The sequence below is a fragment of the Oreochromis aureus genome, linkage group 12 (genome assembly GCF_013358895.1).
Source record: "Oreochromis aureus strain Israel breed Guangdong linkage group 12, ZZ_aureus, whole genome shotgun sequence".
Lineage (NCBI taxonomy): Eukaryota > Metazoa > Chordata > Actinopteri > Cichliformes > Cichlidae > Oreochromis > Oreochromis aureus.
In genome coordinates this window covers 8511913-8584001 of record NC_052953.1, presented here as the reverse complement: position 1 = coordinate 8584001, position 72089 = coordinate 8511913, and the positions used below count along the sequence as shown (strand labels likewise).

General features: G+C 39.0%; 2 protein-coding genes and 1 long non-coding RNA gene across 3 annotated transcripts; 2 read left to right on the top strand and 1 right to left on the bottom strand.

Moving 5' to 3' along the window:
- The first annotated feature begins 22174 nt into the window (after nt 1–22174).
- Nucleotides 22175–23872, top strand: LOC120443155. The gene is made up of 2 exons (XR_005615195.1): nt 22175–23700; nt 23786–23872. It is a non-coding gene; the product is annotated as an uncharacterized LOC120443155 (long non-coding RNA).
- A 14392-nt stretch (nt 23873–38264) lies between these two features.
- Nucleotides 38265–51669, bottom strand: prodhb (proline dehydrogenase (oxidase) 1b). Its single transcript, XM_031747142.2, has 14 exons — nt 50789–51669; nt 49752–49960; nt 46753–46787; nt 46508–46657; nt 46296–46360; nt 46101–46217; nt 45848–45921; nt 45267–45348; nt 44347–44439; nt 43775–43921; nt 42194–42369; nt 41406–41504; nt 41211–41299; nt 38265–40189 (listed from the first exon to the last, which is right to left on the bottom strand). Exons 1-14 carry the CDS (start codon nt 51125–51127, stop codon nt 39999–40001), a joined length of 1866 nt encoding a protein of 621 aa, XP_031603002.1. The 5' UTR covers nt 51128–51669; the 3' UTR covers nt 38265–39998.
- Nucleotides 51670–52643: 974 nt separating this feature from the next.
- On the top strand, nt 52644–70294 carry scarf2 (scavenger receptor class F, member 2). The gene is made up of 11 exons (XM_031747130.2): nt 52644–53335; nt 55813–55871; nt 55966–56067; nt 56522–57041; nt 57503–57721; nt 57924–58052; nt 58371–58474; nt 59626–59740; nt 60040–60137; nt 65026–65181; nt 65723–70294. The coding sequence occupies exons 1-11, from the start codon at nt 53226–53228 to the stop codon at nt 66883–66885; spliced, it is 2775 nt and encodes a 924-aa protein (XP_031602990.1). The 5' UTR covers nt 52644–53225; the 3' UTR covers nt 66886–70294.
- The last annotated feature ends 1795 nt before the right edge of the window (nt 70295–72089 follow it).

Sequence of the window (72089 nt, the reverse complement as noted above, 5' to 3'; positions counted from 1 at the left end):
ACTGGCCTTTGGTTAAGCAACCAAACAAGTACTTAATATTTTAATTCTCAGTGTTGTATTATAAGGCATTATGCATCTAAGCTAATTATGATGGCATTTAGACATTTGAATGAATGCCATCTCTACATATACAAATTACTGAGGACATTAGTAGACACTGAACTATAATCATTTCACTGGGGAACTTTTAAATTAGAGTGCCCACAAACAACGAGGCAAGTCAAACTGAAAGAGCTCAAGAGGACCGCATGATTGATGATGTGTTTTCTTTGCAAGTATCTGGGGAAATGAAGACATCTTTGGGGAAGATATTTAAATTAATGGTGCTGGCTGGTGTCATATGGAGTCAAGCATTGCCAAGGATTATGTGAGCTAAAGCGGCACTTCCAGATAAGGTTTCACAGATGTATATGCAGCACTATCACGTGTAATCCCATGATAGGGTTAATTTTTCACTTATTCAAATTGCATTACAAGTAACTGCATAAAAATCGTGGGTTCTTGAACAGGATTTCATAGACACATCTCAAACTAGACATATGATTATACATTTGGAAGGACAAATCTCCCAGAGAAACATGAAAATGCAGATTTTGAAACATACATGAGCATTATACATTTGCATGTCAATATAATAGGTTCACAAAAAAAAGAATGGCACAAGCAGAATTGCCTTGAGCATCAGCAGACTAATGCTGGTTTCTTCTACCTTCAGCTTTCCACTGTTAAGGTTAGCCACAGACATGCTAATTCTATGTAAATAAATGCTATGTTATTAGTTGAAGTAGTTATTTTTGTTTTTTGTTTCGCAAATATTCACCTTAATATGCTTTAGATACTTCTACTTCCTCTCTTTTTTCTTTTACCCACAACTTTTCTGGCTAACTTCGATCAGCTAATCAGGCATCCAGTGTATATGCCTACTCATATATGTGAATTTGAGGTTAAAGCCTAGTCACACAAACTGCTAGAAATGTGGATGTTATATAGTTATCTATATTTCTGGTAAAAAAAAAAAAAACAGTTTGGCAAATCCTCATTACAGTTTAAATCATCCATGTTGAAGCTAAGCTTGAGAAGGTGGACATATCAGTTTTGCAAAACATTAAAACTGAGCCCGGAAGTAGTGAGCTAAAAACTGTAAATTATTCTGACAGCATAGACGAGCACTTGTCACGTCTATTTACAACTTCATCTTGCAGCACATACAAATAAGTGCACAATATTCCATAGAAACGCCTGCCTCAAATTAAGTGAGAAGTAGATTTTCTCTCTCTTTCTAATAGGTGACAGAAGCTGTCTAAGTGTGAGGAGACCCTACAGTGCAGAAAGCGTAAATGAGACTTGACTTTGGCTTATTGCAGCTATAGTTATTACTGCTGAGGGAAAAACATGTTGATAACTCCAGTAGAGCAGTGCTGTACAGGGAAGAGTGAAGCTTGTCTGATTTATCTAGAAGGCCATATGTGAGGCAGATTAAAGTACCAAACCACCAGATTAAAAGACTGCCATCCTAGCTATAGCTGAGGTTTAATGAAGAAATGTGATGGCTTCTCTTTTTAAAGGGAGAGAGTAATATGTTTCAAGCCCTCTGACTTACCATCAGATATGTACAATACAGAGATTAATGGTTTCAGGGAAGATTTTTTTAGTTTGAAAAGGAACTAGGGGATTGTAGCAATAGGGAGCTTTAACGTGATGAAATTAATTTTTAAACCCCTCCCCCATGAAAGTCTAAAGAACTAGGATTAACAAAAATGGCGTCCTTGAGGGATTGATGTGTTTGTTGCTTTCGCAAAGCCCATAAGGTATATACATCGGCTGTCAGTGTTCAACACTTGCAAATCACTTCATGTTGTGCTTGAACGTGCTGAGACATACTGAATATGGCAAATCAGAGTGAATTAAGCTGCTATGTCACTTTCAGGTTTTCTCATTGCGGCAATAAAACCTCCTGTGCATGCGCATGAGCAATGAGCCTGAGCAAAGTGGTGAAAATAACAGTTTTAATGTTCCTGCAGTTTTGACTGTAACAACAAAAACAGTTGAATATGCTGTGATTTTTAGATATTTACTTATTGGCAGTTTACAAGAAGATAAATAAAGAAATCTGGTGCTATAACAAACAGTAAGTCACTTGCCTTGCCTCTTCAGAGTTTATTTACACGACATCTACTATATTTCCAAACTATAATAATAAGGTCATCCATGGTTCACAATATGAACATCACTTTATCATTATTGCTGAACTGATTCATAGCAAAGCATCTATCCACCTGTACTGTCTCCTCATTCATATTATCAGAATATACCACATTAAAGGTTACTGGATGTAGAACACAGGGCATTCTTCATGGCTAAAAATTCGATCTAGTTGTTTGAATGAATTTAGATCATTTTAGATTATTGAGTTTTAAAATTCAGTCCTGTCTTTTAACTCAGCTGTTATTAGAATTATGCCATGTCTATCTAATAGGAGCTACATTATATACAGAGAACAAACTGCACTGCATTATGACGTATCCATCCATCCATCTCCTTCCGCTTATCCAGAGCCGGGTCACGGGTGCAGCAGCCCAAGCAGAGAAGCCTACACCTCCCTCTCCCCCAGCCACCTGCTCCAGCTTGTTCGAGGGAACACCAAGGCATTCCTAGGCCAGCCATGAGATATAATCTTTTCAGTGTGTCCTGGGTCTGCCCCCGGGGCCTCCTCCTGGTGGGACATGCCCTCACCCAGGAGGCGCCCAGGAGGCATCCTTGTAAGATGCCCGAACCACCTCATCTGGCTCCTTTCGATGTGGAGGAGCAGCGGCTCTACTCTGAGCCCCTCCTGGATGGCCGAACTGCTCACCCTATCAGCGCGAGCATCACTGCAGCTGCAGCACCAATCTGTCTGTAAATCTGCTGATTCTCATTCCCACCGCTTCACACTCGGCTGCGAACCATTTCAAAGCGAGCTGGAGGCCATCACCCGATGAAGCCAACAGAACCACATCATCCGCAAAAAGCAGAAATGAGATTCTGAGAACACCCAAGTGAAAGCCTGGCTACACCTAGAAATTCTGTCCATAAAATATATGAACAGAATCGGTGACAAAGGGCAGCCCAGGTGGAGCCCATCACCCACCAGGAATGAGTCCGACTTATTGCTGGCTATGTGGACCAAGCTCTTGCAATGGTTGTATAAGGATCGAATGGTCTGTAGCAATGGGCCAAACACACCATTCTCCTGGAGCACCCAGAGCTCTGGAAGTATGGGGTACATAAACAAGAATACGTCAGTATGACGTATCCCTGTTTATAATAGTTCACTCCATGGTTAAATGGTTCAACTTGCTGAAATAAAGCCATTATTGGCACTATTAGCCCTCCATTTCTTCCTAAGACATGAAAATCCCTGCAGCATGAAAAGCATTTTAAGATAGATTTGCAGGAAACTGATACTCAGAAGTCCTTCCACTAATGCTAACTCAGCTGATTCACTTTGCAGTGAAGAACACTTCAGAATACAAATAGTTTATACTACAGTCTATAGGTTGACCTGCACCAAATGTGACTGGGAAGAGAAATCTTGTCCTCAATAAGAAAAGCACACAGTTCACTAAGGTGGATACAGGCACCGTATCAGGGCATGCTGGAAAGCATTCATGTCTATGGTAAAGCTCCAAGTCAGCATGCTCAGTTATGAGACAATAATGGAGACCACTCAAAACAGATATTAAAACTAACTGAGCTCTTTTTCAATTTCAGCTCTGAGGTGATTCTTTTTTGTATTTGTTATTATTCAAATTTAAAATTTTACATGAAGATAATGCAATTATTTTAGGCATGCTTGTAGAGCAATTGGCATATAACATGTAATTCCCCAAATCTGCAAAATAGGTAACCCAGTATCACAATCTGCCCCATACCAAATATATTATATGATGACCTTTTGTGTATCTATTTTCTTATTTCTCATCTACACCTGTTTAAATATTATGGCCCAAAGATAAAATATAAGCTTGTTTATTTTAAAAGTGACAGTGTGTTTTTCCTAAAGGACAACATTTCTTGCATTGCATTCTGGGCTTTTGAGGCTGCGTTGCCCTTGAAGGAGACATGCCTCTGCTTTCTCTGTGGTGCATTTAAAAAAAACCAAAAAACTTTGTGACAGTTAAACATCAATGCAGCCATGTGTGACTGGAGAAAAAAGACTTTACCCTTTGATTCTGGTGAAATGACACCAAAGCCTGACATTTACGACTCATATTTCCAATAAACTGTACTCCAGATAAGATGACATATTTTTGACATTATATTACTTTATAATTGGTTATTCCCAATGCTGGATAAAGCATGCCAACAGAAAGCAAATGAAACAGAGAACTGCAAGCTACATTGCCAACAGCTGTATATATCAGCAATAAACTCTTTCACAGCACATTGATTCTTAAAAGAGGGGAGGGCATATTAGGTGTGTGTTTGTGTGTGTGTGTGTGTGTGTGTTTGCATAATGTCTCTTGGCTAGCAGGAAGAGTTGCGTAACATCAACACAAGCGGGTGGTGGTGTCCAGCCGTGATCACATAAGGATTAGGAGAAACTCACCCCACAGAGATCTGGGTTAATTAAAACTGTTTTGGTGAGCTTGGTGACCCACACAGCAAGATACAGAATGATGTCAGCTTGATCGTTTAAGCAATGATAAAGCTGTAGCCCACAATCAATGAGTAGATTCAATACACTGATGTACAGTAAATACAGGCAGGATTGTACTCCTCTGGCAGCAGATTTACATCCTGCAGTGAGGCATTGCCCCTGTATAGTGTGATCAGTATGGATTAACAGTGGTGGATAAAATGTACCGGATATTGAATTTAAAAGCAATCAATGTGTACAACTGTCATTTGTTTTGTCTATTTGTTTGTTTGGCGTACACAACTAAAATAAATGAATATTATAATATAAATACTGATGTGTTGGCACAGACACTTTTTTCATTGGTGAGAAATAATTTTCACAAGTACAAATTTGAGCTAGTTGCACTGTAGTTGAGCATTTCCATGTTATGCCCATTTATTTTTAGCTTCACTTGATTATTTTTGCTAAAACTAGCTGATTTTTAGATAAAGATTTTACAAACAAACATACAATTAGTTAATAAAATTGTTCATGATGAAGCTTTTCACCTTTTTGGCTTTGGATGTTTCTAAAAAACTGGATCTCCAACAATGTCTTTAAAATCAAACTGTGGAACAGCCTGCATCAGCAGCATAAGACTGTGCTTATTGTATGTTTTTTGTTTGTGTTGTTTTGGTTTTCACACATTAAAGGGGTTGTGCACTGTGAAGTTGACCCCCTGGGTCATACTGCCAGTGGGAGTTTTCCTGCAGTAAAAATACTGCAGTATGTAATGGTGGAAGATTTGTTGCACTCTATAGATCTTTCTTGGACTATTGTGATGAGACTTTAAGTGAATCAGAACATGTCATGTGGCCACTATTAACACCGATTTGCGTCACTTTCAAAACGTCAAATAATTCATGTCGATAGTATTTAAATAAGTCTCTAAAAACATGGTCAGTATCTAGTTTTTTCAGCTGCTTAGATCTTTAATGTCATAAATTCTTAAACTGTATTTTTTTAAATCACTAAAGGCTTGGAGAGTGCAAAAAGAAAGATAACTTTTGTTTTATTTATCAAAACTACACAAATGTCAAGTACTTAAAAGTACTTTTTTTCCTGAATCGCTAATGGAAAATTGATTTATATGGTGTAAAATATGCACTGTGAGGATTTAGAGCATGGTTATAGAAGATACTAACATTGTGTTGGACTTTTATGATGTGTTTACGCTTGCAACTATCAAGAATAGAAATGTGATGCATCTTGTATTATGCCTTGGATACATTTCAATTCTAGACTCAGGGATTGGCATATATCTGCAGGATTTCTGTCTCCCTCACACATACCATGTTCCCACTCTGAATCATTTTATCACTATGTCCTTCAGGTTTACTTGCTTTTCTCTATGCAGCTCTGCTACCTCGTCTTTCTCACATACATTTTTCTCCCGCTCCCTTTTCAGCACTCACAGTGTTCTCTCACACAAATTCTCTGTCTGTCTCTTTCTGTTTCTCTCTCTGATCTCCATCCTCCTGAGCATGTCTTGGAGGCAGATTGGCTGCATCCAGCCAGGCAGCTGTGTGTTGTTGGTCTTGTGCCACCACAGATGCTCTTTGGCTAACCCGCTATCTATTTGTTTAGAGGAATTACAGGATGCACTCTCTCCAGAGACCTCTGCCCTCCGACTCACCAGAAGGGTCCTATATCAGAAATTGCACTCAGTAAACACTCAGAAATAGTTAGACAGAGCAAGACCTAAATGGGGGGAAAACAGATAAAAACCCATCACTGATCTTTAAAGCATCATCACATCTGATTCCCCACTACTGACTGCAGCGACGTTTCATGGGTCCTGGATGGGACTTGCAGATATGTTTTTTGAGGTACCTCTCATGGGTGTTATTACACTTACTACTTGACTGCTTTTATTTTTTCTCTCTGTCTCTTTGCGCTTGTGGGGGGTCCACAGGAACGAGTCAATATCTATTCTGCCATGCAGTTTGCACTACACATTAAAGTAATCCATTTTCCATTTTCTACAAATGCTTTTAGTTATGGTGCATTATAGAGAAAGTGGTTTCCTTTACAGTTGAATTTTAGTGTGTATATACATACGTATAACCTAGCAAAACACAAATATGATTTGTTCAAAGTAAAAGGGTGAGGGAAGTAGTTCTGCAGCTAAATAAGAAAAATGAATGTGCCAATCAAATGTCCATATGCTCTGACAAGGCTATTGGCTTGAAAATTGCCTCTCTGCCTGTTTACAGATTACCTTAGATTGCATTTTTGAAGCTATTGCAAATTTTGTTTATTTTCAGTCTATGAATTAAACCTTGCTGCATCTGTAATAGGATGTGTATAACTAACTCAGTAGGTCAAAGAAAAATCTAATTTTCTCTTGTCCACTCACCTTGACAATAACAGCCAATGGGCTCAGCATAGCATGTTATTTGCAGCCTACATGTTGTAAACTATGTATGCATGGCCTGCTTAGCATTGGGTGGCCGTTGAGCTGAGGACACACAGGCTGATATTTGTTTACTTGCCAGAAACCCTTTGGAGAATTCCTTGACTTGAAGGCTTGTGAAGGTGAGGTTTAATTCTGAGAAAAGGCTAGCAGAATTAACAATTGTATTCTCAAGAGTTCTGCAAAATTTGGCCAACAAGCATGACAAAAACACATTGGAAAATAAAGCTGCATTTTACATCCAGAGCAGAGGGTAACAGAAAACATGGCTACAACTAACTAGCTGCTATCTCATTCATTCCAGAAACTGCAGACACTTGATATAATGTATGATCCTGCTCCTTCCAGAAACTGGTACACAAGGCAGTGTGTAAACTTTCTTTTCTGTTCTTGACTGGTCACAAGAAGCAATTAGGTTGTATATTGGTGAAAAAGAAACAACCATCTATATCCATACAGCTGGAGATAGACAGTGTGCTCAGCACCAACTAAATCATTATTGATGGAGATCCACTTTCACTTAACAACCGGATGGCTGGATGGCTGGATGGCTGCCTGGCGGACTGCTGATGCTTAGAAAGAGAGGACTCCATGTGAACTGCCAACGGCTGTTTTTCACAGCCTATTGAGTCAATCAAGGTGACAGTATGAATACCTCATGTTGAGTGCCACCAAAATCTTTGCAGAGTCTTGAGTAAAATTTGATCTGGTTCAACCCCACTCAAATCCCCCACACTTCAAAGCAATGAATTTGAGCAAAGTGTCAAGATTAAACTATTGCCACTCCAAGGTGAAGTGACTATCACAGTAGTGGACATGGCTCATTTTAAGGTTAAGTCTACATTTCTATTGTGCAGGGAAACTTTTACCTTCAAACTTTCCAGTATGATATTCGTTTTATTTTTTACCTCCAAGTATTTCAAGTTTGCCTTTTCCTCGAGGCAGCTATAAGAGAGACAATCCATACTGGGAAAGTGTGCATAAATCATGTGGATGTATGCTGCTGCTTGTGTTATGCTCAAGACCCAAGGTTCATGAATGTTCATGAAACGTTCTATGTTTGATCTTTAACCCTTTTAATCCTTTATTAACCATTTTAATTCAAAGTACAGTGCCCCATGTGTGCACCAAACATTTCTATCACTTTGAGTTCATCTATGTGTGCAAACTGTGTTGACCAGCGCACCATCAGTGTTGTTGGCATCAGCAACTAGTGTGTTTGTGTGCAATCCTGTGTGCACCAAAGCATGAAACATGCACCAGTTGTAGTCCTGCCTCATTCACACGAACATTCCCACTGTGACTTGTCCGTACAGGTGAGAGGTTCGCTGTAGCAGGTGAAGATGACTGTAGACTGAAAATGCTGTGCTGGCTTTATGCGTGCTTTATCCATGTACTGTACAGTACTGCACTTTGCATGTAATAATATTTTTTTTTTACACACAACTTAATCTAAAGTCAGCACATTTAGTTGAAAGAGTGTTTTTAATCCATTTTTAAACTTCCTAAAATATTCATTTTGCTTGCAGTTGTACTGTCCATGACTGTCAGTCATAAACTTTTTAAAAAGTAGTTTTATGTTTGGGCAGGAAAAGAATGTTATAGTTTAACATTCTTAAAATCAGAATCAATAATGTGACCAGTGTAACAAGTAAAATGTAAGTTGATAAATGCTTTCATTATATTTTTGAGAACTTTTGACTGAATCTAAATGCTTTCATTTTTATATTATAGGATACTACTATACTGTGTTCTTATTTGTACTTGTGAGTATCATAATATTAATTTTATTTGTATCCGTCATACATATTGTTTAAATACAATGTTCATTTCGGACCATCTCAACCATCAGACTTGCTCAACCTGAGCAGATATACTCATTTCTAAACCTGTCCGTTCCCATCATTCCCAGTGAAAATCAAATCCAAGCATTTTCAACTCTGTCACCTCCAACTCAACCTCTTTTTTAGGTCTCCAAACCAGACATCATACCACGTCTCACTACTGTCTCCAAACCTTCCCTTTTACTATTCCTGCCGTACTTTTGTCACAAATCACCCCTGACATCTCCACCCTGCATGCGCTCTGTTCATTACCACTCTTCTGCACTCTCCACTGCTTTGGATGGCTGACCCCAGACATCTCAACTCATCCACCTTCACTACCTCCCCTCCTTGCATCCTCAACATTTCACCTGTCTCCCTCTCATTCTTGCACAATATTTTATTTCTTGCTTCCACTGACTTTCGTTCCTCTTTTTTCCAAAGCATGCCTCCACCTCTCCAGGCTTTTGTCAGCAAACATCATACTCCACAAAGACTCCTGCCTGACTTCATCTGTTAAGCTGCCCATCACCACAAGAAGGGGCTCAAAGCTGATCCCTGATGTAACCTGATGTAATTCCACCCCACATTGAAACAACTCCAGTAATACACTTCACCATTGTCACCATTGTCACAATGTGACCATGCATGTCCCAGTTGCCATCTCTGCAGTCTTTAACTATGGGTGTTCACACACTAGAATTGTATTCATTTGATTTTACCCAGTTTAATTCCACCTAACTTCTCAAATGAAATCTTCACCATAGTCTGCTTTTCTCTAAAGGTTGTTTAGTTGTTTAGTTTAGCTTATATTTAATTTCCACTGGAAGGATAGATTTTATTCTGCCATGCTACTCCATCACTATAAGCGACGATGACATCACATTTCTGCAAGGGAATCCCTGTATTTTACACCTTTAAGCATGTTCAGTTAACAATGGTGAAACATCTCCCACACTGCTGCAGCGCTTTAACCCTTCATCTTCTTTTCACACTACCAGCAGCATGACCTGCTACCACCACCTGAGTCGCAGGTGGCCTTCTGACAATCTCAGTACAAGTTCCCACTTCTGGAGGGCTGGCTCTTTTTATTGCCTTGCCAAATTAAAGGCCTGGGAATTACTCTCGGCACAGAATAATGATGAGGCGGTCCCTATCAGAACAAGGAAGAGTGTTTATAATGAGATCGTAAACATATGCTCGTGCCAGCACAGCAGCTACCCATCAGCTTAATTGGCTCAATGTGGAATCTCATTTCTTGTTGGTCCTCTCCAGAGGAGGAGTTGTATGTGTGGGAGGAGAGTACAGAGCTGTATTGTAACATTAGTTTGATGTTAAAGTGATGTATTTGAGTTAAAAGACTGAAAAAACAGTTGTAATTGTAATTGTAATTGACTGATTCTGTATGATTCATGCACTAGGAATTGCAAACAGAGGTACATGTACACAGACGGACACAGTGCATTAACTAGACAAGCATTACGTTTCAAAAATTGCACCTACAAGGACAATATTGAGGGTAAAGAGACCCATTGTACATTGTGTTTGCCTTTGTGCATCAATATAGTGGCTCAGCCAAGTAGGGTTCAATACATAATAAACTGGCTTATGCATTTTTCTGAGTATAATCATCCTCTCCAATGCTGTATGTGGTTCGAAGGATAAGAGAACGAGCAGAGGTTAAATTGCACTAACCTCTGTCTGCTTGGCTGCTATGGGGAAGATTTGGCAGCCTGGAATAATATAAATGTCATTAATCACCACTTAGCGCATCACAACTGTTTAGAGACATACTTAACATTGTCACATAGTCCTGAATACATCTGTCTACCTCTATCTCAGTCCCTGATGTGTATAAATATCCATAAATGTGGACAATCTACATCTATGGATATAAGCATTACGCTTCTTCTCCATTGACTGACTCAACTAAGCTTCTCAAATTGGGATCAGTCATAGTAGCATTGGTTACTAACATGTGTAATGTTTGGGATATGACTTGAATATTAATGTGAAAAATGTGATTCATACTATTTACACTTTAAGCTCCTGTCCATGTAGTTAATGAGGATCATGGTGCCAAAACTGAGAAGATATAAATTCCAAAAATATAAATTCCAACGTATGCTCTCAGCAGATGGAGCCTTTGCATCCTCTTTGATTAGCTCTCACAAACTGTCCCTTTTCTTGCAATGCTTGGTACCCATACACTTCCTGTTCTGCTATTATAATGTAAGATGATGTGCATTGTAGGTAGATTATAATTACCAAAGCTTACTATGATGGCGCTATCTCAGCTGTACATGACCACCTATTCATATGGAAAGAAAACTGATTTCATGCTGAGCCCACCACCTGTTAGCAGTAACAGAAACAGGATGAGCTTATTTCAACATCCAGAATTTTAATTGCTTACAAATGTGCAATGACACCATATTCCCTATTTCCCTTTTTAATGATATCAATGATAGATCAGTTCAAAAAGCAGCCATTGGATGTGATTCTGCTCTCACTTATTTTTGCTGCTTTAATAACAGTAATGTTGTGTTATTTACTAAAGTTAGTATTTTTTAACAGAAACTCCATTGATAACTGTAGGGACACCCCACACCTTGTGTCAGAGTGTTGTTGGTGGTTAATTGCTTTTTGTTACAATTAATACCCATTTGGCGCCACCACCTAAAGAGTTGATTGAAAAACTAAGAAGTGTGACAACCAATTCCAGGCTACCCTACCTGCTTCACCTGTGAATTTTGGCTGTTATTGTAAACCATTTGTCATTTTCTTTTTTTTTTCCCCCTTTCTTTTCTTTTCATTTTGTTAAATTATAAGCAATAAAGTGTTAAATTTAACTGTGGTACCTTCGCTTAGTGTTACCCACTAAGGAGCTAAGTGGAGCTTACATCAGATGAAGGCCTGAACTTTTGAAGTATGAATCTGCCTGAAGATCTGAGGTACATGAGATGTGTCAGAGTTTGGCAAGTCAGGGTGCAGTCTTTGCTGTGATCCCATTTGCCTCCAGTGCTGACCTGCCTCTTTCTCTTCTGCTTGACTCTATCTTTCCCTCCACTCTCTAGCTCTCTCTCTCTGTTTTTTGTGTGTCTATATTCTCTCCCTAGAGATATGGTCTTACACTGGCTCCCTGGATGATACACCTGCTCACATTCAACTCATCACTTGCTGGATTTAAACAACAGCCCTTACAACCACTCGTTGCCACATTGTTCTGCCAGCTTTGTGATAGTATTGCCTCTATTGTGCTTTGTTTCTAGTCAATCTAGAAATGTAGACTTTTTGAAGTGCGTCTTCCCACCAGTTTTACCTTACTTCTCCCCCATGATCCAAATCATCACTCTTGCATCAGCAACCTCTGTAAGTTTAGATAACCTGCCTGTCTACTCTTCACTGTTCCTCACTCAGACTTATGCCACTTGCCTTGAATCATAGTTGCACATTTTTGAGCCTATCAATAAAAATGAAGAACTGCTTGTTGGTCTTGTGCTCCATGTCTCATTGTGTGGCAAGATCACATCCTTCAAGAACATGTACGTAAGCAGCAACTATAGTTTCAGTGATTGGTGCGACCTTGCCAATAGGCAGATAGTTCATGGAGCACAGATATCTATCTCCCTTGTTCCAGAGGTAATGCAGATCTATCCCAAAGCATAGATAAAGCAACATAATGTACAAATCTGATAAAACTTTTCTGTTAAAATGTTAGGATTTAAAGATTTAAGAGATTTAGTAGGTAGCTAACAGCATTAGCCAAAATATAACAGTTAGCTTGTTTAGGAACCCCAGTTATGAGAATAGATTTGGACTTGGGGGTCTCTGCAGGAGCTTGACACCCCTAGAGAACCTGTGAAAAACTTAGAGGATGTTTTGTAGGATGCTTTAATTTGTGTTCCTGACTAGATCTCTTTTGGCCTTACAGAAGCAATCAGCCAAAGCCAAAGTCAGTCAGGACAGCCAGCTTTAACTTCACAGCAGCTTTGCAGGTAAAAAGATGAGTAGCCAGTGCAATGCAACGCTTAGGTTATACTGCATATAGCTGTAGGTTTGCATGCTTTTAATATAACATTGCATTACATTGAATGCTTTTGATACAGATGCTATGCATGCCTATTTTCATCTGCTTATGTTGTTCTGTATATTCTTAAAATATTATAAAATTTACAACTCCAGTATAATTAATTTAAAAAGACAACGTATGACCTTGGTTATGAAAATTGCTTGCACTTTTATTCCTAAGTGTCACTTTGCTGTTGCTACCTCTAAATTTGAAAACAATTGTTGGCCCCCAATGACAAAGGATTTAAATGCATTGTTCAACTAATAAAGCTATCACATATTTTGCCCAGCTCTTTCCCCGCAACCCTCCCTCCCATATAACCCATCCCTTTTAGTTCTGGCACTCGTTTACAGCTTGCTATAATCCCTATTTGCATGCATATTAAATCAAAAATAGCAAGAATGCTTGCAAAATGTCATTTTATTGCAATTTTAAAAGGTTGCCTGTAATGTTAAGCACATAAGAAGTAACAGCCACAAGTGTCACTCTCAATGAAGAGTTTACAACAGACAATAAAAAGGTGATTGAAGGGCAATAATGAATAGGCAAATCAGAGGTTACCAAAGGGCGCAACTGATGAAGAAATTATCACAGGAATAGCACATGATGCTGAATCATCATGAGCAGATGTACCAATCTGACTTTCGCTTTTCACAGCGTACTTGTCAAATACACACACACACACACACACACACACACACACACACACACACACACACACACACACACAATTGCTTATTATTATAATGCATTAAATTTGCTGCTGTTGCCCAAGAGCTTTGGGCCAGCATTAATGACTGTCAAAAAGTGTCACATTACTTGATGGCTTATTCCTTATCTTTCTCAGTTGCCATAGCAGCTCAAAGCTGTCTCAGATGCTTTAAATGAACTGGATCAACCCTTTGCTTTGTGAAGAGAAGTGACTTTGAATTACAAAGGTCTAAATTAAATAAAGATGTAGGGAGCTCACTTGCATTCTGCCTGGGAAAACAATATAAAGAAATGCATTGTCTTTCAAATGGCTAAGGCCCTTCATCTTGATCATACCCTCAAAGCCCCTTGCATGGAGAGGCACTCAAAATAATACTGCAGATGTTCTTTGTTGACAAGTGACACAGAAAGACAACCAGAAGAAGATCACAAAGCAAAGGCACAGAAAAACAATGGAACTTTGGAGTAAAATGCATGTACTTTATCATTAAGCCAATCAAATAGTGAGATGGCATCATTATGTCAGAGGTTTTAAATATTTAAATATTAAATAATTTTTTCTTTATCGACGTGTCATTTTTTAACCTAAATACACTAGCGTAAAAAAAATAAACAGATCTTTTTATGAAGCCACTAGTTACATGAAGTATTTGACGTTACATTAACCAGCTTCAGTCATTACTTTTATTTGTCCTTTATATATTGTTGTGCAGCACACGTAGAGCACGATTTGCGCTATGTGGAAATCTGTCCAGTCCAGTCCTATGTCACGGTTCTGGGTCATTTTTGACCCAGCTTTTTCTGTTACTGTTTTGGGTTAAATTTTGTGGCTGTCTAGTGCAAGTTTAGATGAACAAACTTCTAAGGAAACCTCTAATGATTGTGATCATAATATTTCAGATTTCTACATGATGGTGACAGCATGCACTGTGCAAACTTTATGATAACATCTGTGGCTGCTGGAAATATGTGGCGATAGTGGAGCAACATGGTAAATTTGGTGGTAGCAAGAAGTGCTAAAATGATTTGTACAGCTGAAGGGACCTGTGATGTAATCATTCTTTCTGGGTTTATTAAATCAACCATACTTTTAACAAGCAGTTTTTTTTCTGTAGCTTAAATCTAAAAACACAGCTGAACGCAATTGTTGCTTCAACTTTTACTTCCAGCCATCCACCCTGGCTTCATCCCAGTAACATCACTGCATACACTTCATGGACTAGTTTACATCTCAATGTATGGGCCGGGCCTATCTTGGCCAGGTCTCCCTTGAAAAAGAGGTTTTTAATCTCAATGGGATCTTCCTGGTTAAATAAAGGTTAATAAATAAATAAATTTGACAAGGCGGTTAAGAAGTATGCAAGTGTAATATTACGAAAAAAAAAATGAATAGCTGTAATTTATTGATCTAGATATTGTAAAATGGAAAATGGAAAAAGTCATATGTGGTAGACCAGTTTGAAATGTCGAACACATCCACAAAACATCTTTACCTCTGTGGTACACAAGGGCAAGCAGTTATATGGACATCCATTACGTCCTCATCTGTGTTCAGTTTCTTCTTCCACTGCCATTCATTTGTCAGATACTTCATTTGCCAGCCACTGGTGGTGCATGCGGAACTGTGGCACTGTGTGTTAATCACTCTGAAATAAACAGGCCTCTACCACTGTCCTCTAGACCATAAGGGATACCCCTTGAGCTTGGTTTTACTGTTTCTCATTAGATGGAAAGAGGGAGAGAGAGAGAAAGAACAACAGAAACTGTGGGAGCTAGTATGAGAAAGAGAGGAGGAAGGGAAGGATGTGGTTATACTGCATGCCAATGGTGTCATGGGTGGTGGAATATAAAGGAGAGAGAGAAAGATGAAAAATAAATAAAAAGACATGCAAGAAAGAGGATGGTACTTATAATGAGACCAAGATGATGAAATAGAGGAAACAGGCAATGACCACAGGGAGCAGTTTTGACAGAGCATGACGTATTGCAATAGGGGCCACACATACAAGCGACGAATATCAGATGGTGGTATAATGCACTGTAGTGGGTTAATCACTTTGGTTATTATGTTGTAATGTGGGTGTAATATAGATAGATTTGTTCACATTTTTATGGGTTAATTAAGAGACATAATTTCCCCTGCCCTATCACAAAAAGAGGATTTTTTTCTTCTTGAGGGGAGGTTTGATCCAAAACAGAGACCCTTTATTATAATATTTTTGGCTTTTAAAAAGTCACTTTTGCAGCCTAGTGTTGCTTAAAAAAACCAAAAAAAACTCCACCTAGCAGCTGTGCAAGCTTTGTTCGCAAGCCAAAAAACACAAGAACTCTTTATGATATGTTTTTGTTGTATCTTTGTCCTAATTAGGCAGCAGACTGATCTCTAGGTAAAACATTCATTCAGAGGCATACCTTTGATGTTAAAACATGACTTTATTGTTCAGCCTTATTACATAATTTTGTAATTCCACTAATTTGTGCAGACAAGTACAAACTAGGGGACACAGTGTGACACACTATTATTTATTGATCACACAACAGCTACTAACTAAGATATTAGATTCCCATGTAAATATTTCATTGAAATTGTCTATTATTATTTTATTTTAGACATTTTGCATGGGTTAGTTTAACTGGTGGCTCTAATGGTCTTGTGATGTGTCCAGGTTGTACCTTCCTTTTGCCCTATGGTGACTGGGAAGAAAGTCTTTAATGAGATGTGTTCTTCACTTATCATTAGGAGATCATTAAGAATTTAAGTAGACAACTAAATCAGTCTACAGTCTGGCATTATGCTGCTGGGGACCCAGTAAGTACAGTGTTGAGTTTGAATTTATTTGGATGAGCAGTGGTTTAATTTTTGGTGTCTCATGTGTGCCTGCACAGATGGTGTTACACTCATAATGATATCACCAGTTTAGACTGACACTAAGTTTACTTAGCAAACTCAGTGGTTTTGGTTTCACCCTTTTGTGGGGATATATATATACACACACTATATTTTTTATAATTAGTTTCTGCTTCCAAAAGTTTATAGTGAAAAAGCATGGAAATTACACCAAGTGACATTAACATTAACAAATGACAAACCTTTTAAATGTGTCCTTTTTTTGCTTTAATTTATTAAAATTAAATAGTGAAAATGTTATTCTACTGGGCACACACTCCAAACTTCATTTAAAAAGTTCTACAGCTATTTCTGTTATTCATTTTGGTCAATAAAGGTTAACTGTCACATACTTCTAAATGCCACCTCAAATAAGCTCATTATAATCCGTCAGCCTGTTGCTGTTTGATCTATGTTAGAGCCAGGTGAACCAGTACAGACTTTATGTCCTGACTTTTTGATGCTACAGTGCTTCTGACTGTTAAAGCTGATTACATGCAGATACCTGACATACTGAAAATACCACCAATGTGTCAAAAGCAAGCCACAGTAGAATACTTAAAGAACATGGAAGTAATGATGAAAATTGGCCCCAGGCTACCCTGTAGTCAGAAACATCAGACGCTGTAGCTACAGTATTTCTCCCATCACATTTATCTATTGAGATGGAAGGAGGGCAGAACAGTGTCAGGAGAAAGGAGCTTGATTATTGTTTTGGATCAACAGTAATTGGCTGATTCTGTTAACTGATTGCTTGGATGGGTAATTAATGGGAAAATTGAATAACTGATTTGAAGAGTAATTGGTTCGTGCTTTTATTAATGATGGCGTTTTTTTTCTATTGCTCAGGAGTCACAAACGTTATTGAAATGTTCACCCACAAAAGAATAACTTTCAGATGGCGCTACCGTACGTGCATTTGTAAGATAAAAACACAGTTTGTGTTCCATCAAAAGCATCACACTCTTTTAGAAATAGCTACAATCAGGCAAACCTTTCATCATCCTACACCTAACCCCTCTCCTCCACTGTGTGATGAGCAATTCAAGATGATGAGGATGATGATGCATTGCTTTGACATATCAAAGACTTCAATGCCAGTGCTTTCACCAAGCTACAATATGTGGCCTGGCATCGTACCAGTTAGGCTGTATACATACAAACGTTCACAGCTTAGCCTGAGGCTGGTAATGAGCTGGTAGGCTGTGGAGTCCTCAGTGGAGAGTGAGATGGGAATGAATCCCTGGGCTTCCACTGGGCTGCTGGATAAACCTGGCCTTGCTGAGACTGAGAACACCCACTCACATCTGCAGGATCTGCTTTGTGACTCAGTGGATATCCCTCCCATCACAAGCACGCACACACAAAAACACACCCTTTTTCTCCACCCACCCCACCCCCACCATATCATCCTCCCCTCGCTCACGCTTATACACCCACGCACTCCCGACTCCCACTCACACACGCCCGTGATACTGTCAAACACTTAAATGCCAGACGACCTTCCACCTACCTAGTGCATCCCACATGCACAGACGAAGTGAGAGGAATACAGATATGCTATTCCTGAACACACACAGACATACACACCCACTTGTGGAAACAGACACGTACAATATCCCGCTGTCCTGGAGGACAGGGTTAATCCCTTTCTCGCTCTCACTTTAGCTTCTACTTCACTTCATGAGGCAAAAGATGACCTTTTAATCCATAAAACTTTTTGTCGGGTTACTCCTACGTGCGACACCTTAGTTATCCCTTTTCGACACATTGTTAACATCTTACTAATGTTAGACTTGCTCGGGCATTTTTTTAGTCCTTAAAAATCAACAAAAACAACAAATAAAACGGTTTAAATTGTTGATCTATTTTATTTGGTAGATTAAGGTTAAAATTATTATTAAAAATATGTGAAATTGTCTATAATGGGAAATGCAAAAATGCAATTCATTGCAAAGCAGCGATCTTTTTTTTTTAAATTATTTTTTATACCAGATGTTTCTTGTCACATTCTGTTACTTACATTCCCAACAGTGGATACTTACCACTCAGATAACGTCACTTGTGGCAATTAATCACACATTGCACTGTTTTCACATAAGGTTTTTGATTGTTTGAAATGAGTTAAAAAAAAAAAGAAGACAGGAGGATGCACTGACGCTTAAGTGCAGGAGGTGAATAACAAATGACTGCAGGTGCAGGGCACACAAACCAGTGGAAGGTCACGCCTTCAAAAAAACACAAAGCACAGGTAAGGATATATAGAGAGATGGAAAGGCAGGTAAGCACTTGAAGACCACAGGGCCTGTAATAGATTTAATATAGATTTACTAGCCACTTTTTTAAGAACTACTAGTAGACCACTTGTTGAAGTTCAAACTGAGCATCAGAAACGAGAAGAAAGGTGATTTAAGTGACTTTCAACATGGCATGGTTCTTGGTCCTGGTAGATCAGAAACTGACGCTCCATTGAACACACAACATGTCAAACCTTGAAACAGATGGGCTACGACAGCAGAAGATCACACGGGTGCCACTCCTGTCAGCAGAGAAAATGAAACTGAGTCACAGACATGAATCCATCCCGCCTTGTATCAACATTTTAGGCTACTGGGGGTGGTGTAATGCTGTGGGGGATATTTTCTTGGCACACTTTGGACTCCTCAGAATGAAATGAGCATCATTTAAATGCTGCAGCCTACTGAGTATTATTGATGACCACGTCCATCCCTTTATGACTACAGCTTAGCCATCTTTTAATGACTGTTTTAAACAGGACAATGTGCCATGTCACAAAGGTCTTGTTTCTTGACCATGACAATAATAATAGTTTTCAGTGCTTCAAATGGCCTCCCCAGTCACCAAATCTCAGTCCAATTGTGCTCCTTTGGAATGTGGTGGAATGAGAAATTCATAACATGGATGTGTAGCCAACAAATCTCCAGCAACTCAATATGGATTAAAATCTCTGGGGATTGTTTCCAACATTGATGTGATGATGCGATGCAAAAGGTAGAATGCTGACTGGTTGAAAAGTTAGCATGAACAGAAAAGGTGAAAGTGGAGTTCATTATAAAGAGAAAGAAGTGTTTAAAAAAGACATGTAAATCAAAGATCAACAAGCATGCATGTGAAATACAACCACTGACTTTTTTTTCTGTCATTTCCTTGACTATTATGACTTCTGTCTCCTCTGTGGTAGAGGCTAACAAGGTCCAACACCAGCCCAAGCATAAACAAGAGCAGCCCTTATTATCAGGTGTTATTTTGACACTGCCTCCTGGTGACAATAGGCTGCACAGTTACTGCTCTGGTACCTTCAGACAGTGACCTGCAGCAACAGCAGGTGCTGTACGCTGATCATTACCACTAGCAAGTGACATGAACATCATTGATCATCTTGGTGCAATGTGTTTCTGGGAAACTCCGGAAACATACATGCTGCTATCTCAACATGTACCAACAACGCTGTAAAGTGGGTGTAGACCAAACACACCCCTTACAACAGAGGTGGGGAACTCTCAAGGGCCGGTGTCCTCCAGGTTTTAGATATCACCCTGGGTCAGCACACCTGATTCAAATAATTAGTTCATTACCAGGCCTCTGGAGAACTTCAAGACATGTTGAGGAAGTAATTTAGCAATTTAAATCAGCTCCGATTGATCAAGGACACATGGTCAAGAAACAAGGCCCCTGCAGGATTTCGTCCCTAAATTCTACCATCTAGGAATGTACCTGAATAAGTCCAATTCATGGAGAGTTTACCCCACAAGACCCAGTGATCTGGTGCCGGATAGCCAAAGCTCTTAGATGTTTCACACACTTCCACTCCTCAAAGGGTCAGAGATTCTTCAGTCACGTGGTGGAGCCCACAGAATATTATGCTGATGGTTTTAATGTTGTGGCTGATCGATGTATGAGCAATAGATTGTGGTACGAGTGGCAGCTGGTAATGGCAGAGAGAGACTCATTTCCGCTACGTGTTACAAGTGATGAGATTAGTCTGCTGTGTGTACGAGTGTGTGTGACAGAAGGAGGGAGAGAGGGAGACAGTATAATTGGTGGATTAGAGAAAACACTGTATATTTTTACACAAGCTTGAGTTAAGAGAAGGAAATTGAAAAGCAAGTAGGTTACGTGATGAGTGTATACATGTTTATTTGTGAAACACGTATACGTGTTTATTTGTGAAACAAGGAGGAAGGCCCCTTGCTGAGCCAGACAGGCAGACAGCTTTCTACATCTCCCTCTAACAACACCTCAAGGTCAGCTGAGGTTAGAACTGCTGAGACTGGAATCTGAGTCGACTACTGCACAACCAATATCTGCTCAGCTTTGTTACTTTTTTTCCTATCAACACTGTATCCCACAATCCTCTGCAGTGATTAAACATCTGAAAGGGAGCGTGAATTGGGATGATGGGATAGAGAACGACACCGAGTATTTGAGTGTGCGTGTGGGTGAATATTTTGGGCAATGTGTGGAAAAAAGAAAGGAGGAGGCAGATCTGCAGACAGAGACAGATGTGACTCGATGGTTGTGAATGCGTCTGTTTACATTTAAAAATAGTCTTGTACACCTCAGCCACACCTCATTGCTCCTTTCCACTGCAGCTATGTCAGTGAAAGGAGAAATTTCAAGCCAAAGGTGAAGCAAAAAGGGTGGGAAGCAACCAAAAAAATGTTTAAGCATATTCCAGAATGATTTTCTCTATATGTCACTGTCAAATGAACAGAGATAACCATCGATTCTGCCATCTCTCTGCCCTTTAGCTCCCTTTCTATTCTTATGTGCAACATCACACATCAAATCAGCTTTTAAAGCCTTAGATGGACTTTTTTTCTTATGTTTCTCTGCATTTAAAGAGAAGAGGATCAGCTCCAAGAACATATTCCCTGGAGTGTGTGCCTCTACGCTGATGTTATTGAATGAGTGATTGAAGTTCATCCATCAAAATCAGTACGTTACAGCATAAGGAAGTCTAAAAGTTTCATTGGCTTTGGGCCAAGCTATAAAAACAGTATGTTTAACAGCTAAAGTTCTCACTAAACTATGTTGAAAGCAGATGAAAATCATTAGTAGTATTTCTATCTGGTTATGGGGGCTGCTGAGTCTTATTATTCTCCAGGCGTGCAGCAAGATAATCAGAACCTCTTGAGATGACATTATTATTCACAACCCACCACTTTTCTTCTGTCAACATTAAAATGTAGGTGAAATGTGATTTGATGTCACTCATGAATAATAATACAGCTGTACTTTTAAAGACTATATTTCAACTTGCAATAAGAACCAGACGACAGCTTTCAGGTTTTCAAGATTACTTTTTGACAAATAGTAAAAAAGGGAGGAAAAGTTTCACTTTGGTGTGACAAAAGCTTTTCTTTGCTGCTCTGTGGCAGCACTTCATTGTAGTTTCCCTGTTCTGTGTGTTTTAGATGTGTTAATTACTGGACGTAAACCATTTTACTTATTAAGCATCTTTCTTCATTAGACAACACAAATCAACATAAAAAGTAATAAAGCCAGTGAAATGAGAAATAAGGTATAAAATAAATGAAATGATTAGTTCTCAACAGCACTTCTAAAATACTTGGGTCTTGAACTTAACTGTTTTTTTAAGCTATTCACAGAGTCAACACATTTCAAGTCTAACCAGAGAAAGACACATGCTCTTCAATTTTATCCTTTAGCGAGCAGCAACCAGTAAGCTTTATCTTACCATTTCGAAACCTACAAAAGGTTTCGAAAGGTCTACATGTCACAAAGGGTCACAGTGATAATGAAAGAGTGTTGGCATAGTGTCATTTTCTGGTTAGCTTGGGCCTTTCTCTTTCCTGGATCTGTAAATCCTGTATAGATTTCCTACAGGTCCTCTTACAATCCAAAGACATGTTTGGTAAATTGGTAAGTGGCTTAAGGTGTGGCTGCGAGGTAGATAAATATTTAGTGCACATGAATATATGGGAAAAAATTATACCTAGCTTAAAGTGTAAAGCTCTCTGAGTGATCAGTGAGACTAGAAAAGCTCTATGAAGTCCATTTAAGCTAGATCTTTAATGGAGAAAGGTGTGTGATTCTGTAAGGTAATCACAATTATTTCGAACTAGAATCTGAATTTGACTTGGAAAGAGTTTCACGGGACCTCTTGGTCAAAGGTTTTGCAGACTCATTCTGAATCACTGCTTAAAAATCCCAGGATGGTTTGCAAACTGAGAAATTAATTAAAGCAGCCTAAATGAAATGGAAAAAAAAAGTAGCATGAATAATCACCTTTGTCACAGCCTGAGTTTCAAAATATCTTTTACATGCAAAAAGAAGAAACAAATCTTACACTGTGGTGAGACCCCAAGAATTCTGACTGACACTTCCTGCTACTTGGTGTCACAAACGGACACACACACAGGGACACAAATAAAAACCTCATCATTTTTGCATCACATTTTACACGATAATTTCTAATTAGACAGACATATTAAAATGGTTAAAGGTTTGTAACAGAATATTCTTTACAAACCCCTCATAAAAATACCTTTCATTTTGTGCTCAACTGCAAATGATTACCAACAGCAAAAGTACAGCAGGAGTGCCATGATGTGAGTGAGTGTGTGGTATTCTTCCATTTGAGTCCTGTGAGTTCCTGTCTCCGCCCATGTGGATGAGGCTCTGGTTCCTCACCTGCTTCTCTCACCTGTAATCCATTGACGGCAATCAGCGACCCTTAAAGCCAGCGCAATCCTGCACTCTTTGATAGTTTGTCAGCTACCTCATGGTGGTAACTAGGCCTCCTTGGCTCCCACAGCTCATGTTTGGGTTGGTTGGTTGGTTGGTTGGTTGGTTGGGGGGGGGGGTTGCCTTGTACTTACTCCCATCTCCTTGTGTCCCTAGTTCTCTTGCCTCCAATTAACCTCACCTACAGTGTAATGTCTTGGATGCTGGCCACACCTGGTAACACTCTCCAAACCTGCTTGCAGCCCCTTTCCTGAAAACAGCACTACTCACTGGACTAGCTTGCCATCACTCCTGGATTCCTGGAATCACAAGGTTGGAACCTCACCTTTCACACACCCCTCCATTCAGCCAGACGCTCACTCGGCTACCCTCCCGAAGCCTCTCACCTCCCACCTGCAAGTAAACCCGAACCGATTAAACTCATACTCACCTTCGGCCATCCGCACCACAGCTCTGGATCTAACCGCCCTCTCCTCTGTTTCAGTGCCTCCGTGCCAGAGACCTTTGCTACGTTCCTCTCGTCGCCTTTTGTACATGTTTCCTGTGCACAATAAAACCTTGTTAAATATCATCTTGTTTTGTCCATCAAGTCTGCTTTTGAGTTCCACTCCCACGTACTAGCCTTCTGGCCTGTGACACAAAGAGAGGCAGAAAAGGAAAATGATGTCTGAACCAGAGATGCTTGCTGTTAGTCGATCAGAATACTGTGATTCGCATATTTTTGAGGTTTGAAGACGATTTCAGGATAAGGGTTGTTTTGAGACTGCAAAGGCGCTTTTTTTTTTCCCCCAGTAGTAACAGAAGAGAGGCATGTTATTAATGTTATTTGTTAAATGAATGTCAAATGTCATATGGGGCAAACTAGGGTTTCATAGAGTTGTTTATTCCATCTCACTCATGAGTTTAAGTATTTTCTGAAGATTTGAAATACAAAATGTAGGAATTAAGTGGAATAATATTGGCTTGATTATCCATTATCTTATTCACAATGAAAGGAAAATATTGCCATTTGCACATGAGAAAACAGCTGCAGCAGGTGATGCAGAAATAATAAAACTACTATTAGTATCAAAGGAAATTTTTAGATTTCATCTATTATTGGAGATCAGCATCAGCTCTGGCATCATTGGCCTATTGTTCAAAGCACCTTGAAATGAAGAATGTGAACTCAGAGTTCAGAGAATTTCCACAAACTAACACAAACAAACAAATCTTTGTGAGAAAGAACAATTGAGTCAAACTGGAAAGCTACAGAAAACGCAGCAGTGGAAAGGTGGTTCAGGATGTAAGAGCTAATTTCACACCAGCAAGTCAAAGAAGCCAAATTAAAAGACAAATCAAATAAGACACATAACTAGGGATGCAACGATACCAATTTTTTCAAACCGATCCGATACCGATACTTGGATCTGAGTACTTGCCGATACCGAGTACAAAAACCGATACTTCTACCACACACAAGTTAAACTTAACCAGTAGTAAAGAAACGACCCCACACAACTCTTTAACACAAACGAAACGTTTACTGAACGTAAGGGCAGAGACAAATACTGTACAACACATCCCTTTTTTAAACTCAAATGATATTCCAATTCCTTAACCAAATGAAATACACTGTATAAATGACATAATTCCCTTTCAAATTATATTAAACAACCCAACTTATGTTATCACCTTTTGGTAAGTGACTCACTAATATACACTCCAAAACACGTTATATAAATCCACTAAACATACAATATTCACACATGGGCCCCACACACACTCACATTCACACTTGTTGCAGGCCTGTTTGTTGCTCACGCCGGACGATGGAGAAAAATCCTCTTCTCCCCAGTAAGAGCACAAAAGTCTGACTTACAGTTCAGCTGATCGGTAGGTCGCCGCTCACCAGTCCCACACTAAATCCACTCCCCGCGGACCCGATGCTGTCTCTGCTACAGCGCGTTAGCGAGTCACTGTCCAGCTCTCCGACAGTCCATAGCGGCTGCCTCCGAGGCGCAGCCAAGCAGTCCGGGCTAGCCTGTAGCCTCGGCGGTCGTAGCTGGAAACACAGCACGGTGGTGCGACCATTGAAACAAAAAGTCACTTCACCCACACTCTGTTGTGAAGCTCTCACACGGTCAGCTTTCTAGCCACACACTCTTTTGTGCTGGTTAACCTCAGTAAAACTAGCCGAGTCTCTCACTTTGGTTCAGCTAACCTCGTGCATCTCCCCATGCAAGGTCCCGCTTTTATGCTACCTTCACAGGCCTCCAGAAAATTAGAACTCTGAAAAATATTTTAACTCCCTTCAGAGTTACATACCATAAAATAATACTTTTACGATTAACGTAACAGTTTGATTGCTCTAATTACCTGTATTTACCTTTATGACATATTACAGGGCAAATTATATTCAGGGTAGAGTTACATCACATAACATCAACTGTGAACACCTTATGTTACCGTGGCGCTTAAGTCCATGGGAATTATGAGTATCGGTTCATGGTATCGGTTAACTTTTACGAGTACGAGTACGCACACATTTTACAGTATCGGCACCGATACCCGATACCAGTATCGGTATCGGTGCATCCCTACACATAACACATAGAAGAGGGGTTTAATAAGACAGTGGGTGGACAGAGGCAACAATCAGCCTGAAAGTTTGCTGGTAATGAGCTGAGCAGAGAAAAAAAACTCTACAGAGGTCTAAATAAAAACTGGAAAGATCTGTGAACTGTAGCCTCATGAATTCTAAATTATTCTTGGGATTTTATTTGTAACGCTTAAAGCTGGAGTTTGACACACAAAATTTCTGACCTTCTGCCTTCAAACGTTTCCGTTTGCAGTTTATTTATTATATGATCAATATCATGCACATGTAGTAACTTCAGCACATTAAGAATTTGCATAACAAAGCAGTTAATCTGCTATGCAGCTGCTATCAAGGAAGAATGAATTTGATCCAGAAAGTGAGATCAAGGGGTGAGCTTGCTGTAATGCCCACTTGGGAAACAGAAGACTGAGAACAATGGGTGTGAGGGAGAGGGAGGTCTGTGAAAGTGAAATTGTTTTTCAGAGACAGATTTGTAAAACGCTGGAGCAGCTTGTAAGCAGCTTTCACTCAGATGAAACAATACCAACAGAGTCGTACATCTGCTGGCTTTCACTGCACGTGCTTTCAGCGGATGTTTGTGTTTCACTTATGGCTAATATTTGGTGTTTTTTCCTGATGGAAGCAAAGCATCGGACGGTCTCATTTCATGTACAGTAATATACCCTTTGCTGCTAGTCGCAGCCTACAGTGTGTCTCAGAGCAGTGCGGGTATTAGCAGTGAGCTACTGGAGGGACGTAGGGGAGCCATGCTAGGCCAGCAGGGCTGTAATGATGATCTTCACCATGAGTGATAATGAGTGCTAAGGTAATCCTCGCCTGGGACCACAAGCAAACACACAATAAACACACCATTCTCACACAGTCATGAACAAAATGTCACCAAGATACCACACAAGCACTTATCTGGAAGCACCCCACACTTTGCCTGGACTTATCAGTCTGGGTACTGAGCATGCAGGGAAATCAGAGGCGCACAATCTTGCCCCTGAGGGGGGGAAACTTATGGCACCCCAAAGACTGCTATGGTGACACCCCCCTCTTGCTGCTTCTTCTCATCCTCTCTTAACAGCTTTATTCTTTTATCACACTGGCAATCAGATAGATAGTGGTGTCCTGAAACCCTTCCTACAGCTCAGTGATTGGGGACTGTAGACAGTGGACCTCCCTAATGCAGCCCCTGAGCCCTGAGGTTTTTAGCTGGAGCCACCTCTGAAAGAAAAGAAGGGGAGAAGTATGGAAAGCAGGAAAGATGAGTGCTAGAGGTTTGTGAGTTTCTGTGTGCAGAGCAGAGAGTGTGGACAGCAGAGTTTCAGGTGTTTTTGCAAAAATGGATGTGTGCATGAGTGGATTGTGCACATAGAAGAGATGCTAGTAGCACAGATAAAAGGAAAGAAAAGCGAATCTCTTTCCCGTGTGTCATAAGTCTGTCTCTTTGAATGAGAGTTAAATCCATCAAGTCAAAGTGGAAGAGCTCCGTCTCTCGCTCTCTCACCTCCCCAACGCAACGTCCTCCCTTCCCCTTTGCTCATTCTCCCTCTCTTGCTCTCTCTCTCTCTCACTTTGACTTCCTCTTTGATCTGATTGTTTCTCTCCCTCACTGGACCAAATCAATCTGCCACCCACACATCATGTCATCACGAAAAGAAGACAAGGACACGTGTGTTTGAGCCGGCCCGCATGACACTTAATGGCTGTTTGCGCATGTCCGTCTGTGAATGTGTGTAGCTTAAGTGTCCCTTCACAGGCACGACAGCAGTCTTCCCGCTAAGCTTATGAATAAATATGATATTAATCCTTAAAACATGGAGGAGGGGATTACTTTGTTTACTACGTGCGTTTCTCCTGAAATGGAGTGCTACCACAGAGTGATGGTGGCATTTTTGCTTGTCCAAAAAGCTTTATGAAAAGGCATAAAAGAGTAAAAAAAAAAAATGAACGGAAGAGGAATAATGTGTAATATTTCTGTGTGTGTGGATGTTGGCTGTGTGTGGGTGCATAACTGCCATATGTTCTTTAGGCAATTCATGGAAAATAAGAGATACGTTGGGTATTACAGCTCTATTTTTAGCACAGGCAATCTCAAACCATGCTACTGCTTCCATTGCGTTTAAATCTGCTCCAGCAACTTGCCAATATTTCCTCTGTCTTCTCAAAATCCTCATCATGATAAGAGAGAATATGAGTGGGGAAAAAAGAGGAAAATTTCAGAGAAGCTAAGCAACCAATCTCCCAAAATAGGTCAGTTTGAAAGCACGATGAATTTTCATACAGCCTTTTAAAAGGCTTTTTAGGACTGAGGATTGTGGAGAAGATGCTGCTGAGGATCCCTTTTTCTCACACGTGTACACACAGCTGGGTCGAGGTTCACTGAGGGGGCTTGAAGACTACTACTGCCCCCTGGTGTTTGCCTCTATGGTAGTGTGTTTTTCTTGGGCGTACATCCAAAGGCTCACCCCTACTGAGCATTTGGAGAGGCAAAAACGTGTGGGTTCAGTCTCCTCATATAGAAATCATCTCATCGAGGCTTCAGTCAAGGTGTGGGTGTTAAACACTGAACGAGAACGGATGAGATGTCCATTTGTTCCCCTTCAAACGCCTTCTTTATGTAGTGGAGCCTACATAAACACATGGGAGAAGGAGAAATCAATAAAGATGTGCCAGACTTACCCACAAAATTGGAGCTCTCATAAGCTGCCACCTCACGTTCCGCCTGTGGTTGTATAAGAATAGGGAGGGAATCTCTGACTCATCGTCCCAAAATAAGCCAAGCAATTATTCATATTTTAGGATCAAGTGAGTTAATACTGCTGACAAGGCTCTCAGCTCACCTCCAACTGCTCTTCTGTTCAACTCCGTTTAACGAATCTGCCGTATCTCTTAAAACAGCTTCTTCACAATGAAAGATTGGACTTGTGGTTTAAAATGTTCCGTGTCAAAACTTGTTTTATTCATCATAGAAACTAATTTATTTAACTCGTATTCTGAGCCTTTTCTATACAATAAAATTCTGTACTGCTTTGTAGACCATAATTGTGTCCTTTAGCTTTCTGTTCAGATTTTAGTTCCTGCTCCTTCTCACCCAAAAATGAACAAAATTAGATCTTGAACATTAGAGTGAAGGAGCATGTGCCTACCACCATAAGAGGTCCTTGATATTTTAAGTACCAGGTAATAAAACTTGCTATCTTGCTAGCTATTTGCTTCCGTGGTGCATAAGATTTTACAAGACTGGATTTTATCTGTTTAATAAGAGCATGTTATTAAACCAGGCAGACTTTGGGGACTAACTATAGCTAGTTGGGCTTTAAATATGAACATGTTGTGTGCATTTTAGATAATTATTATATGAAAAATGATGCAATGTTTATATGTTTCGAGACTTCTGAGTCTCATGGTGAGTGAAAACTGTATTTCCTGATTTTAGAATAGGTAATGACACGAAATATTTAGGGAAATAAATGATCTGTGATCTTTCAAGTAATGAGGATAGACAATGCTACATGCTATACACAGAATCACATATTCTAGGTCATAAATGTAGATATTATACAGTATCTTTGAAGGCATTTTTGTACCTACCCATATGCTGCCAATCTGGAGCGTTGCTACAAAAAAGGCAGGTTGCAGAGACTCACAGTGGATTATAATGACAGCATGAAGCTGTTGCTCAAAGCCGCACGAAACTGCAGCACAAGCCAGATGTTTGCTAATGTCGGTATGCTCACCTGCTCTGCTGTGATAAGAAATCTTTCATTTAGATACATGCAAAGGTTATCAAAATCTGCAAACAATATTTTGCTTTAAGCAGTCCTCAACTGTGCTGTAACACCGCAGCGGCTTTCTGCCAATTCATACAGAATGAAATATTTTACCAAACTTTTAAAATGATTCTTCCTTCATAATCCCCATTCTAGTCTCATGTTCTGAAAGACGTAGGATAAAAGGATAAAAATCACTTATCACACTCTCTGGCGAAACTGAAACATTCATGATCAAAAGATTGCTGTTATAGGTCACTTGTCCAGACAGTAACTTTGAAGTTTTTCTTTTGTTTTTTTTTTCAATGCAACAACATAGTGTCTAAAGGCCACTTGCAGTTCATTCTCAATGTTGCTGAGTAGTTTTGTGAGTATTTCCCCAAAAGGCTGAAAAACAGAGAGAAATATTTTTACGGAGACAGAGGTGGCAGGATTACCAAGTGAACTGGAGCTGATCTGACTCTGAGGGTAAGAGATTGGTTTCATCAATTAAATGTGGGCAATATGTCCTTATTTCCCCTGGTATCTAGTCATGCTGATTGGGGCGGGGAGAAGGAATAGCCCCATTTTGGAAATGACTCACACTCGTAAAGTTCAGTTTAACATGGTTAACTGCTGCTTTCACAAAGCAACTCGGTGTTATCGCCACCAAATCCTAACACCAATCTGGTTGATCACTGCTTGTCTGCTCAATGCAGAGCTGCAAGATAACCAGTCTATCCCCTGCACTCCTTCTGCTCTCAGCATCACTGGTCATGTAAAGGTTCCTCCTACTGTTTTGGCACTTCAATTTGATCCCCAAACCAAGAGCCACCATGCTGTGTTTGTTTGTTTGTTAAGATGCTTCTTTCTCTAAAAAGATATAAACATGTATCATCAAATAACCAGCATACGAGTATGTGGGGGATTTTATAGGGAATGAAAAATATCTCAGTCACTGTACAAATTATAAAAAGATCTTGGACACAATTTTGTACACAGTGGGGGGGAATAAGTCCCTGCTGAATTTGTACATTTGCTCACTTGCAAAAATGAACAATCTCTGATATTTTTACGGTAATTTCATTTTAATATAGAGAGAAAATATCAGCTAAAAATCCAGAAAAACTACATCAAAGTTAAATGAATTACTTGAATGAAACAAGTATTTGATCTCCTACAACCCACAACAAATTTACACTGTGTGCTGGCTTTGTGCCCATGAGACAGACAGATTACAATCAATCAGTTACAGAAACTCCTGATCTCAATTCATTATGTGGACAAAACACACCTGTCCACAAAATTGATTCTTTCCATTCCAACCTCTTCACCACCATAGGCTGAAGAGCTGTCAAAGGACATCAGGAGACAAGGTTGTAGACCTGCACAAGGTTGGAATGGTCTGCAAGACCATCAGCAAGAAAGTGACAACTGTTGGTCTGATTATTCAGAAATGGAAGAAATAACCATTAGTGACACTTAGTCTGGAGCTTCAAGCAAGAGCTTGCCTCATGGGGTAAGAATGATCACGGCAGATCACCCCAAAACTACATGGGAGGAGCTTATTAATGAATGATACGCTGTCTCTCTCCATTAAAACTAAACTAACATGAAAATAGAAACTGTTCATTTCTTTGTAAGTGAGCAAATTTACAAATTCAGAAGGGGGTCAAATAATTTTTTCAACTAATGTAACAAAATCAAGTTCAGTCACCTCTAGTGTCTCTAGCCTTAGCACTTTAGGGAATCAATTATTAACATCACACTACGTCTGCTTTTCTTTCTACAAGAGGTCAGAAATCACAAAAGAACAAGAGACCAGAAAAGTAGAAACATAAATAATTTAAAGATTTTAAATAAAGCAAATGTAATTTTTATGTATAATTTGTAATATCAGTGCTTCCTTTAGAATAATGTCATGGCACAGCAAGAATATTAAACAATGTAACTCCCAAAACTTTCCTCACAGAGAAAAACTGAAATTGTGTAAAAACTGAGTGATGCGTAAGAAAGAAATGGAGTCTACCACATGACATATTCACACATGCAGTTCTGCTGTATGATTCTTCTACTTTATGCAATACCCTTATCCCAGCTCTGTTGTACATTTCACATAGATTGACAGAACAAAATTCTAATGCATGCAAGCACAGACACACACACAGACACGAACACACAGTATGCCCCCCCCCAGGCATCAGGTTCAATCCATCCTGTGATTGGGAATTGTTCTTTTTCTTATTAAAAGAACAGGTGGCCATGAGATAGCAGTCTCATTTTTCACTGCTGCTGCACTCCATGAGTCCAAACTAATGATCAAAACACTGAGCCGCTCCAAATCATCTCTCACCCCACACTGATAGATGTGGGAACTGATGGGAAGAAAAGTGTGGGTGCCTGCAAGTATTTGTGTGAACCCACAGCCGGTACACGATTGTGTGACTTTGTTTCCATATCTGCTTCCACACCTATATGTATATACATAATTGCATGTGCAGGTGTGGTAATACCGAGTGTGTTCATCTGTTTGCATGTGTGTGTTGAAGGCAATGGTGGGATATCTGTGCTTTCAGGGTAAGTACTGGAATGAGGCTGTGAAGCCAGTGGCTGTGACAGATCACTTGCTCTGCTCCTTTTCCACACTGTTGGTATTCTCTAAGCAGTTTCCTCTTCAGCACACACAGAGAGCTTCCCATCTTCTTTCCCATTTTCCTTTTTTGTTATGCAGTCGTCGCTTATTCGTGCTGCACCGTGCTTATCACTTACAAAGAGAAACCAGCATACATCTCAAAGGGAGAAGATGAAAGTGGTTTAATAATCTGTAATGTATGGGTGCCATTCATTGGCACAAAACAAAAGGAGAAAGAGGAGATGGTAGCAACAGTAAACTCCAAGAAATCAAGTCACCCCCTTAACTGGTGACTTTATGGGAGAGAATTTGGAGGCTGCTGTCAGAGCCATTGTGTTTTTAATTCTTCCTGGGCAGCTTTACTCGCCTCCAAATGAGATTACTGAAAACACAAGCCAGTCAGTGATGACAGAGTGACTGAAAGAAAAAAAATTAATTTCAGCGATGTGTGAGGCGTGTGATATGTTATCTGCATTTGAATTTTCATTCCCCCTGTCATAAAAACTGTGATAAAGGCCGACACTCTGCCACACAAATCCACTCAGGAGATGATGATTTTTTTTTTTTTTTTTTTTTGTGATTTCTATTAGATAGTGCAGCGATGACACCAATGGAAGCGGGAAGACGTGATGCTTTGGTGTGTGAAATAAAAGTGTTTTTCATGATCCAAACTTGACAGCAGGCAAGAAAGAAAAACACAAACTTTCCATTGCTCCCTTCTTTTCAGTCTTTGTGATCATGTGCCCCTTTCTGCCATTCTATATCGGCCAGTGAAATTAGTCATCGAAGGTCCCATCTGTTGTGTTTACGACTCATTTGTTTACTCACTGGTTCACATCAGAGCTTACTGAGGCCAGGGGGGATTCCTTCAGTGTGGGACAAGGTCCGGGCTCTAGGGTCAACTGAGCTCAGTGATTCATCATATTTCTCACTAAGTAGCTGTGATGAACACAGATTCCTTTCATTTCCAACTGTGATGAAAAGCAAAGTAGTGGAAAAATGTCACTAAAGAGCCAATGGAACAAAGGCAGAACTAACCAACAGTTGGTTGGTCAAGTCAGCCAACGATTTGACTACTTATAGATTTACATAATTTTCCAAGAAAAAACAAACAAGTGCTCATTGTCCGGACGCAGTTTGGTAAAAAATGGTTTGTTGGTGCTTGCTGCCCATAGGGAAATACTGTGAGCATGAACATGGGTTGATAGAACAGGTGGTGATGTTAGGTAAGACTGCAATAGTTTCACATTATGCAGATGAGCAGTAAAGACAGCAGATGCAGCTGGAGACATAAAACTTTGCTGAAACTCAGTGTTGTCCACCAACACTTTTAAATATATGCCAGACTGGGAATTAGCTCTTAGTCTAAGCTGATTTCCCCAGGCTTGCCTATCCATCCCTTCATTCATTTTTATACCCACTTTTACTAATTCTGGATGACAGGAACCTCATGCTATCCACATATTTTGCTATATGATTCAATCTTCATATATCAGTTCTTTGCTATCAGTGATGACATATACAAAAGCAAAAGCCGTTTTCAATTACAGGCATAATAGCTAGCTTAGACTATTACACAGAAATAAATGCAAAAGTGTATTGTGTATTGTGTATAGTGTATCGGTACCAAATAATGATTTTTTTGGTACCCCAACCAGTTAACCTCCCTCTATATGTAGCTCTAGTTCTTCATGTGTCATTTCCCAGCTTGTCTTGTTCAGACATTATTCTGTGTATTAGGGCTGTTCGATATAACGATATATATCGGATGACGATATAAAAACATCTATCGTTTCATTTTACGCTATCGTTTGTTTCGTGGTGTCGCAAAATAAACTGTTTATGGCAATATTTTTTCATTATTTTGATGGTCACTGTAGTGGCTATATTAATTTCCTAAAGTTCCCTCTTTCTCTTATATTTAATATAACCACACTACAGAAGGACAAGCGCTTGTTTTTATGCGTTGTCGTTAGCAACAACGACGGTAAAAACCACCTGTGTCCGCTTGTTTATTTTCCACATAAACCTTTCACAATAAAGCTCAAGATCCTGTTGAGACTTTTCAAAATAAACTGAATCACGTGAAAGATGCAGAGTATTTACGGATGAGAAGCAAAAAGAGCCGCCAGGTGCTAAAAAATAAACCTTAGCCTCAAACGTTAGAACAGGCTTTTCCCCGCAGCACGCTGTGTAATAAATACTCACAAAGAAAATGGCAGCCGTTACAACTTATGTCTAAAAATGTATCGTTTCATGCATCAGTTAAAACACTGGACTCCAGGTACGCGATGCCCAGCTGGAAACACTTCACGCAAGTCGAGCTGCTCGACATTCACAGAATTTACAGAAAATGTTACATTTTTGTGATTTATATCGTTATCGGACGATAGATGTCTTAATATCGGGATATGAGATTTTGGTCATATCGCACAGCCCTACTGTGTATGTTGTTTTATGGGTTGCAGATGAACAGTTCATTTTGCTTAGGAATGTTCATAACTCAAATAAAAGATATGAAAGTATTTCCATGACACTGAAAACAACAGCTGGTCAAATCTTCTGAATTCTTAGGAAATACTCCCTTCAGTGCTTCCCTTGTTGCCTTCCTCATCACTGGATCAGCTTTTATGGAAGGGAAAAAGATAATACTGTCCCACAATTTGAAGCACTTTTCATGAAAACTAAAGATCAACTTCACCAGCAAGTCATTCAAATCACGTATATTCTAGTTAATAGTGGTGTTTCCATTTTGTGCTATAACTAGCTGATATATTTTGAACCTTCGGTGGCAGGTTAACTATGAACATTGAGCTTCTATTATAAAATCTATGAATTACAAGCATTAAGCTTCAACAATAAATCTGCTCAGTATAAAGTTGTTGCCTTGTGTGAAAAATTGTTGTTAAAAAACAGGCTCTGTATAAATATGACCTATATTAAAATGAATGAATACTCAAAGTAAATATAAGGTTTAACATAATTCAGTTTGCACTAGTTATGTCTGCAGTGTTGCTGTATTAGTATGCTAATAGTCTTTGTTATTATTATTAATTAATTTTAGTCCAATTATTACTCCCTTCCCAAAGCTCATGACCATAACTGAGTTCAGGGATGTAGATTGATTGATAAATTGACAGTTTTGCTTTCATGCTAATCTGTCTTTACTAAAATAGACCAGCTCCAGTGCACACCCTATAACTGGAACATAACCTCTGTTCTCCCTTCTTAAACATGGGGAAACACAATCCCAGATCTCCATGGATGTTGCAAAACCATTCCAATCCAACCCAACAAAATCCAGGGCCTTAAGGAACTAAGGATGAATTTCATCTTCCCCAGGGCCTATGGAGTTGTTTAACTACCTCAGTGTCCTCACCTCTAGTGATGGGCGCATCATCCCCCTCGACCCTAGGCTCTGCTTCTTGTATGTAAGCTGTGCCAGTGGGAGGTGTAGCTCAGGTGGTGGAGCAGATCACCTATTAATTGTAAGGCTGGTGGTTCAATCCCAGTCTACATGCCAAATATCTTTGGGCAAGATACTAACCCTCCACAACCCAGTTGGGTCATTGAGTCATTTCGACACCAGACCCATGTCAATAACATTATTACAGAGTGTAGCGTAAGTACAGCAGTGTGGTTCAAGTCCTTATGAATTCTCCTTTACATCTATGCATAACATAATGAATGATTAGGAAAAGACATGCAAGGTAATTCTTGGGGGCTTTTATGGACCGTCTAGGGGTGGCCAGACCATAACATAAGGGTGATCCATCCCCGTCCGACCCCAAGCAGCACATCACACAATTAGCACAGTTTGATGGTGATTTATTTACAATGAGTGGATTTAAAACAGGGAAAGGAGCGGACTATAACTTTGGGGTTGACCTAAAGCCAGAACAGCAAACAAAAAGGAGCCTATCTCAAGGATGAATCAAACTTGCCTATTCAAAAGAATTAAACCAAAAACGACAGCAACTTACCTCCCTAACTAACAAAAACATAAGAAAACTGTAATCAAACAAAAGGGCAGTCCAACCCTACATGCTCCTGTGTAAAACAAACATCACTAGACGGGTAACATAAAGTCTGCCGGTTGGGATGGGCCGAGGATGAATGGCTGGCCGTCCACGGCGGTGTCATCAAATACGTTGTCTCCCAGTAGTTAGCCAGTCCACAGGAACCATCCCCTGGATCCACCAATGACGGAAAGGCACCTGCACACTTAAATTTGCATATGAGAGACATTAAGACAGCAGTCGTAACAGGGGCTATTTGACTATAGTCTTAATAGGTTTTTTTTCATTATCCCTTTGCATAACACATCTGACCTATTATTTATATATTTATTATTATTATTATTACTATTGTTCTGTTATCATAATGAATATCTTAAAAAACAAACCCTGTCAGCAGCATTTGTTTGTTATGATGACTGACACCTGTGTGTGTATGTATCTCAGTAATAAAGTCTTTTTTAACTGCACTGTGTGGTAGTTTTGGTTTGTTTTTGCTTGTTTCACTGGGGGTTATGTACTGAACTATTTATTAAAGGTCGTCTTCAGAGCAAATAAGCACACAATGTCAAAGTACATTTGTAAAATGTATGCAGACTATAGAGCATAGCCTATTAAGTATTTTTCAGGAACCGTGTGTGAGGTATTCATTAATTAGGACTAAGCAGCAACGTTTCTGGTTTGTTGTGTTTCTGTAATTACTAAGGATTTTATGCATACCTTCTTGTTAAGCGTTGCCAATTATTTTACCAGGAAATGTCAGTGTCTTGCAGAAAGTTAACAGCCCTTCCTCCTTGTTAGACATTTGAGCCAACTTTGTCTTAGATGTTGTTATAAAATATTGACAAGATGTCATGCAGCATTTTCACTGATGCTGAGTTATACTGTGCTTGTCATTCTGACTGGCCATGTAGAAATGATCTTGTGATTATGGTGCAATGTCAGGAAATACAGTCTATTGTCTGTTCTTGGAAGTCTTCTTTCTGCACTTTTCTCTATTTCCACTTTATTAAGTAATATTTGTATGGAAGAAGAAAACAATTTAAACACCTTAGCCAACTCATCGGCCTTCAAACTAATTAAGCCTACAAACAGCTAACTTCATTTTACTGTTTCCGGTTCGCCAGCTTTTGGCTGAACGACAGACAATTAAAATTGTGTAAATGTTAGGTGTCAGGTGTTATGACAGACTGTATTTAAGTATTTTAAAAGACAAAAAAAATTAAAAAGTCTTTCTACTTTCTCATTTAGAATGACTTTTTTTTAACTATTTATAATTTACAATATAGTTTTGCACACTTCCCCTGAAGTTTCCCCTTAATTTTAACATTATTTTAAAATTGAGGATATGAATCGAGATGTTGAAGTTAATGTGCATTGGCCTAGTTATCTATTTTGTGCACTGTGAGCCACTAATCTCTCAGTTTGCTGTCAAAAGATAAAAACAAACCAAAACATAATACTCTTCGATGGCTCAAAGCCACCATACTGTCACTTTATCTATTGGCATACAAATCCTGATTAGAGCTCAAGTGACGCCTGGAATGCGGCAACAATCCAATCTAGCCATTGTTCTGCAGAAAAACAAAACTTTTCAAAGTTACATCCCTGAAAAATTATGTTCTGTATGTATTTAAATGAAACCTGTCACAGTGCAAGTAGTCATTATTTGAAAAACCCTGGGCTGTTGTGTTCCAAGCCAAGGCCACAGCCAAGATACAAATTTAGGTCCAAAATGGTAGAAACAACAGCCCAAAGAAGCCAGTTATGTATGCCACACATCACATCTTGCATAATACAATGTCAACATTCATTATATAAAGTAAATTAGTCTATGCTGATTTTATTACATTCTTGTGTGCTTTTAATGTAGAGAGAACTGTTGCTGTGCTTAGAGCTTTGCTGACCTAGAACTTGGGTAGAATTTTTCACTTCTTAATGTGTCCTCTGAATCTATTCATGCTAACCAGAAAAACTCCACTGCCCTATAAGAAGGGATTTATTGGCAAATGTATACCCAACGGCACATCTTACATCAAAAGTAGACTTGATTCTTAATTAAACTGATAGAACACAGCAACAGTGACACCTCTGCGGTGCTCTGCCTCAGTAAAACTGAACAGCCACTAAAGTTTCTTCTGAGTAATGATTAATGCATCCAATTTCTGTGATCTGTATTGAGCGTAGCATCATGGGTAATTAAATGATGGTCTACAGAGCACTGACTGCTCTCATAAAATGACAAGGCCATAATTATCATGAAGCTTGGTTACCCTCTGACTCAAATACTAATTGTGCATCAATAACCAAGCAGAATATGTCACCAAATTAAAACCTCAAACAACTCAAGCTGTACAAACAGTTCAAAGCTATAGCATTTCCGTCAAGGACATAAAAAATATGCATGAGTTCACATACTTTAGCAATTTCACAAGCATATCAGGTAAGATGCAAATTTAACAAATACAATCTGCATTAAACATATTTACATGGTCAAAAATCAGAATTGCACAGAGTCATCTAATGTAATAGATAGTGCTCCAACATGCTAGGAGGTCTCTTTGTTGTAAGAGGTCCAGTCTGTCAGACAGACCAGAAAAACAGATATCAATGCCAGATTCAGGGGGCTTTCGGCCTCTTGAGACAAGATTTAGCTTGCTTTATAGACACCCCAAATGGATAAGGGCATGCTGTAGATCAGTCAAGATGGAGAAACAAGACAGAAAATGCCCACATCACCAAGCCGCAAACAAGGAGAAAGAGCCTCAACAATTCCACTATAACAGAGACCCAGATTTAAACGTTCACTTCTCCACCAGTATGTCATCAGTACTCAGCCTATTAACCATAGAAACAGATCCACAATCACAGGGAAGGAAGAAAACTATTAATAGGTAGGAAACTATAATGTTTAACAATTACTTATGAGACTGAGCAGACAGATGGTTAAGAGATCTGGGATTGACCTGAATTAAGTTAAGAGTTGGATTTAAAATCAAGATTTGGACATGAATTGACCAAAATTGGGGAAAATTTTAGTCTGAGTATAGAACACATACTGTGGGCAAAAATATAACTTCTCTTAGTGAATATAATAACAAAGACGAAGAAGAGAGATGTGCTTTGACGAGGCAGTTATACTTCTTCATTACACATAGACTTATTGTTTTAAAAATGTCAGTGCAACCTCAAAAACAAACATACAGTACTGAGAAGCACATATACAGTACATATACCAATATAATTTAATGCTAACATTTATATCAAGCATGTTATTCTTATGATTCCCGTTCTTCTTGAAAATAAATAGAGCAATAAAAAAGATGCCCAGCCCAGTCTTGTTGACATTTTAGGAAGTCCTTCTGGAGCAGTAAAGATGCCCATTTGATGGATATTAGAGCTCTACAGACAGTGGGAAGACAAAATGAGAAATGCTTATGGATGCAGAGGTGGAGAATAGGAGTGAATGGAGTGAAGGTGGATAAAATCCTGCAAGAGCAGAATGCTGAAAAACACTAGTAGGAAAAAGGAAAATTGGTGACCTATGCAAACAGTCCATGAGTAAAAAAAAAACCCTTCAAAATATAGAGTAAAACAAGACATGTGCTAAAAAAAAAAAAGACAGAAGAAGCAGCTATGATAATGAACAGTAACCAAAGAACCAGAGAAAGAAACCCTCAATAATCTTTACTAAAACTTTTCTTCTGTTTTCAGTACACTGGTTTGTATAGAAGCTCTCCAGAGGCAAGTCTCCGTTTCAGCTCTTTCCAAAGCAGTTCCCTCTCCTTCTGGGCCCCCTTCATGAAGCCTCGGTTCTCCTGTGCTCTCCGAGACAGGTAGGGCATCACCTCATTCACTGGTCCATAGGGAACATACTTATAGACAGGGAAGCCTGCCTGGCCTGGAGTGAAACAAAAGAAAATGGGATTGTTAAATGTAGACAAATCAAAGTATTTCTCTCTGTATTTGTCAATATTATGAAATTCCATTTCATAAAATATCATTTTGACTGACTAGTTTAAATGACAGAACAGCATACTTTTCGCAGATTATTTTGGACAAACTCTATAGAATACACCACAGCATGAGCATCATCTTGATTGGTTTCTCTCACTGAATGTTTGCTACGATCTGTGTAATCAGGCAAGACTGCAGTATTTGCACTGACATCCTCAGTTTACAGCATTTCTATTTGAAGATTTCCTCTCGTCTGTCAGTTAGGCTCGCACACTGTGAAACTGCTTTGCCAGGGCTTAACTCTTTAGCTCTGTCGAAATAAATGTTGTTTCAACTAATCCATCCAAAACATTATAACATGATACAATAAACTCGGTCCCGACAAGCACATCCTGAGTAACAGCATATCTGAAAACTGAATTATAAAAACTAACTAAGGCACATTTGGTGCAGTAAGTGATGGACAAATAATATGCATCTCAGCTCCAGTCTGTTTTATTTTATGAAACAACTCCTTTATTGTTTCAGGATTCAAAGCTGTGCTGGCTGCTCCATCCCTCAAGAAAGCAACAAAGAAACACATGCCTGTCTGTTTACATCAATACTGGTCAAGGCCATGTCAGCTTCAGCCTCACATTGACAGACAACTGCCTGCCGCCACTATGTCTAGCTTTGACTGACAAACAAAGCGCTGAGATCCAGCAGCGGCACTTCGTTAAAAGGACTGTTCAATACTGAGGTGTCTCGGCTCATACGTCATGCAGACTGGCTTCTACATGTGCACTCCTTGGGGCCTGTGAGGTACGTGTGTGCAACTTAAAGGTCTTATGACAGAGTTGAAAGCATCACAGGGTGTATGGCCTGTCTGGCTGGAACTGTCAAAATTATTCTTACTATTTATGACAAGACAGATTGGTACCTAGACATTGCATGGTTGTGCATTTCTGCTTCTGTACTTTTCTTACCCAGTGGGAAGCTGATTTGATCACACATGCCCAGTAGCTGACCAAAGTATACCTTGTTTTCTGTGGGAATGAGACGCAGCTCATTCATTCTGATTGAGAGAGGATAAAAATATAAGCATGTTTATACAGATGCAATTTTGTATGAAAGAATTATAGTTTTAAGTTTCAAGTTACTGGATACAGCATAAAACTTGCCTTGTTAAGGTGTGTTTCACTGTGTCTTCATTGTGGGAAGCCACCATTACATTTGCTTTTCTGTTGAGTGCAATCTCATCCAACACATAGTCCAAACACCTTGCACAAATACATGACACACAACAGGGACAATTTAGGTTGTCATAATAATGGGTTTGTTTGTCTTTCAAGTGGGAATTAGTAACTTATTTTATATTGTTCACTATAAAATATGCATTTTTATTATACTGTGCTTACATTGTTTCATGGCACATTGAAATAAATCAATTTCATCAGCAGATGAATTTATTATAAGGTGTGGGACTACGTTTACAAACCTATACTCCATAAAAAATCTCTATAAACATCAAGTATTCACAGTATGTAAACAGAAATCTGGCCCTGTTCATTTGTTTCTCTGTTAGTAAGGCTATATTAATACACAGATTCATAACCACCATCTGCATATTCTGAATCCACCTCATGTCATACTGTATCCAATTAAGCATCCTGAGTTTGTTCTTCATTGATTACATTATTCCATCAAAATCTTCTCAAACTCTTGAGACGAAAGCTTGTTGCCATAAGAACAAGACTGCAGTAACTCCAAATAAAAGACTCTGTCCTCTGTGGTGTTAACCGGTGCCTAATAGGTTGACAGTTTAATTCTGTTATTTAAAAAAAAAACAACTACAGTAAGCAGACTGTTCCTCTCTGAATATGAAAAATGAGAGCTTGGCTAACAGCAATCAAACTCTACATGTGTAGATTTATGCAGAACAAACAGACGGACAAGCCTTGGCTCTTACCTGTGGTACATCCTATTGGTTGACTCATAGTCAGGGTTAATAGGGTCTTCATATCCAATCTCTTTGGCCCTTTCTCGCTCCTGATACATGTAGGCCCCACGCACCAGCTTGGCAGCAAAGTGCCAACCCTCACGTCGAGACAATTCTACATCCATAGTTACATTGTCATAGGCCTCCTGCAGAACAAAAGGAGGAGGACTGATTCATGAAAATCAAGTCCTCTAAGTTTAGGTACCAGTTTTAAAACATGTTTTATATACAGAGCTGACCGCATTCCATGTTTATTACAAGTGGAAATGTGCAATGATATACCTGCTTTATTTTTACTAAGGATTAGTCGACTTAATCTGGGTTACATGTCCTATCTACCTTTACATAATAAATAAAATGACATGTGTATAAAAACAAAAAAAAAAACTATGGAAGAAAAACTCTGTAAAACGCGAACAAGGCACCAGGGCTGAGGTTAGCATCTGAGCAAACCATAAGACTTTTAGATAGACCTATCCAATGTGGAGATGATGTATAGCACCACAGCATATCAGCACAGTGGCAGGGCAGAGGGGGGATGATTTGGGCTTGGTTTCCAGCCACAGGACCTGGACACCTTGTATTCTATGTATGCAAAAGGATTTTAGAGTCAAATATGAGCTCATTAGTTAGCTTGGATTAAATTGGGTAATACAAAAGCACAGCAATCCAAAAGACAAAAATCTTTTAAAAGAATCAAGGTATTAACCTCTCAATCAACTCGAGACCTGTGCGTAAACAAATGAACCAAAGCAACAACCGTATAGTGAAATGTTTAAACATTCCTCTACAGTGATGTGAGAGACTGCAGAACTCATACAGAAAATAATGACTTCAAGTTTTTCCTATAGGCAGTTCTATAAACTATTGAACTATGAGGAGTATTTGGTTTTTCACAGGACTGCACATAGCTCTGCGAAAATGTTCTTTTTCACGACTGTAAATAACAGCAACATAAAAAATAAAACACTCACAATAAACCTTGTAGTTATGTTGTAACCAACAGATAATATTCTAAAAATACAACTATTATGAACCTATGCACTTTTGATATCATAATGATAATAATAAAAATGCTGAGAAAAACACTTTAAAAAAAATAAATCACCATATTTCCACCACTATTGTTTTCTCGTCTTTGTCACGTCACCCTTTCGAGCCCAGCTTGGCTGACTAATAGAAATCTGTTTACATGCTGGCATTTGGACCTGTCACAGCATGTTTTCTTCGATAAAAATTACAACGGCTGTGTCACTGGATCTCATTAATAAAGAGAGGAATCTCCATCTGTTTTGGTTTTATTTGTTTGGGGTTTTTTGCTATTTTCAACAACTGTTCATTGGATCTATTTCAAACACACTGAATATATTACTAACCTAAAGAAGCACATTGTCAAAACCTGGGGTTTCTTGTGAGCTGAGAACATGGATTTAATCACCCAGTGACAATAACAATCCTCCCATTCACCGCAGAAACATTTTGAATAAGCAAGGCATTAGTAGAAGTTTGCAGCTTTGAAGATCTGTTTTTGTGCCAGCTGTAGGCCCCGACCTTTAGGTAGCATTGATAGGTGTTGAAAATGACAGGCTTTTCTCTGTTGTAGGTCCTCTGCATCTCCAGTGTTAGTCTGCTAATGGCTGGCTGGAAATAGGTTTGCTCTGCATCCACCATCAAACGAACACCACTCTCTAGGGCATGCTGAAACATGAAAGATCTCATTAATTTGGTGTAATATCATCTAATATCCTAGAGTTTCATTAAAATAGTTTTCAAGGTTGAATTAGTGAACATTTTTTATTAAATAAATGAAACAAAAGAATCAGTGATTCTTAACACCGTGACATTAAAACACAGTAATAATAATAATCCCTGTAATTTGTTTTATTATTATTATAATTATACCAGTGCAGCTTTTATAGACTATAGTACCTATATACTTAAGGAAAGTATATCGTATTTACAAGATTTACAAATCTCATTTAACCGATACACATAAAAACATCTTAATAACCACATATAGTTGATCTATAGGTATTTATTCATAGTAGTTAAACAGCAAATTGCCTCTAAGTGTGGGCATGTTCATGTATGGTAATCAGTCCTTGTGGCTGGTATGTAATTACCTTCGCCAAGACATCTACACGCTGTAACATCCACTTCATTTGTTGCTCCTCCTCTACAGTGAACTTCCCTAGCAGAGGCTCCAGCTTACCTAGCTATGAACACAACCCAGGAGAGAATCCACTGTGAGATACTAATAAACCAAATATCACACAGCATGACACCTATTAGTGCTTCCCACTTTATCCAACCATGAGCTGGCCTGATTTCAAGACCACAGATGTATGCAGTCTAACATGCCCAGATTCTTCACACACAATTGATCCAGGCTTTTTCTTAACCCAGGGCTAAGTCATTCACCCTAGAAATTCCAATGATCCCAGATATTTACTCCAAAACTTGCTTGAGAAAATCTGCAGTTAAAGGTTGCAGACTTTTAAGTAAATAAAACTCCAAATGGCTGTTTACTATTTGCAGTGTAATTGAGCTGATTATGTTCAAGGTCTGGTTATAGTAAAATAACTTCAGATAAGAACATTTAAACTGCAAAAAGCCCTTAATTTTCACTATAGCAGCCAGAGAGCAAAAAAACATTTTGTAATGAAGTCCTTATTTTAAATGTCATCACAATTAATTACTGGTTTTGTTTCAGTTTTTCCAGTTGCTTCTGAAATGAACATATTACAACAGGGAACAAAAATAATTGGATCAATAACAACAGCCTATGGCAGCTACAGTACATTTGAATGAATTGCTTAGAAGTCAGAATTAGCTCAGCAGGTGCAGCTGACACTTAAAACTCTCCTGCAACCTGAAAGCATGCCAAACTTGGAGCAGTATTATATAAGTCAACTGTAGTCTCCAAGGAGTAATGGTAGAAATATATTTTAAAAGTGTTTTTTAATTTTGAAAACTGTTTTCTTTAATCTATTGTATCTCCACCAAAAAATCTCTCTCTTTTTCAGGATTCTATGCTACTGACCTCTACATTTGGAACAACAAGCAGATCCGATATCTTTGTTCTGTCATCTATTAGGCTGTTCCAGTCAAGCATGTCAATGCATCTGTCAGGAAAAAGGATGGAAAGTATTACAGGAACAGTGTTTTGGCGAAACTATTACCAGAATCTTTTGGGGTTTTTTCTTTTTTTGGTCTAACTGGCCACTTTGTGGATAATTATGTTTTTATAGATTAAGTGAAAGATATATTTATAGCTACACCCTTTCTATTATTAATCATTACTTTTATTACTTGCCAGATTTTGTCAGGTTAGAAGAAAGGAAAGTGTTGATTATTTCTTCCATTTGTTAGAAGCAGTAAAATATATTAAAGTGATCATATTTTATAGTATTAAACATTGTATAAAATAAATTATCAAATGCATGAACTAAGAATATCCTCTTTAGTTTAATTTACTTTATGAAATTAATATTAGTTTAAAATTTCCATACCATTTTTTTCATGAATTAATTCTTCTGCAAAACTGCTTCACAACTAATGAAATATTTCTCTGTGTGCAACACACGTCTTTTATGACTATTTGAGAAGTCTGGTCTCGCTTACCCTGTCGAGTCCTCTTTCCTTCCTGTAAACCAGCCGTAGAAGTCACCATTTGCACCCAGTTTTGTCATGAATTCCTATGAGAATACAGAGATTTAAAGTTCTGCACAACACATACACTAACAACATCTCTTGCATTGTCCCAGTTGTGCATTTATGTAAATGTAAAACCTATCTGACATGTTTAGCACATATTACACAAGTATCACCATAATTCATCAATACGAAAAACATGGAAAAAGAAAAAAATTACTACCTGCAGTTGTGTAAGCTCCAGCCTCTGCTCTAAGGCCTCCAAGCCATCTTTACCCTGCTGCGATGCTAGGAAGGTGAAAAACCGCCGCCATTTCACCAGCACCTCTGAGAACTGGAGCTTTTGTAGAAAAAAAGTAGTGTCATTCAGCAAGACTAAAAGCTTACACTGACTTTTTCATCGCTCTTTAGTGCCTACCAGAAACTGAGGTCGTCCTAGTGCAGTCATTTTGATGGCAGAAAAACCATCCATTGAACTCCCACCTACAAGTGGCACACAACATTAAAATAAATTAAATGATAAAAAGCTAAAGATAACAGCGTGATGGTACGATAGAATGATGTCTGGTGTCATAGAGTACACCTTCAATGCAAACACAGACAAGTGTGGCTTCTCCTGTGTTTGCCTACCAGACGCTTTGATGCATTTGATAAAGGTTTCCATATGTTGGTCACATTTGGCCTCGTCAGCATAGAAATACGTGCGGGCTCCGGTCACTCCCCCACGGCGGTCGCTGAATTGTTTGTGCACTTGATATTTTCTCTCTCTGTGGTCCTTGCCTGTGAGTGAAAAACACATTTGCATATCATTACTTTTGATTACATCACACAGTACAGTTTGTCCACAAATGAGGGGAAAAAATAAGGCAGCTTACCTATGTTCTCTTTCTCTGCAGCAGACACACATGAGCTAAAACAGAAGTTATATGAAAGGATAAAAGATAATTGGTCCTGAATTTAAGCAACTTGAAAAATGTGAAAACTTGCACTTTTTTCTGTGAACATTGTGGTCTTGTGGCAGTGGCATGCTCGAGGCTGCAACTGTTTACTGATGCTTTGCTGAATTGCTGCTGCTCACCCTCTGCAGAGGGGAGTTGCAGCATCACTCCACACTTGACCTATTCCCCCCTCATCATAAGGCACAGGGGAGCTCATGTAACCAAACAGATGACTAAACAGTAAGCATCCTGGACATCAGAGACATCAAGAGGCTTCAAAGCCAGGAAAACTAAAGGGAGCCACATTCTTTTAACTTTGCTTGCTTTTGACAGGGACTCTTTTTAAAAGCAAAATCTACAATGGAGTCCATCTGACATGTGTGCTATTTTAAATGGGTTTTTTTTCTTTTGTCCTTCCCTTGCATGATAGTGTTTTATGTACAATCTGCTTATGCTTAAAAATAAAAGAGATATTTACTATTTCCTAGACATTTTTTGGTATCATTTAGATACTATTGATTGATTTTCAGCCCTAAAAAATAAGACACCAAATTTCAGAAAATTAAATTGAATTAAACAGCTTCAGTGGACAGTTTAGGTGTCAAATGACATTTGTGTTATGCTGTCTATGTCACATTTGGGATATATTTTATCGCTAGCACAAAACACTGGCACCCAGCTGCTTTAAAAAGCATGCAAGCCTTCAAAAGCGTGCATTTGTCAAATCTAAAGTGTAAAACTGGGAATGTATTTTTAGTATAGATGGTCTACACATGTAAAGGCTGTCACTGTAAATATCATGCGTTCAACATCAAGCCAGGATTTGCTTCTGTTCCTTATACAGTATCTTCCGTCTTTTGGAAGAAACTGACTAATGTTGTTGCTATCTTGACATATGACTGGAGAGCTTGTCAAACGTGCTGTCTCAGATCGAGCTGGCTTAATGTGCCTTGTCCTACAGTCTCAATGTTTGAAGGTGTATGTTTGGCAAACAATATCTTTCTAGGCTCAGATTTGATACCTCGCTTGATGTTTCTAAGCAGGCATCCCCCAACACAAAGGATATCAAAGCTGTGCCATGACATCTTGTTACTAGTGATGAGGTTTAAAAAATATATGCAGTTAAAATAAAAGGGAGTTTATAGCAAAGAGCTTACCTAGGAGTTTTATCACCTTACAGAATGTGATAGCATGACAAAAAATTAAGAAAATTATGTCTGGCTCAAGATGTTATCACTGTCAGCTGTCACTCTATGTCAACAGACTTAACCATAAGATACCTGACTAGAGTGCCCCATTTATTCATCACATCTGAGCTTTATAAAACTAGAGATATACTGAGAGTTAGAAAAGGTCAGTCTTTTTTCCTCAATATTAACTTTTTTGTTAAGTATATTTGACAAGTACATTTGTCATTTTTACTTCAAAGAAGAAGGAATCAAAATATTCCCTTTTCTCTACTGATTTGTCTCTGAAACATCTCCAAAGGGGACCAAAATGGCATTCATGCATTACTCATAATGCATGAAGGCCCAAAGCTGCAACTAAAGTAAAAGTCCTGCTATTGCCCACAGAGATACTGCTTGCATAAGGTTTGCACTGTTGTCCAAGTTTACATCATCTCACAGATCACTTAGGAATCCCGTCACATGGGCTGCACGAGGCAATACCTAGCAAGTGAGAAATTCTCTTCAGCCAGCCAATTCCACACTAGAAAGCCACAAGTATGCCAACAATTCATGGTGTAAAGAAGATCGACCTCCTGGCTGCAATAAAAACATATCTATATTTGGTATTAAACTACAGGAAAATGCAAAAAATGTGCTTTTGCTTTGTGTTATTTTTTTTTAATCTGTAATATGTGTAATACAGACAAGCATAGTCTGAATTCAATGTGTCTTTGACAGTAATTGCATGCAATTTTGGGCCTGAACCAATTGTGAAATTCTAGGTCAATACTGACATGTAAAATAACAGTATAGATTATTTTTTTTGTATTCCCCATTTTGTGCAACAAAAATTTTGTGCAAAAAAAATCATTATCAAGAAATAACTTTTTGGAGTTATTCGCTCCTTCACCACATTATAGCTGTTCTCACAAATGAATTCCAGGCAGTGTTAGAGGAGTTAAGTCAGGGCACTGTCCACAATTGCCCTGTATCCTGTACAGCATAACAGGAGATCATACCAATCACAAGTGTTCATAAAACTGAAATTACTCACTTTGGTTTAGGTGAGAGCTGATGCATGGGTAAGCAATTGTCTGTTCTATTCTCAGATGAGTGCATTAGACATTACACCGACATTTTACCAGGGCGCTGGCAGGGTAAAAACTGTTAAATGTGCAATTCAGCTGCGTCAACCACTTGTTTTCTCACATACAGCTCCACTGGGTCATTTCGATAAACGTTCAGGGCTGCAGTACAGGTGTGAAAACAAACAAATTAGGGACAAGGGATCCAAGAAATCAAGACTAGAACATTATTAGGACACAGCAAATATCAGCCACTGCAATAGGTGAAGGTCATTTAAAATTAATAAGCTGATGGCAGTCGGCAAAGCAAATACTGCCTAATATATTGGTACATCACTGTGTAATACCTTTGACCTTATCCAACCAGATGTTGGGTGAGGTGTGGAGGAGCTGGAGCCTATTCCAGCTGACACTGGGCAGGAAGCAAAGAACAGTCTGGACAGGGCACCAGTCTATTACCCATGCTAACACATTCCAAACCTTCAACCAATTTAGAATTACACATTAAACTCTGGTGCATGTCCTTGGACAGTGAAAAAAAAAAACCTGAGCCCAAAGATGTGCACGTTAGGCAACAAGCATGTCAAAACCCAAAACCTTCCTTCTGTGAGGCAACAATGGTTATCACTGCAACCGGATTGAGTCTATTGTACTATTAAGTAAAGTAATAGAATTTTCATACTCCATCTCTTTCCGCTCCGCTTCCTCCTGACTGATGTCTTCCTCAACACTATAGTCCAGGACAGAGCCGACGCCGAAGGAATGGTTCTTCTGAATCAGTGGCTTGATATCATTGTGGTCCTCACCAGCCACAAACTGACCATAAAATGTCATCTTCATAAACTGGTCAAAGCTTTTCTGGCCTAGAATCTTCTTAGCTAGATCCATTATCTAGGCAAAAAGGAAAGGACATTACATTTTCTGATTAGTAATTCTAATATGTTTTAGGCTTTCATCATGTATTTTACATCGTCCCCATTGATTATGTAAATATGTCATAAGTGTGCCATGCTGGATGTGTTTTAATGCACTCTACTCCCATGCATATAACAGATTTGCTTAAAAGTCTTAGATGAATGGAAACTGCCTTGTGCCCTGATAGATTTATACAGCAGCATGTATGCTAACAGTACACTACAATAACAGGACAGCTGAGGTTATGTAACATGGACTGGATAGTTGAAAAACAGGTTGTAACTTGAGAGGTGTGCATTGCATTTAAGGGTGGAGCGGAAACTGTTAGGCCTGTCTTCATATGAGAACATATATAGCATACAGTACATTACTTTACATACAGCCTATGGTTCAGATTTGATCAGCTGACAGAACTTTTGTTTACCTTCAACACTACTTATGACTGACATAAATGGGAATATTCCCATATTGGTTTGAAAAGAAATTGTCAACATCACTGCCAATGGTATATCTATTAGTAAAAATTAACATAGTAGCAATTAAATTGTATTATATAATATACAATATAATATTGTATTATACTATACAATTTATCGCCCAGTGACTTGCTTACACGTGTTTTCTTTGATTGTGACATCTCATTTCCTTGTTATGCGAACGTTTCACATAGAATTCAGTATTTATGCTCAACTTTATTAAAAAAAAAAACTGTAATTAGAAAGTGATCTGAACACCTAAAGGCACATTAACAAACAGACTTCGTGTTAAATTGCCGGGCTGCGCGGTGAGATAGCACCTCATTACCTCTTTGTTCTTATCAACCAGGAAGTCATATGAACAAAGTTTGAAAACCACCAAACTTCTGAGCAGCTCTAATGAGTCTTTGCTCTTGTAAGCCTCCCGGGTCTGCTCAAAGTCTACGGAGATCTCATTAGCAGCGGCGGCGCCTTCTCTCCTTCTCCCTCCTCTCCCAGACAGTCCGGGACACTCTGACCCGCCGCGGCTTCTGACACCGTCATGCTCCGTCTGGGCTGGCGAACTGGAGGTCACGGTGCAACGGACTGCTCGGTTTAAGACTAACCGTTTAAAGTGAATGTCCGCGCTCGCCCGTTTGAGGGCTGGCACGGTTTTGACGTAAAACATCAGCGGATAGCTGGGACGGATATCAGCGCTGAGGTGACGCTAGCACACGATTAGTGTTTGCTAGCTGCGCGTGCGTGCCTCAGTGTAAACAAACTCGGGCCCGAACGGGCACATTAGCATCACTTGGTTGGTGGATTGAGACGGTGACGCACTCACGGCTTCGTTCCTGAAGTTTCCCGCATCGCTCCACCAGTGCGCGTTTTTTTTCTTTTTGTGAGCACGTTGCATTGTTGTAGGTATTATTTAATGGGCAACACTGGCACCTCCCGCAGAAAACACGAGTTACCATGACGCATAAAGGTACAAAAAAAATGCTTGTTTTACATTTCACTACACATTAGGTATTTTGCTGATAAACATCTTGTTCACCGTGTTACACTCATGGATTAAATGATTAAATTTCTTAGGATATGACTTAAAACATTAAAATTAGCTGTATTGGTATTTCTTTAGCTGAATTTGTCATCACTTGTTATAGCTAGATATATCGCTACGGCCTCCTTTCTCTGCTTGTCCTCCACTACTACGTCCGGTATCAGTCCCACAGGTCATTCTTATCCAACCTTGGGGGCGTATCCCATCTTGACCTCGGGACTTCCAAGACCATACACTGCGCAGATGTACTGTGCCAGCCACTTGGTTATGTAGTTGCATGTATGCACTGTCTGCCAGCATCGTGCAACAACACTGTCTGCATACATAGATAAATGGTACCCATATGTTCTTATCCTAATTATGTTAAAGAAAAAATGACGCTTTATTATGAAATGGGCACATTGCATAATCATGTCAAACTTTTACTCAAGTTTTCTTGGATAAAACTTTGTTTAATTACCTGTAAATTAGTATTCATTTCGGCGTTTCCATCATTTCAGCAGTGGTTGTTTTCCACTTTCAGACGAAGCAATATGTTGTAAATGTGTAGGACACAACTTAGTCAAAATAAGATTTACAGAAGACACTGCTATATAGGCAAGAATGTGAAATGCGTATAGTGCTGCAGTTTGTTAAAATGAAGTCAAGGATACAAAATCACTCATACAAAAGTGAAATGTTCAACTTACGTGCGACGCACTTTCAGAGGATTTAATGCAGGGTACTGTCTATCAGCATCACTGCGTTCGTGTTGACAGATGGGGGAGCTATTGTCTCAGTTGTGGGTAATACACTGCTGCCCCCTGAAGCCACCACACAAAGGCTCACACAGGATCCATTAATAAAAAAAAAAAAACTACTTAAAAATACGGTTTGGTTAAAATGCGTATTCTTCTATAAATCATATCTATAATTCTGATAAGTCTAATTCCAAGATGATCTATGTACATAACATTTGATAATAAATATAATATTTCCACTAAATGTCATCAATGTAGGTAATTACCTCTACTGTTTGTTAAAATCTAAGAACGGAGCACAATATATTTTTTCTTTATTTCTTTTTAACCCTTTTTCTTCTATCAGACCCTGTTGCGCACAGGCTTATGCAAATTTGGTGGCTCACGCATGGCGCACTGAGCCAAAGATAGAGTAACAAATCAGGAATTTCCCTTCTGCCACTCCTGAGAGCGCAAGAGAGGACCAAAGTTAAGGATTAAGCGCGTCTCCTTCGAGAGGAAGAAAAGCGACATAGTGACACTCTGCTTTATTTTAATTTTATTTTTTGTAAAGATTATCAACAGTCTACACATTCCCAGAAGCTCCGAAGACACATTTTGGCAAGAGAAAAAAATATTTGATTCATTTTGAGTCTGGAGGCATGTGGCTTATGACCTCTTTCAAGGAATAAGTAACAACAGGAGAAAAAACGTTCACTAAGACTACTGCGATTGCAACTTTGGGTTTATGACTTTTTCTCCTTTGCGGTTGGAGCTGCTGTCGCTGGTCAGTTTTGGAAAGTTTCTCGATGGCGTAGGTGGTGGCGAGACTTTTTAAAACACCTTAAGAATTTATTAGCCTATTTAAAAGGGATGCGCATTCGTTTTATGTGCATTAAAGAAACTGGAGTGTGCAAAGTACACTGAAACCCAACCGTCGTAACTTTTGGATGAGGGTAATGCGGAGTAAATACGGCGTCTAGAAGGATGCTGCTGCTTGTACAATGGAAGTAAAGAACTCTTTTACTTTTCTTGCGTTGGTTTGTCTTTTCTTCTGCTCCGGTTTCAGCCAAGAACTCAACTCCAAAGGCAGGAATGTGTGCAAAGTACCCGGGTAAGCATGCAGGGGGAAAAATGGGAGCTATTCAATTTGTTGTTACTGCAAACCAGCTTGTACAATAAGATTTCCGTCTGACATTTTTTGCTTCTTATTCTCCATTTTCAGGGGGGGATGGGAACTTCTTTCAAAAAAGTTCCGCTAGAGTTGGGAAATAAGTAGCTATTCAAAGTATGTTTTATTTCTTGTTTTATGGAAAAATGCGTAACTTCATAAATTTGACGTTTCCATTGGTGGCCTTGTGCGTAAATAGTGGCCCTCCAAAGTCGCCGAATATTTTGTAAAGACATGCGCCGTCTTTAGTATTTAACAGATATGTATTTTAGGTCAGTAGATCTTAGAAACACTTTTTTTATGCATTATGTCACGTCGACCCACTCCCCCCCTCTCTCCCTTACATATAACGCGCTCCCTGTTCAGTGTAGCCATAGCAAGATAGCAAGAGGAGAAGTCCATTGAAGAAAAGCATAGCTATACAGATGTGTGTGCTACATCTGGAACCGAAATGTTTTTGTTGCTCTGAAGAGGGCGCCCTTACAGACCCTTACAGCACTCGTGGCACTATTTCTTAGTGTGGTTGATAATGCACTTTTGAGAACTAGATTTTGGGAGAGTTAATGAAACGCAAAAATGACAGGATTTAGGTTAAAATCCTGTCATCAAAGTAAGTGATCCTAAAGTGATCCTAAAGGCATTTCTCGGTGATCTCCTGAGCCTTTCAGTAACTTGTGTAAAAGAAAAGCATCCAAGCCCATAATTGCTGACTGCAGTATCCATGCTGGAACTGATGTTTTGAATTTTGTAAATTGTGGTAGGCCAGAAACAGCAAATGTAATCCAGGGATCATTTTCCGGTATGTTCTAAACAATGTGTGATAAGTAACCATGTACTTGTAGCTGAATACTTTAGGATAGATGAGCTTAAAATGACAAAAAAAAAAGTGAATACTTTTTTTATGCTGAAAATGTTATCAGACCAAGAAAGAGAGAAAATAGCTTATCTGAAAAGCCACACACTGTATTTTCCTGTGCACTCAGAAAGAAAGTAATCAGCAGCTGCTCTTCAAAAGCTAAAGTTGCGCTGTCATTTTTCCTCACTGGGAAAAACGTTGGCATTTGCCAGAAAGGAAATTCTGGCATAGACTATTGTTATACTCTATGAAGTTTTCAGCGTGCTGTGCATGACCTCCATTGCTCTACAAGTTTGATATTTTGCCCCTCTTTGCACTTTTCAACATTCATGACACTGAACTCACCATTCACTTGTCTTTTTTTCCCCCACTATTCATTTATTGTTCTATTTTTATGGCCCTGAATCATATGAATAGAGGGAAGTAGTTCATTATTTATCACAACTAGTCAGCATTTCCAATATGTCTCCTCATAGTGGAAAATCAACTGTTGAATCTGGCTGGAATGGCAATACATCCTAAAATCATTTGCCGGTCCCCTCAATACTCATTGTTTTCTAGCTTCAAGTGTTCCTAACAGTGTTTTGAGAATGCTAAAAGCTGTTGGCTTTGTGATGTTTGCAACACTGATTCAGAAACCTTCTTTTCAAATCAGTGAAAGAGCAGCAATTGAGGTCGTCTGTGAAAGTAGTTCGTGCATTCTTTCTGTGGTAATGAAAGGGACACAGGTCTTCAGCATGTAAAGACCAAATTAATTCCATTAAACAGTGAATGTAATTTCTCCTTCTGCATTCTGGCATGGATTGGATTAATGTTAAAGGTTAACAAAGGGTCAATTATAAAGGGTCGATTACAGTTCAAAATTTTCCAGTCCAAATTTGGTGTGGCACACTTGAAAAAAACAAAAAAACGAAACACAAAAGAAACAAACAAAAACACCTAAATTCTAAAGAAAACTGTATGAAAAAGAAAAAAAAAGATTCTTTAGAAAAATTCCTTTCATACAAGTCAAGTAATTCAGAGGTTTGACCAATGATCTTGAACACGTGCCGGTTTTGGCAGGATAATAGGATAGTGCTACTCCCTTCCCATCAACTGAACACAAACTGCCATCTTCAAACAATTTAGGGCAAGCTGACGTGTTGCAGGGGCCCCACAGAGGTCACCAGCATGGGAGGAAGAGGACATGCAGCCGTTCTTTCCTGTTAGGCCCAATACTTGTCTACAAAATTTTGTCTCTGAATATTCACACTGTATCACAGGCTGGGGGAGGCTGAAAAGCCTATAGAGCTTCAGGGGCTAGTAGCTTTTGAGTGTATATGTCTTGTAGAAATTGGAATGAGCCATATTGAGGTAATTATACAACAATGTGCTAAGCATATGTGTAATGCATGGTGCCATGCTTGCATTTGCAGAATTTGGCAACAGCTGCATCAGTAAGAAGCGCAAAGCCTAAAAAGCAAGAACTTTGTGTGAATGTTGTCACTTGAAATATATTTGTTTTACTTTATTTTAATCAAGTGCTTCATCTTTCCCCTCTCATTCTGTACCTTTTTCTCCCCAGATCATCAACACCAGTGTGCTGCAGTGGATGGGGGCAGCTAGGAACTGAATGTCTGACACGTATGTACCACACTTAGAGCTAACATTTAGCAGCATGTCATATGGCTCATTGTGCACACCAATAGAATAATATGGCCTATACTTTTCACCTCAGCCCTCTGTGAAGGCAACTTCACCTGCAAGGACAATGAGGTGTGTGTCAGGCCAAATGAATGCCGTTGTCGTCATGGATACTTTGGAGCTAGCTGTAACACCAGTAAGAATATTTTTTTCTCACTTTATTTTTCATTTTGTCTCATTCCTGGTATTTAGCAACTACACTGCATGTTAAATATAAATGTTCCAGTATAGTACTTTTGGCAGTCAGTTTTCCAAAATATTGCTTATTGACTTAACAAGAGACAACAAATATCTTAAAAAGTTGGCAAAGGCTAGTCCAAAAAACAGGTGTTCAGAATTCATGTACCTTCAATAGTTTGGATGATGACCAAATGACCAAATACATGTATAATAAATGGCATTCTTTATGCATCAGCTAGTTCTTACATTTCTCTCAAATCAGTTATCATAACATGCTTTTACACAAAGTTTCAATGTCATTGTTTGTAGCTCAAAGCACTACTGCGCCTAAGTACAACCTTCCAGTTTTACTAGTATTTGTAGTCTTACACTCTGTAAGAACTTTTCCTGAAAACACTGTCTTTTAACAGAGTGCCCTGCAGAGTACTGGGGACCAGACTGCAAGGGAGAATGTCACTGTTACCCCAATGGCCAGTGCGATGATTTGACCGGCGAGTGCACCTGCAACCACAATCGCTGGGGACCTAAATGCGAGAATGTTTGTCTTTGCCAGAAGGGCAAGTGTGACCAAGAAACAGGAAAATGCACATGCTATCCTGGCTTCTGGGGTCCTCAGTGCAACAACAACTGCTACTGCAGCATCAATTCAGTCTGTGATGTAATGACAGGACGATGCTTGTGCAACCCTGGCTGGACTGGGAGGAACTGTGCACTCCAGTGTAACTGTAACAATTCACCATGCGACCAGTTCTCGGGACGCTGCCAGTGCAGGGAGAGGCTTTGGGGTCCACGCTGTGAGCGAAACTGCCAGTGCGTCTATGGCAAGTGCAACCAGGCTGATGGTTCATGTACCTGTCTGCCTGGGTACCGTGGGAAGTTCTGCAGGGAGCCATGTCCTGCTGGATTTTATGGTCAAAACTGCAGGATCAGGTGGGATTATATATTTTTTAAAGTAGGCAGAAAGCAGTGTACCATTATTTAAACAGGAAATTCTGAGCTTTTCAGATGCCTAATGTTGAGTTTCCATGTCTGGTCCATGTGATATTGCAGGTTTGTGGTTTTTAGAGGATTAAATATCTAAAATCTTAAATCTAAACATATCTATCTAATTTAATGGAACAATGCCCAAGCAAGATTCAAGGGGAATTGGTATTCAGGAGGTAATGGTATTCACATTGTCCCACAATCATTATCACAACACAATAAACGTGCAGTACAATTGCTTCAAGTACTGCTACGGTTCAGTGTTTATCGCCTTCAAATGATTAGAGCAGGAATCTAAAGCAAACTAATACAGCTGGTTTCATGAAGATTTTGATCACTGAGCTGTCTCATTACATTTAGATAAGAGGAGACAAAAAAAAACTCTGTGTTTCGTTGGCTGCCACCAGGTGTGGGCACTGCAAAGGCCAGCAGCCCTGTAAAGTGACAGGAGGAAGCTGTAATACATGTGAGAGAGGATGGAATGGGACTCGGTGTGATCAGCTCTGCGCCAAGGGCTTTTTTGGTGAAAACTGCCAGGAAGTGTGTCCTACATGTAAAGATGGTCACCACTGTGAGCCCATCTATGGCAAGTGTTCGCACTGTAACCCTGGCTGGATTGGGGACAGGTAAAAAAAAAAATGCACACACACGTACACAAATGTGTAAAGAAAAGAGCATGCTGTTTTGTTATTTAGTATTCCCTTTTAAATACTTAACTACTAGCTATTACAAGACTATTTCTGGCACTGTGGTAATGACCATGACTCATACTTCTAAGCTTTAAAATTACATTATGTGTAATCAAGACATTCTTTCTGTGTGTGATAGGTGTGAGGTGCGCTGCCCCAATGGCACATATGGCGAGAACTGTGAAAACAACTGCAGTCATTGTTTTAATGGCATCTGTCATGTTGTCACCGGAGAGTGCCTCTGTGACCCAGGGTTTTATGGCACATAGTAAGTTAAACGACACCTCAAAGATAAAAACAGCCTTGTTTATACCCTTGACAGCTGTACAGTATACAGTGGCAAAGGGTGGAATGTGGTGATATGATGTTTGTAGCACATTTATATATCTGGGGACTTAAAAGGTTGAGTTTGTGTTTTGATGCATGTGTTTAAACTAATAAAATAAAATTTAGGAACGAAAAAAGCAAAATTCTCTCAAACACAGCAGAAACGATCCCCTTCTTTCTTCTTTTGTTCCATGTAACATACTGATTCTCAGACTCAACATTAAGCAGATGTTTTCTGTCTCTTCTCTGTTCTCTCAAGCTGCAATATGACCTGTCCAACTGGCCAGTATGGAATCAACTGTAACCAGACATGCTCTTGCCATGACAAGAACTGTGATCGTGTTTCTGGTGCCTGCCATCTCCGTAAGAAAATCTTTATTTTTACTTTTAGTTTTTTAAGAGCAAACTGATGTGTTGCGGTTAGTGAGTATGTCAGAAACTAGTGGGGCTTTTTTTTCTCCTAACTTGAACAGATATTTCTTACTTTATACTGTACACACCAAAAGAATTCAAATGCTCTGAACTGTTTATTTGTAAATTACATGCCAGCAATACTGCCTGCATATTAAATTTCTAATAGTTGGCTGTATATGCTGAGTAGCAACAAATACATCTATTTAGGTCAGTGTGTGTAGTGGGACACCAAAGGGCCTTGATTGTGTTTCCAGACCTAGACCGGTGTCCTTTTTATGGTTGTGTTTGTTGGCTCTGTTCCTGTCCAGCCACAGAAGAGAGAAAGGAAGGAAGAAAAAAAGAAAGGGATGGAGGAAAGGAAAGAAAAATGAGAAACTGGAATGGATACAGAGAATAGAGAAAAAAATACTGTTTGGAAAGAGATTATTGGAGGCAGACATGGAGAATATCACACACAGAGACTGGATGAATTTTGGCTAGTGAACATGATGGGTGGTGGCAGGTTGGTCAGTGATAACCTAACCGTTTGCTACTTTTACCTCAACTCCATTCCAAATTGAGGGTGACAACATGTCAAGGACAGACCACCCAACAACCAGAGACGTATGTGACAGCGTAAAACCTAAGGCTCACTGCTTTTTTACTCCTGTGTGTTACTTTTCTTCTGGTGCTTGTCTCTCTTTCCCAATACTAAATGTTGTCCATAACTGTATAATACACCACTGATTGTCTTTGGGGTGTATCAAACTTCAAATGGGAGGAATGCTAATAAATCTTTGATAAATGATGAAGGGTCTATAATAAAGAGGGGGTGAGAGGAGGAAGCTAATTGCAGAAAATCAACAATAAAAGCCCAGTTGGTCTTAAAGGGGGCAGCGCTATAATCTACAGTTATTGTCAAATCTGCCACATTAATAAATACACTAGTTAAACACTATATTATGGTATCTTCAATGCGATTTCATATTAATTTGTAATAGTGTACTACATGCCACGCTTTTTTGTTTTAGCTATGACTGAGAGCTATTTGTTGAAACTGGCATTCAGACTTCACCAACACATTGTGGCACACCCACCATTCCCTGCATTTTGTCTTTCAGAGCCCAACCAGCGGATGGGTGTGATTGCAGCTGGGACCTTGGTCTCCTTTTTACTGATTGTCCTCCTCTCACTGCTGTGCTGCTGCTGCCTCTGTCGACACAAAGACAACCACAAGTGAGTGACAGATAGGTGCCTTCACCTCAGCGGTCCACATTAGGGGCTTGAGTTTCTATTAGGAGGCCTGCCCTGGTTAATAAAACAGAGAAAAATATTTTCTTTGTACTTTTTCTCGCAGGTTGTTAAATTAATAAATGCACATAAATTGTATTTCAAGAGCTTTTATATATTGACATTACATTGTGAATAGCAATATGAGCAGTCCCTGAGCCCTCAAAAGAGGCAGAGGGCCAGGTTTAAAATGCCTAGTTTGAATGATTCATTTGGATTTCCATGGCGTCATCCCTTTTCAACAGCAAAAAAGCCAAACGGATCTTGTGTGGACGATTCAGCAGAATCAGCACTAAACTTCCCCGTATTCCACTGAGGAGACAGAAACTGCCCAAAGTAGTCGGTGAGCCCAAAAACTATTTCTCATATACCGCCACAGTGCTACCAGAAGCTTCTGTATTCTCTGTAATCTTTGTCTTTGATTCTTGCACAGTCTGCTAAAATGTGTATCTTTATTAGCTTCAGTAAAAGCCAGTGAATGTAATGATATTCTGTGTAAGCAGTATACCGTAGATATCAGATGGTATAAAAGCTGTGTGTTAGTGGCAATCAGTGCTTTCAAATGTTTTTAATTTTAACGTCATGTAGACAACGACGCTAATGTCTGTCAATAAGTGTAAGCATTTTCTTTTAGTGCTACCTTAGGCTGCTGCCTAGAAGATGAATAGGGTTGAAAAGTGTATGGTGGCTGCCAGGCGAGTATGAGGTTTCATTTGAAAAGAATGCACTGGTTTTAGAGCCCATTATTATTCTTGGCACTGCCAAATGCCATGTGTTCATATTATTACGACCCTAAACTTGGGCTTTTTTCTCCCTATTTTCTTTACTCTTTTCCATCATCTTCTTCACAAGAATTTTTTTCTTGTGCTGAGGAGGAGGCTGTGTTATTAAAAAGAAAGCCAGTGGTTGTTGGGGGCCCATGTGGTGGTGAGTGACGAGCTATCAAAGGCTGCACTGTTTGGGTGGACGCTGTAGCTCTGCTGCTCCATGTGGAGGTCTCGTGGTGTGTGACAGATGTGTTTGTGACCCCAGTCTTTGTTTTTTTTGGTTTTTTTGTTTTGTTTTGCTTTTCTACACACGTCAGAGTAGTCAACGTATTATGGGTATTTTTGCTTAGGATTCAGAGATTCCCATAGTTGTTTAAATTTTAAAACACTAAGGTTTATTATCAAATCATTTCCCATTACCTATGCAATAAATACATTCATATGTGCATCATATCAGACAGCAGAAGCAATATTTGCTGCGCTGTTAAATGGAATTTCCAATATTTTCAAGACACTGACTTATTCTGACATTTGCTGATTCTAAAATGATTAGTTAATCTGTCTATCCAATCATTTCTCTGTATTTTGTAACATTTTGCAGACTAAAAGCATATATGGCTGGTCAGTGACACAGATCTTCCTAACCTTACTTTGAGTTGTGTTTTCTGAAAAAGACAGATGCTTTAAAATGTGTTTTTGAAGTCAGTGTAATGCATAAGGGGTTAAATCATAATGACCTGGTTTCTTTTCCAAGTCTGAGCAGCATGTGCTTTCTCATTTTTCCAACTGATTATTTAAGCTATAATCTGTCCACATTATGCCTCATTTGAAAATACAACACATGGACTCTGTTGCCTGTGTCATCCTATGGGACATTAATGCTTATTTATGAGAAAGTACAAATCATGTGCTGTAAATAACAGCTTTACATGAAGATAAAAGGATTTCTTAAGAATGCAAGTAAAGAAAAATCTATTTTTAGGCCTTGAAAAACTAAAGTTTCATCAGTTTTAGACAGTAAATGTGAAAAATGTTGCAGTCAGACTTGAAGGCAGACCCTCATACCACCCTTCCTCTTCTCCTTCGTTTGTCCTGCATAAATCTTTGCTACCCTGTTTGCATTTGTGCTACTCACAGAAGCATGGTTTGCCAACATTAAAAACTCCAGCTCCAACTGAAGCCACACAGTCCTGCACACACAAACACACACACATTCCAGAGGGGGGCCATAGGGCTGGAAACAGGAAGTGGTCAAATTTACCCCAGCTAGTGTCAGAATAGTGATTTATCCACATCAGGGTCAGTGGCAACAGATGTGGTAAGACCAAATGAAAATGAAACAGGGGTAGGGGAGATGGGGGCTGGGGGGTGTTGGCTCTCACCTAAAAATTCCCATGAAACTAAATTCCATTTTCAGTTTGTTTGTAGTATTTAAAAATGTTTATAGTCAGCCTATATTTGCCATTTGAGTTCTTGCTGTCCTAGCAGTCAGATTTGATGGTCTGATAAAGCAGAACATGGTGGAGAAATATCAAATGTGGTCAATGTTTTGAAATGGTATGTTTATAAACAATAATAAACAATCAATGAAAATGAAGCTAAATAAACATCTGGAAACACATGGAAGCTGAACCACAATACCCTAAATGAAAATCTTTTACATTATGCCTCTACATGCCTGCTTTTTTTTTTAATATAAGACTTTTTGAAAAACAATTTGTCTTTCTTTTCCTGAAATTGAAAAATGCAATATTAATCAGCATGGGAACTAGAATTTTAGAAGTCAGGGGTGAATTAAAGGACAGCATTTACTCCTAGCAAAGTTAGACTTGAAAAAAAAAAAACTATATAAACACACTGTCACCTATTTCCCTCTTGGTGAAACTAATGCTGTTTGCTTGCATTTTAGCATTCCTCTCTAAGCATATTTACTCCACACCCTGCACATTCGTGTCTGTCTGGCATTCCTTGCCTCCTCTGTGTCCAAATGCTTCCTCATGGACGGATGCTAAGACCAGCACCAACTGCTTTTTTTCTTCTTTATTTATCCGGGCAAAGTTTGGCTGGTATTGCAAATGTGTTTGCTGCAATACTCACAGTGTAGTTGGGAGTTATCTAATCAAATAGTCAGAATATTTTCTCAAAATCACACTTTGGGTTTTACTAGAATGACCCAGTTACTGTTATACTGCTGTATATATTCATTTTTTTAAAAACAGAAGTGTCCAAATGGCTGTAGGCTATACGCTGGCTCTGTATATTAGAATTTACATGCAACGTTGTAACATGGGTCCATGCTGTTTTAGGATGAAATATATTTTTATGTACTATTATTACTGGTGTATTATTATTCACTGCACAGATTTTTAGAGATGGACCAGGTGTTTGATCTATCAGCTTTCTTGTTGTATCCTCTAGACTTCCACCACCCTACTGAGCAACTATGGTGGTGGAGTTCTGTTGTGGAGATGGGTCAATAATACCCTGTTGTGTGTTGGCCTTCATGCAGAGAGGGATCACAGTGGCGTCTAGTCAGCATAGCAATCTTCCTTGCTAGACTCACAGTCTGGACCAAGCAATTTTTAAGGACAGCAGTTGTTCATCGCTGCATACATCACTTGCAAAATGCCCATGTGTTAGATCGCTGACTAACATGATTGAAATCTTTGCCGTTCTACATTCCTCTGTCCTTCAGTCTGTGCCTGTCTGCCTGTTGCTACACTATGAGGACCCTGCACAAGTGGTGGAAAAGACATATACAATATCTTTTTTTCCCGTATAATTCAAATATTTACTTAAGCGTAAATAGTTTTCGATCTTACATTGAAGGTAGAAGTTCCATTCTGGCTTCAGATTTACTTCTATAAATAAATTAATATAAAATATAGAGATAGCAGATTGGTATGGGGATATTTTAAAATGATAATGGAAATGTAAGTCCTCTCTGTTTCAAAATACTTATGTTTACTATCTTATGACCTCTTTATATATACAAGTAGTTGAGACAGACATGTTGCAACTGTTTTGACATTCAACCCTCAGTGCATAAAACACAATAGACCCCCAAAATCAAATATGTCGTTCAGGGAGTTAGACTGCTTCTTTTGATGAAAGAAGGAAACCTTTTTAAGGAACCATTTTAGATCAGTGTAAAAATAACCAAGTGAGTCATATTTCTAAGGTAAAACCTAGACTTTCAAATCAGATTGAAAGGGGCAACCTAAAATTAAATTAGAAACTAGAAATTCAGATAAAAACCCAGCAAACTAAAGGGGAAAACATGACTCAATCATGTTGTTTTTGGAGAAAAAGTTGAAAGCACAAAATGCTCAACACAAAGTCACATGGTTTGAGCCACATGGATTCACATGGGAAGCAAGAGAATAAACTTCAGACTGGTTTATGGTGACAGATAAACCAGACTTGTTTGCTATAATGGGAGAATATAAAAACAGCCTCTAAGCAGATAGTCTGCTGGATTTTCTTCTTTTGTAACATTTTAAAAGTGCATCCATATCAAACACTAATACAAATGCAGCAAGAATATAGAGAGATACATTTCTGCAAGTCAGTCTGCAAAAATCTAGCTGTAGATCTCTTAAACTAGCAAATCGTTTTAGGTATAATCAAAAAAAAACATCTAAAGAAGCCATGATTTGTTCTTGGCCAGTGTCCTGGTAGTTAGGGGATTCCTTCCATAGATGGTTTATCTAAGGTCTAAACAAACGCATGGACCCGTGTGTCATCGGGAATATAAACAGGAGCATCTGATGTGGCCGGTCATGCAAGTTAACACCCAGTACGGTTTAGTCCGGTTCACACCAGATGGGAAGATTAAGCCTAAGTACCCTTCAGAAAGCGCAGCTGTCCTGAGACTGAAGGGTTAGCAGAATGCTGTAGTGTCTGAGGACGGAAGAATGAGAGAGCAAAAGGGAGATTGTGAGAGGGAAAAATGACTTGACCTACTTATCATTAGGGAGAGGACTCAGTGGAAGATGACAATGAAGAACCCATTTGCGGTTCATTTTGCTGAACCCACAAAATACTAGAAAAGATCAGCAGAGACAGTAAGCAACCACATAACATTGCAACGTTTTATCTTACCATTCAGCTCTTTATTAGTATATCGTATATTATAAAGAGTGTTGTTTGTTGGTTAAGATTTTCTAAGCAAATTGTAAAGAAAACCTGAATGTCATCAGCTGTGGGAATTCAGCTCTAGCTAATAAATTATGAATGGCTGAACCGCTGTATGAAAATATCAGCATTTGCTTTTAGAAACTCATAGTGTCAGAGCCTTTGTTAGCTCACATGTGAAACCTAGTTTTCTACAGAGTTAGTTAAACCAATGCTTTCTACAACTTTCCTGTGAGACTTAGGAAGAGCAGACTGTTTGTCCTGTAACACAGTAAAAAAAAACCTCTGACTGACCTTTTGACTTTTGCATTTGTTTTTTGTTCTCAGTAGCCCACCATGACCCAGAGAACACCTTCAACTGCAGCTTCATTGAGCCTCCCTCTGTGGCTGAACAGCACTCCCCCTCCTCCTGGTCATCCCAGGGGTCCTTCTCTTCTTTTGAGAGCGGAGATGAGGGGCCAGTTTACTGTGTTCCGCATGAAGGTGAGTAATCATGTAAAAAAAAAAAAACAAGAGATAATCATATTCCCCAATGTGACTATCCAGTGACTCACTCACTTCTCTAATAGCTACATAATAGTTGGCATTTATGCCATTTAAATTTAGATTCTCCTTTGAGAACAAGAAGAGCATAAACAGGAAATGGAATGGTCAAGTCAGCATATTGCACACATCCAAACAGTGACTAAATCCTTAAAGTTTGGTGGAAAACACCCATTCCATCAGTTTCCAATCTTGAACTATGAAATTGCAAATGATGCTTTAGCCACTTTTAGTCTGTTTCTCTTTGATGTGGGTCTCTTTACAAAAATGGATTTTGAGTAAGATCATCACGTTGCCGAATTGACCCAGTTATTGACCCAGTTATTTTCAGTATAATTGAACAACAGCAAACATGCAGTAAGCGTAGTGATCATATCAAGTAATGTAATGCAAAAAATCAGCAAAAACAGCAAAAGATCAGGATTGAAATAAACAAACACCATTTTTGAGTAACATCTCTTGATCTGCCAATGATCCACAGAATCCATGAATGACAAGCGGAGCCCCAGCCCAGCAGCAGAGAAGCCAGAAGCTGTCCCTGATGAAGATGACGCTGGTGAATACACCTCCCTGAAAGACACAAGCGTAACCAAAACAGAAGGCAGTGAGCCACAGTATGCCTTGGTCGCTCGCCTCTCCAAGCAGTCGAAGGAGGATGAGAACAGTGGCAAGGATAGAGATGGCACTCCTATATTAGAGGCCAAGCGCAATGGAAAGCCACCGCCTTCACCTGGCAAGCCCAAACCACGGCCACCAGACCCATCCACTAAACCCAAGGTGTCATGGATACACGGGAATACCACAGGGTCTCCCCAGCCTGAGCAGCAGGGGGGAATTAAGGCACTTGCAGTGTCAAAGGAGAAAAAGAGAAGTTCAAGTGATGGCTCATCTAAGAGTGAAGAGTGGCAAAGAATAAAGGAAAAGCATCATGACCGACAGAAGATACAGGAGGGGCAGGAGGCAAATGCCAGTGGCTCCCCTAAAAAACACAAACCTCTGCGAGGTAAAAAGTCTGGGGATGAGCACAGCAGTCCCAGTCACATGGAGCACATCAATGGTGTTGTTCAGAATGCCCTCAAGAAGATAAGTAATTTTCACAGCTCCTCACCTGAAAAGAAAAGTGTTGACAGTTCAAAGCAGACCCCTAAGGAGCCACCCAAGAGCCCAAAGGTCATCCATCCTCATATGAACTCAGAGGCTGCTACGCTGCTTGCCGCTCAGCTCAAGGAAAAAACCCAAAGCATCAACAGGAATGAGGGAACAGGGCTGACAAAGACCAATGGTCTGTCCACACCAAGGGCAAACCGGGAGAAGCCCACACCTCCACAGAAAGCCAAGAGAACCGGCTCCACTGGATTGAGCCAGATTGAGCAAGGCTCCACCAAACCCCAGCTGCCCACCTCAAGTAGCCTACAGAAAATGGTGGCACCTGTAAAAACCAACCTTGGGAACCCTGAAGCCAAGAGCCCGGAAAAGCAGGACTTGAACGGCTCCAGGACAGGGGACCCACTGGATCCTACACCAAAGAAGACTCCCATAAAAAAACCACCCAGGAAGAAAGGAAAGGAAGGTACTTTGGATACATCTGAAAGTAAAACACCACAGCAAAAGACAGCTATTATGCCACCACAGGTTGTGAAATAAGTGTTTTGAACTACAAATTGCACAAAGTTTATGATGGATTTGCAAAAGACTAAAATTTGTTGGAAGTTTAACCACAACATAGTTTTTCGGTCAAGGAATTGTAATTTTACTGTTAGAGTTTGGGGCGAATCCAGGACCAGTCAAGAATAAGAAGTGCTTTAAATCAAGAGGAACAGTCGAGTCATATTGGTAAGGTATATTATAATAACCTGTATACATCATTGTATTACGTTTCAAGAGTCCTTCTTTTAAAGTAACAACTATATATCAGCCTCACACCACAACCTGTGCCTAAGCTGGACACAACTGTGAGAACAGTGGTGCAAAAACATAATCCAAAGTTCATTCATTTCTTTTACTCTGCAGCATGTCCACCACTATATTTTGCTTATATGCTTAGACATCCATAAGATTTTTTTTCTTTCAGTTCTACCACTGGCTTGTATGGCAACCCTTACACTGTATCATAAAAAGTTTTGAAAAATTAAACTCTGTACAAAGGGACAGAGGATTGTCCCTATTCAAAGTTTCATCCCAGTGAATAAACACTCTAGGACCACCAGCTGGTCAAATTGCAGGCATTTAACCTTTAAAGTACATCCCCATTTTTTTATTAAAAGGGTATAGTTGAAATTCTTGGGATTGAGTTGTCTTCAGAGCATGGTGTCATCATTATCTGTCATGTGGTATTTTTTAAAAAAGCTTTAAAATTGATACTAAAAAACTTACTGAGTAATAAATGAGTTATTACATGCATTTTTTTTAATTTAAGGGCAATGAGTTTTCATTTGATCTATTAAAACCAAAAGAGTTCCGTGGACTTGAGACCCCCTTTTGAAAAACTGCGCTTTATTAATATTTTTTCAGTTTTTTCCTACCTTCACCAAAGTGCGTAGAGATAACTATACACCAAAAGTCATGAGATTTTTTTCTGTGCCTGTTCATTGCAGTCAATCAGAATTTTCAAACAAGAAGTGAAGTCATAACATAACCAAATATAAGGTGTTACATCCATCCAAGAACATGGCCACTGAACTTGGACACACCTACAGTGCGAGCAAATCTATCATGCACTGACACCAAACTTGGTGTTAGGACTTCAGGTTATCCAAAATTTAAATTGCATAATTTGATGACTGGGGTTGCCGAATTAGGCAAAAACACATTTTTCCTACGTGACCTTGAAGCCACAGACTTAGCATGATTGGATTAAATTGATATAATGTCTCTGGCCTATTTTACTGTTTGACCACCTCATATTTGCCCGCAGATATATTTACGAATTGAATATGAATTGCTGTTGAGGTTGGATAATAGAAAAATAGCTATTCTATATATGCTCTGCACAGGTACTAAAGGTACTAAAACTAACCAAGAAACTGGTCCTCAGAGTATACCAAGCTACTTTTTTATTTATTCTTTTCCCCCAATTAGATGTACCAACACACAGGAATACAGATCTGCACCTGAATGAGTTTAGGATATAATCCTCATCTCTTTTATGTATTTTAGTTAATGGTCTATTTGATATTGATTCTTAAAAGAAACACTTTACTTTATGCTGTATTTGCTGCAGAACATCATCTCTAGCAAAAGAAAGTTTATCTTAAATTATTAAATTTTACTCTCCAAGCTTTTAGCGATGTTATTCTTCACATTTGAAATTTTGACACACAGGTACACGTGAAATACTACATTTAGAATCATCTCACGAAATTATCCATACATATGAGACAGAATTAATTCCGCTTTGAACGTTATTACTGCTTTTAATCCTTTTCTGTACAGAAATAAAGCATTTAGGGATTTTCAGCCTTTTGCTCCCCTTTGTCCAGCTATTTCATATACATGGCTTTTCCATCATTCTGCTTAACCCAAGCCATCATAATGTGCTCTTACTGTATGTTTTATTCAATCAGCTATACCACTAAACCAAAAATGAAACCCCAAAGCACACCTCATTTTATTTCATGCTTTTTATTCACTTTGAATTCACTTACTTTCTGTGTGATAGAGAATCATTTTTAGTTTTGTATGCTTTATTTAAAAAAGCATACCATTATATGCTATCCTCCTATTAATCAGAAGTAAAATATAGTTTTGTTGAAATATTCACCACGAGTGGCATTCTTTACAGATCAGACCACAGAAGAAGTCTGCCATGTGTCTCTGTGTACTTTCAGTTCAGTCAAAAAGTGAGGTTGATAACGCTTCAAAGGTATTTTCATTTCAAATTAAGTTGTGTTATGCCACCTGGGTACTTTGTGGAACTAAATCTTGACTAAGATCTTTTCTACCTTAAAGGATCAGATTATCTTAAGCTATCAGAATCATGCTAAAATAAAAAGGTGTAGACTCTAAGACTAGATGGTACTCGGGTCTTATAATTTGCCTCAACTGTGGATCGGTTTAAGTGAAAAAAGCTATTTTTGCCTAATGCTATTGCCAATCTTTATTTCAACTGCTGATCCTAAAATACATACACAAAAAAATGGTGGAGTGAAATAGTCAAACTGGAATATTTCAATTTTTCTTCGAGATACACACATGAAAATAACTGTCACAATATGAGCTATAAATAATGGATAATGGATTAAAATAAGCAGAAAGTTATACCAACATGCCATGGCGTGTTTCCGTCTGAAAAGTCCACATCACATCCTCAGCTAATTTCATGAACCAAATATTGCTGTTTTGTGTTTTTATCAAGGTACAACATATTTCTCTGGTGATTTGTTTTTTCAACATTGTATACATTGTGTAAATTTTATTATCTTTGTAAGCTGTGCTTATATGACCTTTTCAGTGCCTATATGTTTTCCTTGACGTCATTGAATTTACTTTTATGTTGAATTCTCTTTTTTGTTTTCTTTTGTTGCTTAGTTTGGGCTCTGAAGCAAACTTGGAGTATGAGTGCTTTCCTCCGGTCAAGTTTACATTGGCTTTGTAATTGTTCTCTGTTGATGTTATGTTTATGTGAAACTTAACTGCATGACGCAGAGTGTAATTATATGGCATTGATAGCTGCAGAAGAACCTTGTAACCTTTGTGTTCCTTCCATTTGTTATTATTGCCTGCAAAAAACTAACTCATACAGAAAGGGTTGTACAGTCGTACTATAATACCACTCCTGAAGCAATTCCATATACTTTTGACCATAATGTTGTGTAATTAGGAAATGGCCAATTTTATCTGACTGGTCTGTGCTTTTTTGTTTTTTTGGCTTACAGAACATTTTTGTAGAAAAGGGCCTAAAAAGCTGCAGAAAACATTACTGACTGTAAGGTGTATTTTGTCTTTTGTGGTTCTTTCATAGCAGTTTTGATTTGTTTTTCATTTGTGTATGGTTATTTGGTTGGTTTTTCCTCATTTACTTCATTGGAATAAAAAAGCAATACATGTAGCTATAGAGAGCTTTAAAAACAGTCCTCATTGAATCAGTTTCCTGTGACATCACTGTATACCGTTTTGTATCTTCTGGACATTTTAATGGGATCATGACCTCATTTTGGCTTCTTTTTCTATTGTCTGATTCCAGTGTACAGTCCACTAGAAAAACAACAAGTCAAAGAAGTATATATTTAGTAATACATCATGTATTCTATTCTCCTTAACAGATCCACTTTTATTTTATCCTTTCTTTGAAGTCTCAGCTGTTAGGCTACACAGTCCTGGGGATGTTCCTCACAGTCATTCGGTCATAGCGGCTCTTCAAAGACCCTGAGGGAACCAGGGGACTGTCAGTTTGGCTCCTTCAGGATGGGGGGGGGGGACAAGAGCTTCTTTCATGAAGGAAAAACAGTGGAAACTCTGTGTTAAGGAGTTAATCACGCGCTGCATATGTGTCGTCTTTTGGAAGGGAGAAAGGGGGATATAGCCAAAACTGGGCCACAAGGCAATGAAGGAGGATGAATGGTTGTATATGAGGATGGATGGATGGGTCTTGTGATGGGTAATTGGAACCAGAAGATGAAGTGGCTTTGTTTAGGTTTCTACTCTTTTGACATGATGTTCTACTTACAGCTGTACATATGTGTTATGCATACAGAAGTTTTATGCTACGTTTTCAGAGCCATAAAACATAAGCCTGGTTTCCAATGCTTTTTTATGGATGTTTCAAGGAGATAGCAGTGTGATAAAGCTTTTTACTGACACTGACAGCAATAATGTTGATGTGACCTTTGCAGAGCATGCTAAAAAGATGACATATCTTTCCTTGTCTTTTGTAGAGCAGAGCAAACAATTTAATCATTGTGGTGATGGTTTACTTATTTGTCATACAAGTGGCAAAGTGCCAGTCACGCTGCCACTTTGCTTTGGACTTGAATGAATTGTAACAAATTACTGGAGTTAAATTCATGGTCCAAAGAGGATGAACCTTGACAATTCTGTTGCATCAGTATTTTCAGACATTACCCTACTTTAGTCACGTTGAAGATTAAATACTTTTATTTTATTCTATTTGTATTACTTTATTTTTGTGCATTGAATGAACCTCAGTGACATTTGGTTTTGACATATATGGTGCATGCATGTGGAGTTTTAATAGCCATTTGGATCATTCATCTGGCAAAGTCATTCACATTAAAAACAAAATTCATCCAGTACTTTAATTTTTTGGTTCATAACCAAATATCTGCCTAATTAATGCTAATTAGCAGATGTTAGCTTGCTGATATTGGCATTAGGCTTAAAGAACCCCTGTGTAGGGCTTCACAGAGCTGCTGGCCACAACCTTGATTTCCGTTTATCAATTTTTAACTTCCTATATGGATTGTAAGCCAAACACCATACTGAAATGTACATTCTCACAATAAGCACCCCCACCCCCTAAAAAGTCATACCATCTTTCATGTGACAACAGCCTGAAGTCAGATTTACTGCTAGAATAGAGAAGAATGTTAACACAACTGCCTCCATCTGCCCGTCCGCAACTCACAGATGGAAAAGATTCTCAGCTGAGCATACCAAAACATGTTCTCTGTCTTTTCATCCTTGACATGTTGTGGGAAAGTCGCAGATTGGAAATGAGCATTGCATGTCACCACTGCACAGAATCTCAGGATCAACCGTGTTGATTAAGCATGTGTACAACTTTTGATGGATTTCTGTGCCTGCTGCTCATGAATAGAAAAGGTTTACAATTATAGAAATGTCCCTTTTCATATCAACTACAAGTCATTTTTTACTCATTTATTGACTTG

Bases quoted from the DNA above. Each gene is read 5' to 3' on its own strand.
- prodhb (XM_031747142.2), bottom strand. From the start codon at position 51,127: ATGTTTTACGTCAAAACCGTGCCAGCCCTCAAACGGGCGAGCGCGGAC. The intron at 46,218-46,295 runs GTAGGCACTAAA...TTTCTACAAAAG, and splicing joins TAGGACGACCTCAGTTTCTG to CTCCAGTTCTCAGAGGTGCT. The intron at 44,440-45,266 runs GTCAGTAGCATA...TTGTGTTCATAG, and splicing joins TTGTTGTTCCAAATGTAGAG to CTAGGTAAGCTGGAGCCTCT.
- scarf2 (XM_031747130.2), top strand. From the start codon at position 53,226: ATGGAAGTAAAGAACTCTTTTACTTTTCTTGCGTTGGTTTGTCTTTTC. The intron at 57,042-57,502 runs GTGGGATTATAT...GGCTGCCACCAG, and splicing joins GGTCAAAACTGCAGGATCAG to GTGTGGGCACTGCAAAGGCC. The intron at 57,722-57,923 runs GTAAAAAAAAAA...TGTGTGTGATAG, and splicing joins CCTGGCTGGATTGGGGACAG to GTGTGAGGTGCGCTGCCCCA.